Genomic DNA, 69,696 nt, shown 5'->3' with positions numbered 1-69,696 from the left:
TAAGGGGTAAGGGTGTGTTAGTGCATAGAGGTAGTGATAAAAGGAGAAGGAAAAGGAAAAGAAAGAGGAAGAAGAGGAGCAGCAAGAGGAGAAGGAGGAGGAGGAGAAAAATCAACAGAATATTAAAATATTTTGAATTATACAAATAAGATGACTAAACTTTCCAAAACCTTTGACCCAGAAGAATATACCTCAAGATTATTAACAAAAAAAGGTTCCACAAACACCAAAATATAGCAGCACTTTTTGTGGTGGCAAAGAATTGAAAACAAACAAAAAAGAGGGGGCAGATAGGTGGCACAGTGGATAGCACACCAGCCTTGAAGTGAGGAGGATCTGAGTACAAATCTAGTCTCAGACACTTAACATGTCTTGGCTGTGTGACCCTGGGCAAGTCACTTAACCTTGATTACCTCGGGGGAAAAAAGTGAAAACAAAGTAAATGCTCACCCATTGGGAAATAGCTAAATAAATTGTGGCACACAAATATGATGAGATATGATGATACTGTCAGAAATGATGAACTTGATGAATTCAGAAAAGCATGAGAATCCTTTCGTGAACTGATACAAGGTGAAGCAAGCAAAGCCAGGGAAACTAAATATACAATTACTTCAATAATGTAAATGGAAGGGAAAACTTCCACAGGACAATTGAAACAGATAATTTTAAAATAATAAAAACAAACATAGCCCTAAAGAAGAAATAAGAGAGAATACCTTCTTACTTCCCTGCTCTCCCCATCCCCCTTGCAGAAATAGAAGTTGAGTGGACATTAGGTATAACATCAAATTTTTATGAGTTGTTTGAATTTTCTGATTTTTCTTAATCTTAAAAAAGTATTTTTTGTTTGAATTTCTGGGAAGGGAAGTGCTAATCAAGAAATGCAGGCAATTTAAAAACAAACAACATTTAATTTTTAAAATTAAAGATTAAAAAGCTAGAAGAAACACGTTCAAGAAAAGGACACAAACTGGGCAGTTTGTGTTATTTGTTAAATTTAACATACACTTTTTAAAAAGCACATATAATAAATGTCCCTGGTTTCATATACAGTCCTCTCTTTTTTGGGTAATTTTTAAAAATATTGAAATGTTGATGTTTGGGGCAGCTAGAGTTCAAATCTGCCTTCAGACATTCATTAGCTATGTGACCCTGAGCAAGTCACTTAATTCTGATGGCCTCCAAAAAAATAATAGTGAGATTTAAAAAGAAACTGAAATGATTCAAGATGGCTCTGGATTTGGAATCAAAGTTTCTGCTCACAAATTCTGGCTACTTGACTTTGGACAACTCTATCTCTGTTTCTTCATCTGGATAATAAGGAGATTGGACAAGATGATCTCTGAGGCAATTGGATCTTAGAATTCTAAAACTAGGATTTGCCTTATGTGTCCAGCAGGGAGGTGCCTTTCTATTCATAGCAGAGATCTGGCTCTGGTAGAAATCTAATTATTTTTATTATAGAAAACACAGGTTACACGGCTAATAAGCAACACAACCAAGATTTGAAATGAGTTACTTTCTGTCTCTGTAAATTATTGAATTTTACACTTGTTCAGTTATCTCAGTCATGTCTGATTCTTTGTGACCCCATTTGGGGTTTTCTTGGCAAAGGAATTGCAATTTCCTTCTCTGCTTCATTTTACAGATGAGGAAACTGAGGCAAACAGGTTAAGTGACTTGCCCAGGGTCACCCAAGTAGTGGAGGCTTCCTGACTTCAGGCTTACAGCTCTATCCACTTGGCTATTGTTATCCTTGTCTGTCCACTAGACTCATGTAAAGGAAGAGAGACATGGTTATTCATGTCATGATCAGAAGAAGAAACATTGCTCAAAATAACTGAGACAACACCATGAGGTATGGGAGGAAAGTGTAGGGAGGAAGGACAAGGCAATTAATTTCAGTGGATTGAATAGAAATGGGAAAGCTAGACAGATAAAGCCGCCATTTTGGACAACCACTGGGACAGAGCCTCTGAAAGGCATTGTCAGGCTTGTTGTGAGGAAATCACTTTGTAAACCTTAAAGCCCATTGAAATGGGCACTGCTGCCATTCAAGAATGATTTATTCTGTGTCTGCTATGATAAACTGCATGGCAGATTGGAGGAAGGAAGACCCTGGGTCAAATCTCATTCCTGATGCTGACTGTATAACCAACTGTAGGCTCAGTAACTTAACTTCAAAGTGAAATTTCTTTTAGTGGAAGTTTTCAAGGAGTCTTTTGCTTTCTAGTAATTAGTTTTCCATAAGGGTGACTAGGTGACACAGAAGATAAAGAGTACCAAGCCTGAATCAGGCAAAAAAAAAAAACTGAGTTCAAAACCAGTCTTCAACACTTAGTAACTGTTATCCTGACTCCAGGACCAGGGAGAATCCACTGAATTGCCTCACCCTGTTTGCCTCAGTTCCCTCATCTGTAAAATGAGCTAGAGAAGCAAATGGCAAACGATTACAGTATCATTACCAAGAAAATCCCAAATGCTTGTTGGATATGACTGAACAGCAACAAAAATTTCCCATAATGATAAAATCATTTGGACAATGACAATTTTTTTTAAAACACTCAGGTCTTCTGTAGAAACAGAGAGGAATAGAAACAGTGACTTTCTCCCCTCAATTAAGTCTTTATTTTACTATTCTCAGTATTATGAAGAAAATGTTTTACAAATTCTAAAGTGCTATAGATTACATAGAGAGATTATAAATATGTAAATATATTTATAGATTATAAATATATAAATGTATTTATATATTATAAATATATGCATATATTCAGACTGCAAGTATATAATATATTAATAGAATATAAATATATGTTGTATATATTATATATATATCATTAATATATATTATAAATGTAAATTTTTTTCCAGTACTTAGGTATAATAGAGAGCTAGACTTGGGTTGAAATCTTATCTCGGACACTTACTGGCAGTGTGACCCAGAAGAAGTCACTGCTTTGGGTATGACATATTGAGCTGGAAAACAGGTGGTCAGGTGAGCCCTTTCTCAACAATTCAATAGTCTAGCAATTGTTGGGCTCTGAAGAACATATGAAGTTAATTTGAGACTTGAATTAAATTAATCCTGCCCCAAGGAATTTAGAATCTAGTAGGAAGATGAGTCAAATGGAGATGGAAGTAATGTACAACAATATAGGGTAAGGATAGAAGAGAGATAGATATAAAAATGCAATTATGATAATGATACCTGAAGCGAAAGGAGGCTTTGTGGGAGTGGGGAAGGGGAGGATAAGTCCAGTTGCATGTGTTCAAATCTCACCAAATCTCAGTGTTTGGGACAATCTCAAAGGCTACAGAGAACAGCCCGTATATGAGAAAGCTAAGGTCCATGGAGATCAGGAGGCTTAAACAAAGTTTCTAAGGTAGTAAGGAACAAATGTATAATTTGAACCCAAGTCCTCTGAATCTAGACCCAGTCCTTAATCTCACTGTATTATGAATTGATTATTATAGCTCTCTTGTTGTTCCATCACTTCACTCTTGTCTGACTCTTTATAAGCCCATTTGGGGTTTCCTTGGCAAAGATATTGGACTGATTTGTCATTTCCTTCTCTAGTTCATTTTACAGATGAGGAAACTGAGGCAGACAGGATTAAATGACTTGCCTGAGGATATGGCTAATAAGTGTGTGAGACTAGATTTGAACTCAGGTCTTCCTGCCTCCTGAAAACCCCAAATTGGGGCACTGCTGAAAAATGACTACATAATAACAACTTTTTGACTCCAGGCCGGGCTCTCTACCACTGTGACACCTAGCTGTCTGTGTCCTTAATTAAGTATAAATATGATTGTCTGAAATAGCTACTCCTGGTCATGTCTTCTAAGGCCCAACAGAACAAATCTAATTCTACACAAGACAGTCTTCTGATCCGTGAAGACTGATATCAAGACCTCCCTGCGCTTCTTCTTGTCCGAGCTAAACATCCTGACTTCCACATACTATGTTTACAAGGCTTTTTTTTTTTTTTTTTTTTTTTTTTTTTTACCACTTGGTCATTATCCAGTTTGTCACCGTCTTCCTTAAAACGTGGCACCAGAAATAACCTTGAGAAATGGCATTTGTTTTATGCTTTACTTGATAATTCTGTAAAACCTCCTCAAAGGCAGGGCTGGTATCTTCCATTTCATTTATGTCATCCAATGAGGCTTAGCCAGATATCTATACTAGGGTATGTACCAGGCTCTACTGGGAACAAAATCTGAGGGTTTAGGAACTAACTGTCTTTGGAAGTTTGGGAGTGAACAGGCAGAAGAGAGAGTGAATTGTCATCTGAGATCTTCCTCCCTTTGGTCAGCTTTGGACTTAACTCATTTCTAGTAGAGTCTGTAAGGCAGGGGTTCTTAACATGGGGTATGGGAATTTTAAAAAAATATTTTTATATATTAAAAAAAAATATATATATATATTTAAGTATATTTTATAACTATTTAAATATAATTAGTTTCCTTTGTAATCTTACACATTTTATTTTATGCACTTAACAAACATTCTGAGAAAGTGTCAAGGGCTCTACCAGATATCACCAGACAAAGGGATCCATTGTACGTGTAACAACCAACAACCTTGAGTGATGGGGATCAAATATTATAATTAATGTTTAAGTGCTATGATAAAATTAATTATTAATAATTATGATCTTCTTCGGGGGAGATTGAGCCTGTGATTTCATCAGTGTACAGACCTGTGGGTTGGGGAGCTCCCCCTACCAATTCAGCTTTGTCCTTGTAGAGTTTTGGGGTGACTCACTCAGGATATGTCAGAGGCAGGACTTGAACTCAAGTCTCCCTGACTGGCATTGACTCCAGTTCTCTCTCCAACACATTGTCCTCATCCTACACTTGAGGAAAAAATGACACCAGGACAGTTAAATGTGTTGCCCAGAGTCACGGATCCGGGGTGGAGGAAAGCCAGCCCTGGGACCTAGATTTTTTGGCTCTAAATCTACCTTCCCCCAACCGCAGGACAGCAAGCAGTTTTACTGGGAGGAAGATCCCTTAAGCAGAAAAGCCATTTTCTGCCACTGAATCTCCACAGCCAAGTTTCCCCCTAGAGGAATTGCTGGGACAGCAGGCAGAAGGCTCAGGATTTCTTCCTTCCCCTGCATTTGATCAGCTTCCTCTATCTCAGCCTACCCCGAGAAACAGCCTTTCTCAACTGCAAGCCCAGAGCCAGCCACCAGGGGGTGCAGATAACACCATCTCCCGAGCCCCTCCCCTCCCCAAACCTGGTGGCCAAGATGGGCGGGGCCTCACCTGGCTCCCAGGTACATCCTGAAGCGGCCCGCTAACCCCTTTGTGGCCGGGCTGCGCTGAGAGATTCCCAGATGAGGTGGGACTAAATTAATCAGGAGGGAGCTGAAGGTAGCAGAAAAGGGGAAGTAGACAGGTGAGAACAGGCTTCTGGAGGGGGGAGAGCCGTCTGGCCCAATTGTTTAAGGCAGCAAGAGTTGGGGGTATTTGCTGACCATGGCTCCTGAGGAATATGAATCGGCTGGAGGATGTGAGAAGCAAGGGGAGGCTGAAGAATCAGTGGTTGGGAGGTGGGGGGGATGCTGAATAATGAGCAACAAAACCCAGTCTTCCTGGCTCTGAGAACGTCTTTGCTACAACTAATGGTGTATTGCAGGGGAGGTGCTCAGTGGAGGGAGGGATGATTGATGTTGAGGAGTAAGGATGAGAAGGCAGGACTAAGCAGGGTGGTCAGACGAGATGAATGCTGGACATTGCCTCATTACTCTCCATAGATGCACTGGGTTAGGGAGCATTTCTCAGGGATTCAAGTCAAGATTGCCCCTTCCCCCTTTATGGCATCAAAGTTCCAGGCAATAAGGTGTTAAAAAGTGGAGGGAGGTGATCTGAGAGGCGGGATGCCTCTAGTCTCTTTCCACCAGAGCTGCTAGGGAATCCACCAGGCTAGTATGGAATGAGTTAAGTCTGCCTGCAATCTGTAAGACTGATGCCGATGTTGGGGGGGGAGTTGGGGGTGGAGAGGGAAGGGGAAGTCAGAGCCTCCTGGATTGCTGGGAGACAGCTTCAGGGCCCCCTATCCTCAGGGGCTGGCTGCCCCTTCCTCCCAGTCCCCACAGGGGCCCTGCCCTCCCTTAAGGTCCCCTTTCTCTCCCTCCCAGCAGCTCAGGCTCCCCCTGGCTTTGTGTCCCCAGGAGGGTGGGCTGCAGGATTTCCAGCCCAGCCCTGGCTGCCTGTTCAGTTTTTCCAAACCCTCCAGTTGGGGAAGACAGAAGCCCTGTCAGGATAAGAGTCCCTTCCCCCCTACTCAGCAACACCCCCACCTCCTACTTCCTGCCCCCAACGCCTTCCCCCTACTTCATTCCCATCCCTCTCCTCCAGTGCTTCCCCCTACCATTCCTGCTCTAATTGGAGGGGGTCAGCTAGGCTGGTGGAAGAATTCTGGAGAGGGGTTACTAAACCTTGATTCAGTAGACAGCTCCTAGTTCAATACCTGGCACGGTGCCTAACCTCTCTTTCCAGCCTGGCACCCCGGGGTGTGTGTGTGTGTGTGTGTGTGTGTGTGTGTGTGTGTGTGTGTGTAAGGGCACAGCCTGGAGAGGTATAAGGAGGTGGGCAAAGGACTTGGGTTCCCTGGGGATAAAGGATTCGAAAAGGGGGTGGGTGAGGATGAAGAGTAGGAGCTAGCCCTGGGGCGGGCACCAAGCTGGGGCAGAGGGTAACGAGTGTTGGCTCAGTTCTGTCCTGTTGGTCTATTATATAATAATCACCATCTATCAGGAAGCAGGCAGCAGGATCTGTGGCAAAGCTAGGACACCTGGGACCTTTGCTTCTCTAGAGCCCAGGAAGATGTCTTCACGTTGGAGTTCTTCCAGAGAAGGGGTGTCATAATAATGATGTGAGCAGGGAAAGGAGATATTGAGGGGGGGCCTGAGGGATGGTGGGCAGGCTAGCTGCCACGCTAAGAACTGGCAAACCGGCCCCCCCTTTCACTCTGACTGACAGCACCCTGAGCCAATAATAGGAGTTATAGGGTTTCCATTTAACCCTTTTCTGATTGCCTAGCTCTGTGGTTTTAAGGAATTGAAGTCCCTCCTGGGGAATAGGCCATCCTGGTGAGACCCTCCACTCCTTCCATCTGTGTGCCTAGAGCCCAGAGGGAGACTACCTAGAGGGGGGCACAGGTGTCACAGTCTGGCCAACAGGGATGCAAAGGTTCAAAGGAGCTGCGACTGGCCAACCCCAGCAGAAAACTAATGAAAACTGGGTGTTCCAGTGTGTACTGCCTTATGATGAGTGCTCCATAACCACGGGGCCGAAAAGGACTTTAAGCTATGATGTCACACGTGCACTGAGACAGGCAGAAACAGTATTAAACACTGACACAGATACACAGTGACACAGTTAGATACACAATGACACATTTGAACACACAGGCATACATGGTAACACAACCCAGGTTAGCCAGTAGAGGGGGTTACTCCATTCCAGCAATGGGCACTCAGCCGTCCCCTACTAATCTCTGTCTCTGTCTCTCTGTTTCTCTCTCTCTTTTTCTGTCTTTGTCTCTGTCTCTTTCTCCTCTCCTTCTCTTTCCCTCTCCCCTCCCTCTCTCTTATCTTTTTGTCTTTCACTCACTCTTTTTCCCTATCTCTGTCTCTGTATGTCTCTTTCTCTCCTCCTCCTCTTTCCCTCTCTGTTATCTTTTTCTCTCTTGCTCACCCCCCCCCCAATCCTCTCTTCTCTTCCAGCCCACCTATGTGCTCTCCTGGCTCCATGAGCTTAATTCTGTATCCCAACTTGGAGCCCACAGTGCTGGGGAATGAGTCACGGCCCCACCCCGGGAACAGGCACATGGTTTCATAGGCCATGCCAAGGACTCCTATAATATTTACCATCTAGCTTTGCATCACATCATATAAGGAACAAATTCATGTAAGTTTCACTGTGCATTATTAATAAAGGTCCTTTTCTTATACCCTAACCGTCCGTTTATGTTGTGTGGAACATGAGACCCAACTGCAGATGGTGAACTTCCCTGGATGCTGCAACCCAGAAATCCTCCCTAGACCTCAGCATTTTCTGGGTCCTCTCTGTCCTATCACAAATTAGCCTCTTTCTATTTCCAACTTTAATCGACATTTCTGCTTCCCAGGGAGGGGCTGAAAACAATTGAATCCTTCCCTGTGCCCCCCAGGTGACATGTTCCATCCATCAAAGTCTACATGGACTGAGCTGCTAGTTTGTGTCCAGCACTGGGCCACTGGAGAAGGTGAAAGAAAGGCAGTTAGAAGTGGGAACTTCTAGGTGAGGAGAAAGCTAAGACACTTGGAAGTGATACAAAATATTATAAACCGAAGTGTGAGGTTGATCGGTGCTGACTTTTGGGGCTGTTGGGATTTAAGTAGGAAGGCTGGTGAGAAAAGCTGAAGTCCGGGGAGACTCCGGGTGGGAGGCAGACCTTGAACTGGGCCTTGGAGGAGGCTGGGGCTTGGGAAGTGGAAGGGAGGCAGGGTGCAGGAAGAAAGTCCAGAATGAGCATGATGTGCTTAAAAGAGTGAACTACCCTCAGACGCACACTCTGGGTGTAGGCTGGACTGGATAGTTTCTGCCTAAGTAGAGATGCTTGTGGTGGGAGCTCAGCTCCTGGGACACCGGGACCCCAAGGAGAATGCTCTCTGCTAAATGTCACACCTATTTGATCTCCCGTTAAGTTTTCTCCCTGGGGATCACTGCCCCCCTCTTAGCAAACTGGGGATGTTGCTTTGGGGGAAGAGATTAGGGAGGGGTTTATAGTCAAAACCCTCCTTCAATCCTGGCATAGCTTAGGGTATGGTTAGTGTTTTCCCTCTTCCCCTCGTTCCATCCTTTCCAGCTCAGCCCTGTGGAGAAGGGGGAGGGGAAAGGGATGAGACGAGGAGGAGAGGAGGAGAAAAGCCCCCTACTACCCCCCCTCCCAATCTCTTCCCAGCCAGCTGCCATCCACCTTGGGCGCCTTACCGAGTCAGACCACTGGGAGGCTTGGGGGAGCCGGCCTGGGCGAGAAGGCGAGCGAGATGGTGGAACTCTTATTTTGACAGGGGCCTCTCCGGGCTCTGGTATGAAGGCAGAAGGAGGCAGCCAGAGCCCCGATGCTTATTCAGGCTGGGGAGAGGAGCGGAGCGGAGAGGAGAGGGACCGGGAAAGGAGGAGGAGGAGAAGGAGAAAGGGAGGAGGAGGAGGAGGAGGAGGTGGAGGAGGAGGAGGAGGAAGAAGAGGAGGAGGAAGAAGTGGTGGAGGAGGAAGAGGAGGAGGCGGAGAGAGTCAGAGGAGGGAGCCGGACATGCCCGAGACCCGGTCCCGCAGGACCCCCGCCGGACGCCCGGACGCCAGGGTCCCACCGCTGGCCCAGCGCTGGAAAGCTGTGACCGGGACTTTCGGCGTTTGACCAACCCTGCGCGGACAGAGCCCCAGGCTCCGCAGCCCGTCGGGAGCACAGCTGTCCCCGCGGACCTCGGAAGAAAGTGAAAGGAGGACAGGCAGAGCCCGGGCGCCGAGCTTGGGGCCGGAGAGACTCCCCTCACCCCGCCGCCGCCCCATCCCAGGCCGCTCCCGCTGCCGCGTCCCCACGACCATGCCCCGGGGCTCGGAGGCGAGAAGCCAGGCTCGCTGCGCCCCGCGGAACCTCCCTTCGGGGCCCGGCCGGTGCTGAGATCCAGGCGCCCGGGATCCCAGAAGGACCAACACCCACCCCCGCCCCATTCCCTCTGGTGCGTCCTCCGCCGAGCTCAAGAGCCAGAAAAGGAGAGAGAAGCCCCCCGCCCCGAGACCTGGCCATGGAGCCGACGCTCGGCCTGGCGTGATCCCCCGGCCCAGACCCAGGTGAGAGCGCGCCGGGAGCGCAGGGTGCGGAGTCTGGACGGGGTTGGGGGGAACCAGAGACAGACAGACAGACGGACTCGGGGGCAGGCGATTGTTGTCTTGAACCCTAGCGGTCGCCCTCCGGTCTATTATGGGGCATCTGTGTCCTCCAACCCCTGACGGAGCTACTACGCTACCACCCTCCGGGGGCCCCCGCCAAGCCCGCCGGCAGCTTAGTGGCCTGGCGTGGGGGGAAGTTTGGGAAGGGGGGGGTTGTAACCTTAACACGGAGAACAAGGCCGGCCTGGGGCCAGCCCGAGGGCTGGCTAGCCCTGCCCTGGGGGCTTCTGGGAGATGTAGTCTTTCTCCCACCCCCACCCCCCATATACTGTCTCTCTCTCCCTCCCTCCTTCTCTCTCTCTCTCCCTCCCTCCTCCTCTCTCTCTCTCCCTCTTTTTTCTGTCTCTCTCTCTCCCTCTCTGTCTCTTTCCCTCTTTTTTCTCTCTCTCCCCCTTCCCTCCTTCTCTCTCTTTCCCTTTCCCTCTTTTTTCTGTCTCTCTCTTCCCCCTTTCCCCCCCTTCCCTCTCTCTTTCCCTCTTTTCTGTCTCTCTCCCCTTCCCTCCTTCTCTCTTTCTGTCTTTCCCTCTTTTTCCTGCCTCTCTCCCTGTCTCTCTCCCCTCTTCCCTCCTTCTCTCTGTCTCTCTCCCCCCTTTCCCTCCTCCTCTCTTTCCCTCTTTTCTGTCTCTCTCCCCTCTTCCCTCCTTCTCTGTCTCTCCCCCCCTTTCCCTCCTCCTCTCTTTCCCTCTTTTCTGTCTCTCTTCCCTCCTCCTCTCTTTCCCTCTTTTTTTTCTGTCTCTGTCTCTCTCCCTCTCTCTCCTCCCCTTCTTCCCTTCTTGCCTCCCTCCCTCCCCTTGGCTCTTATGTTGTATGCCCCATACCCCTGTACCCGATGACTTGGGAAGTGTTGGGAAGATGTATTTGACATGTGTGGCCCTGGGGCTCTCCCCCAACCCTGGCCCTGCCCAGCATCTGCAACCTGTGGGGTAGGAGGCATGTAATGTCCCACCGCTCCAGCTCATATTCCTGCCCGCCTGGCAGGAGTGGGAGGCACTGTGGAGGGTGGCGCACTACGAAGTTCCCCCTCCTTACCCCCCCTGCCCCACTATCCCAGGGGATGGACCCGGCGCCCTCACGTAGGCTCCCTGGGAAGCTGGGCATTGGATGATGGTTGCCAGGCTTGGGGCATGGGACACTGGTCATGGTGCCTATTCACAGGCTTTGCCATTCTGGGACACTTGGAATGGTCGATTCTCGGGAAAATTTCTCCTTTTCTGCCTGTCGTGGGGTAGAAGGAGCAAGAGCTCTCCTTGGGAGTCTGGAAGGTGTCTGTCTCTGTCTCTCCAGCTTCCTTCCTTTGGGGGCCCTTTGATGTCCCCACCAGCCCCCTGCTCCCAGACATCTTGTCAATCTGGGGCAGGTTTTGAGAGGAAGGATTTCAGATGGTGGGGAGAGAAATTGGGGGGTGGGAGGAATTTGTGCCATAGACTTGGTGCCCTCAGAAGAAAACTCTGAGGTATTTATCCTTTCTTTTGCCCTCTCTGCCTTTTGGGCTGCCTGCTTTAGTTAGAGAAGCTTTTCCTTTTATCACAAGCAGTTGGTTCAGTTATCCCTGCCAGATGGAGGTCAGAGATCCCCAGGGTGGGGACTGGGGCTCCCTCTGCTTTCTCTCTGACTCACTCTGGAGACCCCTAGGAAGTGGTCTCTGGTTCCCTGGACGGAGCGGCCTCTCATGCTGCCGATCAATGCCCCCTCTCCATGGTTAATCAATGTTTCTGGGGGAATGCTGGTGTCCAGGACTCAGCGGCTTTCACCACCCTGTATCTGGGGGAAGGCTCCTTGCTCCTGATTCTGGGGTAAGGCGGTGGGACCCTCTCTGTGTGTAGGGCTGAATGAACTTTCTGCCATGTGGTGGTGTGGTGGTGGTGATAAGATAGGTGGGCAGGGGAAAAGGGACAGTGCCTTGGGTTCCAGGAAGGAGCCACTCACTCTGATATGTGGTCCAGTCCCTGATCTCAGGTATTCCTGGCTGATTAAAGAGCGGCCATCCTTCCTGAGTCCCCTCCACGACTTGAATGAGAGATTGCTCTTGGTGTAGAGGTGGGGGAGGGGACAGCACAGAGAGTTCACATCATCCAAGTGACTCCTGGATCTGGGGGTTGTAAGACGAGGCTGCAGCTGCTATTGGGTGACTTCTGGACTAAGAATAAGCATCTTGTAATGGGGGAACAAGGCTAGGGAATAGGCTCAGGACATCTAGGATTTCAAATTTTGATGGAGAAATCTGGTGATAAGAAGGAAATCTAGGGTCAAAGAATATGGTGACTATGGAGGGATCCAGAACCAGGGACCTGAGCATCTTGCTGTGGCTCTTCCATGGTTCCAGTTCCTATTGGCTCCGGGGCCCTGACATCTACAGGGACTCCAGGGCTAAGGAGAACTGATTGGAGTTCTGGTGTGACTGGGATTGGGAACAGGGTGGGGGAGGGGTGGGGATGGTTCCTCTTCTTCTGACGCTTCAGAGCCTATGTCCGTACTGGGCATCATGCCCCTGGGTCTGGGCCTGGAGGGTGGTGGTGATGGCAGGAGCAAAGGCCAGGACGCCTGGCACCTGCTTTAGATTAAAGGAGACGCCACGTAAAGGGGGCTGCCTGCCAGCAGGCGGAGTGACTGGGATGGAGCCTGTGGAAGGGAGGAAGGCAAGCAGGAGGAAGGGACAAGGCTACGATTTGGGGAGACTGCATAACTAGAGGCTCAGGGTTCCTGTGGGATGAAGGGGGGAGTGTGTGGTTCCGGGACTGAAGAAGCCATCATCTCTCACTTCCCAGCTGGTCCTGGGGGAGCAAAAGGGAATCTAGGGAGTCACAGATATCAGGGGGCCTGGTTCCACCGAAGCATGGTGGGGAGTGCAGAAGAGAGGGAGAGACATGGGGCAGGGAGGAGAACAGGGATACCGGGACAGTCAGAAGGGTGGGTAGAGCCTGAGCACTTCCTCCTTGCTCCTAGGTAAGGAAAAACTCCTTTACTAGTCCCAGCCTCCTGCTCCTCCTCATCCCAAAGCCACCTACTACATGGAAGGGGGGTGGTTTGCTGTGTGTTTGGAAAGGTTCAGAGTGGGGGGGGAGAGGAGGGAGAGAAGGGGGGAGGAGAGAGACAGAGACAGAGGCAAAGAGAGAGTGAGCCAGAGATAGAGAGACAGAGACAGACAGAGAGGAGAGACAGTGTGTGTGTGTGAGAGAGAGAGAGAGAGAAGTTGGCGGAGGGGGTATTTACTTTTGCCCACCCAAGCAGCTCTGCCACCAGCCACAATGTGTATCCTCGAGGTAGTGGGAGGCAGGGCACAAAGGTGACTCAGAAGTCGCCTCCCCCCTCCTCGCTCTGCCACTAGCCATTACCTTGGCCTGGCTGTTGACCCCAGGAGGTGGGGGTGGAAGCAGGGGATGGTACCGTGGGAAACCATGGAGCGGGCTGGTGCGGGCCAGGCGCCCCAGGCAGGGGAGCTCCGCCAGGCTCGCTCTCCTCGGGGTGGGGCTGGGTTGTTTCTGAGACTGGCCCAACCTGTTGAACACTTGCCTTCCCTGGCCCTGGCACCTGTCCTCTGCACCCCCGTCCCCTGCCCGTCCCTTATTGATGGCTGCTATCTGGGGTCAGAGAGGGCTGCTGGGTAGAGGAAAAGCCCCTGAGAGCTGGGGATGGAGGATAAAGAACGGTGTGCCCGGGCCGGAGCTGGATTGAAGGAGCCGGCTCGGTGGGCCCGTCTCCCCCGCCCGGCCCCCTCCTGCTGCCCCTTACTCCCCCGGGGCCGGGCCGGGCCGTTTAAGGAGGGGGCAGCCAGGGAAGGCGCTGTGAGCTGGGAAGCAGGGGCAGGGTGAAGGGAACGAGGTTCCTGAAGTGCTGAGCTGTCTCACTGGCCGCCCTGGAGCGCCTGGGTGCCAGGCCCTGCCTGGAGTAGCAGCCTGGAATTTCCTTTGCCGAGTGCCCGTGGCCCCGCCCCCAGGCTGGCCTGACTGACCTCCCCTCCCTTCCTCAAGCTGCCTTTCCTTGGAGGTGGGGGGGGGAAGCTGGGACGGCCTGGAGCTGAGGAGGGGGTGGGGAGAAAGAGGAGGCTGAGGCTGTGGGAGGGGAACCTTTCCAAGGCCTGAGCTGCAGCTGCCCAACATAGTCATAGGCCCAAGGGGAGGGAGGCCGGTCCGGCTCCTTTCTTTTTTCAGATGCTGATGAAGCCTCCTTCCCCTTAGCCTCGTCTTCTGCTTGGGGAGGGGGCAGGATTCTCCCTCTGCCGTGAGCGAGATTCCTGGGCAGCCTGGGGCCGTGGCCACAGAGGGTGGGGGCAGAATGGGGGCATCCTTAGATGCCCACAAGGCAAGAGGACGACCCGAAACGCTTGCAGCCGCCAGCCGGGCAGCGTGGGGGGCGGCAGTGCTGCTTCCTTCAGTTCTTTCCCTCCTTCCCCAGAGTTGTGGCTCCTGGGGCCCGACCTGCCCCCCCAGGGCCACTCTCACTTTTCCTATCTCCGGGCCTCCCTGCTCCTTTAGGTTGTTCCTCCCTGCCCGGCCCCTCCCTCCCTGGCACCTTGCCTGCTGCCCCACCTACCCCCAGCTCAGCCTTTAACCTTGGCTCTCCGGGGCCGGCACCCCCTCCTGACGCCTCCCCCTCGGTGCGTCCTCCTTCCCAGGCGCCCGGGATGGGGATGGGCTGGGACTAGCCTCTGCTCTTCGGCATGCCCCTGCCTCGGATACTTCCCTCCCCACCCCCTCCCTAGCTGGGAATAGCCCTGAATCCAAGATTTCGAAACCAGGATTGTTTTGAAATCTGTGAGTACTTCTCCCCCGCCCCCCATCCCCATCTCCCCCCCCCCCCCCGCAGGGCTGCCGGAGGATTGTCCTCCAATCTGACTTCACCGCTGTGGATCGCAAGGTTGTGTGTGTGAGGGAGCGAGAGCCAGGCGCGCGTGTGGCTGCTTGTGTACAACTTCAGTGTGCCTGTCACCGAGGCTGCCTGCATGCTGCTGGGGAGAAGGCGGGGCAGTCTCTGCCCCCCGTGCCCGGGGGGGCGCCGAGGGTCCCTCGAGGTGGGGGGGGGTCTGGCAGATGTGTGTGTGTGTCTGCGTGCACGTGCTGGGGTAGGGGAGCGCAGAGCCCGTCTGTGGGTGGTGTGGGGGAGGGCCGGCGGCTCCTCTGTCACATGTCTCTGGGACACGGAGTTCTCCGGCTCCTGGGAAGGAAAGGTTCCCAGGCAGGGCTGAGGTGCCTCCGGTCCCTCGTGGGGAGTGGCAGAGTTTGCGATGGACTGTCTCCCAGGCTGGGAGTCTAGGTGGTAACAGGCCCCTTCCCTGGGGAGTGTTCTGCTTCTGGAGCCCCGGTCCTCCCTCATGGTCCTCCCTCGGGGATCTCCCTGGTGGTCCTCCCTGGGGCTCTCCCTTGTGGTCCTCCCTCGGGGCCCTCTCTTGGGGCTTTCCCTGGTGGTCCTCCCTCAGGACCTTCCCTCAGGGCTCTCCCTGGAATCCTCCCTGGGGTTCTCCCTTGTGTTCCTCCCTCGGGGCCCTCCCTTGTGGTCCTCCCTCAGGACTTCCCTCAGGGTCCTCCCTGGGGCTCTCCCTTGTGGTCCTTCCTCATAGTCCTCTCTCGGGGCTCTCCCTGGTGGTCCTCCCTCAGGATCTTCCCTCGGGGCTCTCCCTTGTGGTCCTCCTTCATGGTCCTCCCTGGAGGTCCTCCCTCAGGACCTTCCCTCGGGGTCCTCCCTGGGGCTCTCCCTCAAGGGCCCTCCCTGCCCACTCTGTGATTCACTGATGTCAGCCTCGTGTGTGCACCTTTACTAAAGTCTGGACACCCTTACAGTGGGAGACTGGGACGAGCCAGAACCAGAACCGTGGGCACAACTGGGCCTGAAATGAGCTCGGGGCTAGGCCCTGAGTCCCCAGCGGTCACAGGAGGGTGTCTGAAAGGCGGGGACCCCTTTTGGGTGCGCCGTGGAGCTCCTGGTGATCTGGTGTCACAGATACCTCAGAATAGGGTTTTTAAGTAGAAGAAAATGCGAGATTTCATCAGGATAGGTTTTCCTCATCCAAGTTCACAGGCTCAGCCCCCTGTTCCCCTCCCCCAGCTCATTAAGAAGTGCCTTAGGGAGTGGAGTGGAAGGTGGAGGGAGTAGGGGAGGCTGGCTCCCCGAGAAAGACTTCCGTGAATTCTAGTGTCTTTCAGCCCAAAGAGGGGAAGTCGTCCTTCCACTATAATCTCACTCCCTCTGCTTACAGTTAGAAAGTAAATCTGCAGAAAACGGGGGGGCTGGGAACTCCTGGGTTGGTGCGGGGGGGGGGGGGGGGAGGGGGAGGACTAGGACACAGACACTAGAACTCTCCTCCTTTTTGCGGATTCCTCCTGGGATCTCAGGACCAGCCTTGTAGCCTAAAAATGAGAGGGGGAGGGGTGTAGGGAAAGGCCGCACCAAGGCTCTGAGCTCACCCTCTCCAGCCCCGGGAGGAGAGTCGGCAGGGAAGAAGAATCCAGGGGAGCTCACGGGGCCTTTTTGGCCTCCAGGCCTGAGGCGCTCGTGTACACGGGCCTGCTCCCAGGACCCGGGGCTGGCGCTCGGACAAGGGGTACCCACTTAAGACAGTCTCTTCCTGTGAAGGCGGCTGGCCTTCCAGGGGTCCGCATCCCCGCTGCCCTCCGCCGCCTCTCCCCACCCCTTCCAGAGCCCACTGGGAACACTGTGTCCTTGAAAGGGTTAAGTCTGGTTGGCTGGGACCCTGATTCTCTTCCCACCCTCCCACCCCCCACCCCCAGGATTGGTGCCGGGAGGGGTGGTTAGCAGCTTGCTCTAGTTGGCGTCTCTCCCAGAATGCTTCGGAAGAGAACTCCCCTTTGACCCCCAGTACAAACTGAGCCCAGCCGCCGGAGGGGAGGAGGGAGGACGGGCTGCCCGCCGCCTGCTCTGGGCTTCGCCCAGCTCCCTCCCATCTCGGGCCTGATCCTGCGCCATGTTTTCCCTCCCCATGGCCACTGAAGCCCTGTGAGGGCAACATTCCACTCCTGCCAATGTACATCCCGGGGGGTCATCCCTGCTCAGGTATCTGCCCGCTCGGTGGCGAGGCCCTCACGGGGAACTGCTGGGAAGTGGGCGCCTTCCTCAGGCAGGGCCCGCTCAGTCTCTCCCCTGCCCGCGGGCACGGGCCCTTCCCGAGACCACTGGGCATCTGCGGCCCGGCCTTCTCCTCCCAGGCCCAACCAGGCCGCCCTCTCCAGGAGAAGGGCTCTGAGGCGTATTTTCATTGCCTCCTTCCCCGCTCCAGGATGGGGGTGGGGGGAGAGTAGTGTGGCAGGGAGGCCGACTCAGGCCTGGCCCCCAGCCAATCCACAGAGGCCCGAGGGGGGAGAGGGGGTTCTGTGCAGCTCAGAGACTTCCTGGAGCTGTGGGGTGTGGGGGTGGGGAAGTTGGGGGGCTGCTGGGGGAGAGCAGGAGGAGTGTTACAGGAGAGCCAGGAGCCCTCGGTATCTGGCACTGGGGGCCAGGCAGGAAACCCCAGACCCCCGGGAAAGTGCTCAGGCTTCCCTCCTGCCCCAGGGAGACCTCGGGCCTGCAGGGCGTGGCTGGGTGCTGGGCCCCACCCCACATCCACGCCCTGGCCGACCAGATTCCGGCCGTGTGAATGCGTCCCTGTGGTCGGTGGTGTCTGTTCTGCTTGGGTGTCCCAGGCTCTGCCTCCTCTCCGGAGGCACCTCGGCCGCCAGGCCCCGGCCGCTCACGCGGGCCCGGGACACGGCCGGAAAGGGTCCCGGTGGGCAGCGCGGGCAGGGCTGGGGAGCCAAGGTGCTCTGCCCCCCTTCCTTTCCCGGCCGCCAGGTGGGAGCCGGGGGTGAGCCACGACCTCTCCTGTGGGGGCAAAGGTGGCGCTCCCCCTCCCCAGCGGCCTCCCTCCGCCCCTCGCCCGCCTGGCCTCGACCCAAGCTGGCTGAATCCAAGCCTGGATGGCAACCAGCCACGAAAACGTGGTTTCTGCCCCTGCCCCCGCCCCACCCCCCACTTTCCCTCTCCCTCCCTCTCCCCTTCTTCCTTACTTAGCAACAGCTCCCTGAATTCACAACAAACACTCTTGTGGGCTCCTCGTCTGACTGGGAGGGAGCCTGGGAGGGGGAGGGGAGGAGCTGCGAGGGAACTCCTCTCCCAAGCTGTCCCCCCTACGAGGTGCCACTGGTCAGAAGGCGGGAGGGGCAGCGGGGCCCGGGCTGGGGGGCCCAGGAAGCCAGGTGGGGGCTGGGGCAGGTGGGCTGCCGGGATGGCGAGCCGTTGGGGTTGGGCCACCCGAGGGCAGGCAGCCTGGGAAGAGGCGGGCTAGGGGCTGGAATACCTGAGTCCGCCCTTGTCTGACCCTTGACCCACCCCCACCCCCAGTGGGTGGGGCAGGGGAAGGGGGAGGACACCTGGCTCCTCCCTTTCCCCCCTTGGTCTCCTTCCCTGGAGGAAGCCTACCTGGTGTTGCCTGAGTAACCTCTTCCTGCCCTCCCACACCTGAGGCTGAGGTGGAGGAGGCCCTTGAGTAGGTATTAGGGGATGGGGGGTAGGAGCCGGGGACTTTGCCCCCAGCTCGGTGCAGCCGTGGGGGCGGGGAGGGAAGGGCACCCGGCTTGTTTCGGTTTCTTTCACCATCCCCTTGCTTCCCTCTCCTCTCCCCCCATTATCACGGCTGCTGGCCGTGATGGGGCTGGGACGGATCTGTGCCCCTCCCATCGCTGCGGTGGGGAAGGAGTTAATGGCTGGCCGCGTGGGGGAGGGGGAGACGACAATGTAGACTTCTAGGAAACTCCACTTTCTGGAGCCTTGTACCTTCCACTCCCGCAGGCGCTCACCGACACGTGTACGCACACGCAGTCCCCCTTCACCGCCCGTGACACTTGTGTCCAGGCCTGGGAGTGGCCGCGACCCCGGCCGTCCCCCTCCTGCAGTTAGCAGTCTTCACAATGACCAGATAGTGTTTCTGAGGCCCCGAGCAGTGCAATGCTGCCCCTTCTCCCCAACTTTCTTGGCTTTTAAGGAAGCTCATTTGTAGTGAGGTTGAATTGACTAAAATCTGGATTTGAACTCACTTCCTGCAAATTAGGACTTCCTATTGGGCCAGATTCTTTTCTAATTGGCTTTCTTTAGACTTTTAATTGCCATAGTCCTTTTGAACCAAAAAAAAAAAAAAAGTAGAGAGGTGGTTTGAGAAAACATTTTTACAAAGATTCCTAAAAAAAAAACAAAAACTCCATTCCTCAGAATGGAAGGTGTACATGGCCCCCATTTCCCGCCTGTTGCACCAGTCTGCCCTTCTGTGGGTCCCCCTGAGAGTGCTGGGAAGTGTGGTCTGTGTCGCTGTCCATGGCCTTGAACCTGAGGCAGCCCACCCGCAGGAGTGGTGGGCGGAAAGCCCGGGGCTCGGGAGTCCGGGGATGGCCTTCCGGAGCCTTTAACCGTAAACAGGTCATCCTACCTGTTCCGGCCGCAGCTTTTTCACTGGGAAGGCAGATGTTGCTTTAGAGGGGGGTTGTGGGGGAAAAGGCTTTGTAAACCCTAAAAGGATTCTAGAAATGGGGATTATCATTAGACCCGACTCTTCCACCAGCTGGTTGTGTGACCTTGTCAGAGTCACCCGTGTTTCTGAAGTCTCGTCCTCTCTGGAGTGAGTAGGTCGGATAAGTGACGGGTAAAGTCCCTTCTTGCCCAGCGGCTCCGTTACTGGAAGGGTAGGGGGCGGGAGCACGGAGGGAGAGGGTACCAGTTAGGAAGTGCCAGGGCTCCGCTCCTTTCCAGGAACCGCACGGCACACATCCCCCGGGCACCCATCAACAGCTTTGTTTGTCTAGAACAGCCCGGGCACTGCTCTGCAGCCACTCTGAGTGAGGCTTGGGGACACCGGGAATGACCGGACAGTCACCATTCCATGCTAGGCAGAGAAGGTCGGAGCAGTGAGGAGGACCAGGGGCTCAATGAGGGAGCAGAAGCTGGATTCTGCGGGGGTGAACACCTAGTGAATCCCGACAGCTCCCCCCAAGTCCAAGTAGTTTTGAAGGTGGAAGGAGAGTGAAGAAAAGGCTCCGAGGCAATGGCTGGAAGGCACTACGGGGTTTTCAGAGCAGTTTGTAGCCTAAAGCACAGATATCTGTGTGCTCAGACCCGATGCCAGCAAACTGCTTCCTCTTAATTCAGTGTTTAGCACGGGATCTGGCACATAGTCGGTGCTTAATAAATGTTTATTGATCGCTTGGTTAATTTCTTGGTTATAGTGAGTGCACCACCGATCTTATAAGGAACTTGTATGGATCAAATAAAATTAGAATGTCTCGGTTAAATGTAAAGTGCTTTAGAAATTGTAATGTAGAGAGAAGTCAAAAGAATTGGATTTGAGGTGGACTGTTTACTCCTAGTAGTCCTGGATAAGTCAGGCCTCCGCCCCGCGAGACTTTCTTCATCCATTAAATGAAGGCGTTGAAGCTTGTCTCTTCCAGTCGGGAATCCTAGGGTTCTGTCCTTTGTGGGATTCTGGATCCCTCTGGGGTTGTGTTCTCTGGGGCGACGGCTCTAGAGGGTGGGTCAATCAAGGTGAGGTGGACTAGGTGGAGACAGGTGGTCGGCCTTGGAGCTCTGAGCGCCTCCCCTGCCAGGACTTGGTGTCCCTGTCTCAGGATTAAGCTGATTAGGATGTGGCGGAAGTGCCTGGGATGCCAGGACACCTGGGTGTGCTGTCCAAGACTAGGCCCTGCCCTTGCTCTCTCCAGCCAGGTTCCCAGCTTAGAGACGACCCCTGGGCTCACGACCGGCCTTGGAGGCCAGAGGGAAGCTCTTTCCCCCTCCGGGCCCTCCCCTAACTTAAGGCACTGTGGGGTTAGAATGAGAGTGGACCCCGAGATCTGGCCTGGTGCCCGGGACTCGGCTCGCCTCCTGCCGACCACTGCTCCCTGCTGGGCCGGTCGTGCCCATCTGTGCTTGTCTCCCGAGGCTCTCTCACCGGGCAGGCCAGGGCTATTTTTGGGAACCGGCTGGGGCACTGGGGCCGGTTTCAGATGTTCCAGTGTTAGCAGGAGAAAATGGGAACAGATGGCTAGAGGGTTCATATCATCATCAACCCTGGAGCAGTTTATTTATAGGACCTATTAACCCTTAGGGGGCTGGCTGGAGCCACCCTGAACCGCACAGGTTCTGGTTAGGGGAGATCAGGCCTCCCCCCGCTTTCTCCTCCTTCCCCTCTCCCCTAAAAGTTCTCCCTCCATCTGCCCAGGCCCTTCTCTCATCCCAAGAGCCGCCATCTTCAAGGGGCCGCAGGAAGTGTGAAGGAAGCAGCAGAGAGGGGCTTCTTGCTGCCCAGAGCCGCGTGACACGGCACTGAGGATGGGGAAGGAGCTGATCCAGATTAATGGGAATCACAAACACGGCGGGGCGGGCCGGTGGGCGTTGGCCTGCGTAACGGCCAGAGAAGTAAGGGCAGCCGGGATACCTAGATGTGAACCTTTGAGAAGGTATGTTAGACTGGCTCCTTGTCCTCTGCGGCAGACGGAGAGTCGATGAAATCGGCAAACGTCACAGAGTCAGGAGACCTGAGTTCCAACCCTGCCGTTTAGCCATGTGACCCCGGCCAATGTACGGAAGCTCTCGGAGGACAGCTTCCCTAGTGGAAGTGGGACTCCCCCCTGCAGTGGCGAGACAGTGATTTACTTTAACCAGAAAGTGCTGCATGCATATGAGTGGCTATTATTGCAAAAGAACTGGAATGAGGGAGTTCTGAGTTCAAATCCAGCCGCAGACACTTACTAGCTGTGTGATTCTGGCCGAGTCACCTGACCTCTGTCTGCTTCAGTTACCTCATCTTTAAAATGGGGATAATAGCCTCCTTCTTCCCAGGGCGGTTGTGAGGATCAGATGAGAGAATGTTTGTGAAGGACTTAACGTGGTGCCTGGTACACAATGGGTGCTGTGTAAATACCGGTGTCAGCATCCTCCTCATCATTATACAAATCATGTCTTGCCATCCCTCCATTTCCCAGGCACCTCATTACTGCCTGAATAGGTTGTGTACGTTTCATACCTTGACGGCAGCCTGAGTGTAATGTCAGGAGAGGTGGAGGCCTGCAGAGGTCCCGCCTGCCAGGGTGTCAGACCCGCGGGTTGGGCACTGGGCAGCCTGAACCTGTCCCGGGACAGACGGACTGTGGAGCCAGGCGCGGGGGGGTGGCAGAGGGCAGCCGCCCAGAAAAGGGCCTGCCTCTGGGTTAATGGCATAGGATCATAGCTGGAGGGGCCCTAATAGCCCTACCCCCACATAGTTTAGATTTGCCCAAAGTTACATAGGAAGGAAGAGAGGAGATGGGATCTGAAGTTAGGTCCTCTGACCCAAACCTTTGCATTCTTCTCACTGCCTCTGGCGTGACAGAGTTCCTGCGTCCTAGAGCCCGGCACCTCTGTGCTTTGTGAGCCCTTTGGTGTTATACTTTGGGCTGGTAAAACCCTTTCGGGAATCCCAGGCATACTAAGGGGAGGAGACGTCCAGATGTCCGTGATTAGGCATGAAGAATATTGGGGCATCCTTGGGGCCAAGGACCACTGATGACAGCAGGGGATGCGCAGGAGGGTGTCAGAACCAGTGAGGACTCCGCCCCAGCATGTGGTAGGAAGAAAATGGTGATCTGCTAGGATAGGGCATGGGCTTCTGGTTCATAGATTTCTCCCCCCCCCACTGCCGGGGACTTAGGAGGGGCACAGAGTGCGGAGTGGCTGAAGTGGGCAGAGTGGGGGGAGACGTGCATTAGGGTCAGCGGCCTCTGACTCCCTGATAGCTTGTCCTGCCCAAAGTTTCCCAGGATGCAGCGCTGCTGGACTTTCTGTCCTCCTCATAAAAAGACTCTCGGGTCTCCATCCCGCTCGGCGCTCTGCCCCAGCCCACATGCCTTTTCACCTGGTGGAAGGGGTCATGACAGACTAGATGGCAAAGTGCGTGAGGAGGTGCAGGTCCCCGCGGGAGCCCGGCCCTAGGATGTGGCAGGAGAGGCAGCCGTTAGTGCTGGCAGGGCACACGCCCCTGCGGGGGCTCGCCCATCTCGGTACTACCTGAGGAAAGAGCGGGTGCCGGGTGAGATTCTGGCCCGGGCGGGCAGCCTGTGCCAACGGTCTACCCGAACTCCTCTCCTCCCACAATGGCTCCATTGTTCCGAGCAGGCAAGCAGCTTGAAGAAGGCTCCTTGGCCATCCCCCCATCCCCAAACCAGGGCAAGCTTAACCCTTCGAGGGCTGGGGCCTGGGAGGGAGAGCCTCCACTCTTCCCCCAACCTCCTTGTCTGGGAATGGAGCTGGTGGAGCCGGCTGCTCATCCCTGCACTCACACCACAGAGCTACTTGGCCTTCTCCACGGTCCCTCGAGTCACGGGGCCGGGCAGCCAAGGCGGGCCCTCTTGCCTGTCCCCTTTCCCCATTGCCCAGGACCTTTCCTTCTGCCGTACATTAGGGAGCTGCTGCTGCGGAGGGCCGTCCTCATCTCCCCACCTCCCCACTGTCTTGGCAAAGGTGCCCTAGGCAGGAAGTGCCAGTGGGGCGGTCGGGTGGGGGCCAGATATATTTGGGTGGTTGGGGCATTCGTTCCAGCTACCACTGCCTGCCCTACTGGATCCTGAGCTCCCTTCCTTCCTGTGTAACCAGAGCTGGGCTGGGCCTTGCTCAGAATTTCGGTGGATTTAAAGGGACAGGGCCACTTTTTGCCAGCCCCTTTCCCCACCCCTAGGCTGGAGGAGATCCCCGTCTCTCTTTCCTTTCTCCCCCATCTCCCTTCTGCCCCCTTCACTCACCCAAAGGTGGTGAGAAGACTGGTGCTGGCCACATGGTCAACTTGCTTAGACCTCACTGGGGAGAAAGGAGGGGCTTCTGGGCTCCCACGGTCTCCCTTAGCCCAGCCAGCCCCTCCCCCAACCCTCGGCCCCCTGTCTCCTCCGGCTCCCCAGTCCCGGAGCCTTTGGGCGGGTGGGATGGGCGGGGGTGGGCTGTGGTTTCCTGTGTTGGTTGTTTGTGCCTGGCCCCAAGTGCCCGCTGTACCCGGCTCCCCCTGGGTTTCCTGCCTTGTCTTGTTTCCTTGTCCCGTCCCCCTCCCCACCCCCACCCTTTCCCTTACCGAGCCCCGGGGAGAGAAGTTGCAGGGACTGGGACAGTGGCTTTGGGGGGTCCCTGAGAAAAGAAGCTGTGCCCCATCACTCTGGCACTGGGGAATCCCTGAGGGTCTCCCTGGGCCCCAAAGTTTCTGGCAGTATTAAACATGACTGGAAGCACTACTAACTGGTGGTGGGAGGTGATTTCTAGGTAATCTGAGTACTTCTTGCCCTTCTGAGTGGTTGAGGGGAACTCCCCCGGACCTCCTCTTCCCCATCCTCCCAGCCAAAGTCCCCGCCTAGGGAGGAATTTCCATGTCCCCCCTGGGACCCCACCATGAGCTTTGCTTTGCCCCTCATGGTCCAGAACCTGGGTCTTCCCATGGAAATGACCTCATTTGTATGACTTTGCATAGTGTAAGAAGGGAGGGATGCTGGGAAGTGGGGGAAGGGGAAGGCCCCCGGGGCCTGGAAGTCCCCAGGCGGAGGTTCCTGGGTCCCAGAACGCGCCAGCCCCCCAGCAGAGTTTCCTGCTGTGCCAGTTGTCCTTTGACCTCCCCACCCCCTGTCTGAGTCATCACCTGCTCTGGAAGAGGAAGTGACCCCTTGCTTTGGGGCTTTGACAGCGCAGACCCAGGAATCCTGGGGGAGCCTGTGCCTGGCAGACCTCAGTGGGCCTGGGGGTGGCGGCTGCCCCCTCCATCGGGGTGGTCTCTCCTCCCTGACCACTTTCCTCCCTCTAATTAAAGACCTCCTCACCCAAGGAACACAGACCTGGGCCTGGCATCAGGGGTTCTGCGAACTTAGGAAACAAGTGATTCCCTAATTGTCGCTGACTTGTGCCGTGTTTGTAATCCTGTGTATTATATTTTGAGAATTTACATAAATTCTGAGACCGGACATAGCCTTCACCAGAATTCCGAAAGGCCCAGAAAGGGCAAAGGCTCCGCTGTAAGGGGTTTGGTTCTTTCTCCAGCCGGTCTGGGGAGGAGGCCCAGTCTAACCGTAATCCTCAGCCCAGGAGCTAGCAGGCAGTTCTAGGCGCTTCAGGTTCATCGCTCTGGACCCCCACAAGCCTGTGGGAAAGGTGCCGGCCTTTTGCCAAGGACTCGGCCTCGTTCATATTCAGTTCTTCCCGAGTCAGCCCGGCACCGGGTCCAACGTTGGCTACAGCCCCGCGCCTCATGTATCCTTAGGGAAAGTTGGCCAGTCACTGAAGGCTGGGGGAGGGGCACAGCAGCTCCAGCCAGTGGTCATCCCGCCACCTCACAGGGCAAACAGGCAGGATCAGTGTCGTGGGATCCGAAAACCAGGACAGCAAAAGACTTGTCCTTAATTCAATCTAGTAAACACTTATTAAGCACCTACTGTGTGCTGGCCCGGTGCTAAACTCTGGGGATACAGAAGGAGGCAAAAGACAAGTTTCTGGGACAAACCCATAGTCCTCCCCCCACCCACAGAACAAATTTTATAAAAGATAGTTAGAAAACCCTAACCCGAGGGAAGGCACTGTCATCAGGAGGGCTTGGGGAAGACTTCCTGAAAAACGTGGGATTTTGATGGGGACTTAATGGAGGCCGAGGAGGTCGGGAGTTGGGGTGGAGCTTTCCAGGCATGGAGAGGGAGAATGCCTGGAGCTATTTATTATTTAATAACTAGATTCTAGTTTAACTTTACTCACCTTTTAAATAAGAAAGCTTTAGACCAGAGAGAGGTTAGGCAACTTGGCCAATCTTTATTTGTTTGTTTCTTTAAAAAAATTTTTTTGATAGTATTTTATTTTCCAAATATAGTTTTCAACATTTATTTTTGTTTTCTTTAATAATAGCTTTTGATTTTTCAAAATACACGAAAAGATAGTTTTCAACTTTCACCTTTGCAAAGTTTTGTGTTCCAAATTTTTCCCTCCTTCCTTCCCCCTCTCTCCTAGACAGCAAGTAATCCAGCAAGTAAAATCAGATCAAAAGGAGAAAAAATGAGAAAGAAAAAAGGAAGCAATCAGACCACCACCAACAAAAAAGGTGAAAATACTATGTTGTGGGCCACATTCAGTTCCCATAATCCTCTTTCTGGCTGCAGATGGTTCTCTCCATCACAAGTCTATTGGAATTGCCCTGAATCATGTCATTTCCACGTTTGTTTTTGTAAGACTTTGCGTTCTAAATTTTTCCTCCTCCCTTTCTTGCCTCCCCTTCCCCAAGACAGCAAGTAATTTCATATAGGTTAAGTATGTGCAATTCTTTAAAATAAATTTCTATATTTGTCATGTTGGGCAAGAAAAATTAGACCAAAAGGGGGGGGGAAAGAGAGAGAAAAAGAGAAAATATGGTTTGATCTATAATCAGTCTCCATAGTTCTTTCTCTGGATGTGGATGGCATTTTCCATCCCAAGTCTATTGGAATTTTGGCCAAATGTTAAACTCAGGTCTTTGGACTATAAATTCACTGATGTTTCCTTGGCATCACATTGTTAGCTTTAACTCTTTGAGTAACAGGCTGTCATGAGAATCTAGATGCTGGCTAGCTGTAGCACTTCGAAGGAGAGCTCCCTCCTCCAATTCTCATGCGTTTAGGGAAAGGTAGATGGATTACTCTGTTTTTTGTTTTTCTCTCCACTCTTCTGCCTTGTTCCTCTAGTGAATATGGCACTTCCCTCTGTGCAGGTGACTCACACCTGCCCCCAGTTTATGTACACACATTGCTCCCTTCCTCCCGGTTGAGACAATGCTTCTCTTCCTCCGATATCTGATCCCCTTCCCTTCTTCCCCCACCTCTCCAACCTCTTAGGCCCTGGAGTCGAAAAGTCTTTCCCCTTAGACACCGGGTTCAGAACCTGACCCGTCAAGGCTGGGCTAGAACTCCTCATGGCTCACCCTCTATGTCAGAGTTGGGATGGGTGGACCTCGGGAGCCAGAAGGGGAGGGCATGGGCTCCTGGAGAAGGCAAAGAAGGGAAGGGGAGGGGAGACAGAGAAGTTCTGACTCATCTGCTCTTGAATCAACTTGCCTGATGACCGGGCAGAGAGGGAGAGGAGGAGGAGGAGGGTAGAGCTTGGGAAGGGGACTGGGGCTACAGCTTCAGGTTTTGTCTAGAAGAGGGCTTGGGAAGTGTTTGAGCAGGACACGGAGCTGCTCAGCTCCTCTGCATGTTTATTTTCTGGTTGGCCGGTGAGGGGGTGAGGGAGCGATTCCCCATCAGTTACATTGCCCTGTGGTTCAGCTTTCTCATTCCCAGGCTTGGGAGTCTTAGTCTGGGGGCACTGAATGGCATTCTCATGCTGAAGGTGTGGTGGTTAGTAAGGTGCTAGTGTGGGGAATGGGTGAATTCCAGTTACAAATCTTGTATCCTCCTGGACCCCTTTCCCTGTTTTTAAGGCCTGAGATGGGGGGTGGAGGGGAGAGACTGCCTGTGGGGGTGTCCTGTGACACTTCCAGAGGGGAATGGAATTTCTTCCTGAAAGGCAACCTTGAGGGAGCAGGGGTGTGTGGGGGCAGGGGGCCAAGGCTGGGTGTCCCTGGTTTGCTTCAGACTCGAGTAGCCGGCCATTCTGCTAACGTGGGGGGGACTGGGGGGTTCCTAAGAGCCCCAGAAGCGGTGCCATAGGATGTTTCAGACGATCAGCTACTCACCCCTTTGAACCTTCCCCACGGCCTGGCACATAGGCTGAGGCTGCATTTGTGTGTCTTTTCCAAATGGGAGAAAGTAGTGGGGGCTTGTGGTCTGGCCCCGGCCTGTGGAAGGAGGGTCTTCCCTGTTGGTTCCCACTCACCCGGAGACCCCTGACTAAATCCCACTAACCTGGAGACCCTGAGACCCCTGACTCAATGGCCCCTTTCCTGGCGCCTCTGAGTGTCAGGGGAGAGCAGGGCAGTGACAGGGCGTGTGGGCGGAAGCCTCTGGACTATTAGGGTTTGTGTGACTGAACTTCCCTCGGTCTCCCTCCCCCATCTCCCTCCATGGGAGTGAGAACCATCCTCCCTTCTGTCCAGACTCGTCCCCACGGATCAGCCGTTGGTGCCGGGCTCTGTCTGTCTGTCTGCGGGCTGGCCCGGTGTCTGTCCCGCGGGGTCCGCCTGTGTGGGTCTGCCTCCGGAGTGTCAGGGTGCTGTGTGCGTGCACACGTGCCTGCGGCCTGAGGAATTATGCTGCAGTCCTGTCAGTCTCCCTGTATGGCGGCGGCGGAGGCTCGCTCTTGGTTCTAGCTCCGCTGGATGGGGGGAGGGGAGGGAGGGAGAGAGGGGAGGCTCCTGCATTCTTGCGGTCGGGGAGGAATCTGAGCCAACATTGCTGGTCTCCAGTGGAGCCCAGCTGCAGCCCCGGGGCCCCGCCAGGCCAAGGCTTTCTGCCGGCACAGGCCTGCTGGGGATGGGCTAGGACCGGGCCTTGGGCTGGGGTGGGCTGGGCCGGGATTGTTCGCCCTCAGCCCCATCCCTGAGGGCCGGGGGAGCCAGGCCCAGATAGCAGGAAACTTGAGGGATCATTGGATCACAGACTTAGAGGAAAGAGCCGGCCTATTCCGGCCTCGTTTACAGACAGGAAGCTGCCCGGGGGGCTCAGCCGTTTACCTGAGGTCCCTCGGCTTTATCCAGACCCTGGGCCCCGACTACTAAGCCCGGGCCTCTCTCCTTCCAGGCCTTCCTCGCCTCTGGTGTTGGGGACTTTTTTTTTTTTTTTTTTTTTTTTTTGAGACGATAAACTCTCTGAGGGCAGGGGCTCCCATTCCCAGGGATTGTTTGGGGTGGAGGGGCTGCTTTTAGTTGTAAATCACGATGAATATGCCATAATTAAGGCCCCTCCCCCACTCTTCCTGCCTCTTGTTCCCTCCCCATCTAGCTCCCATAATCCGAGGGGCTTCTGGGTGTTGGAGCCACCAGTCTTACTTTGTGGGAGACTTCCTTTCCATTAGCTGGCAGGTCACCGGGCCTCTGGCCGCTGGGCCACACATGGGAAACTCCGTCAGTCGTGGGAGCTAATGAGCTGGTGTGAGAGGGAACTCGGCTAACCAGAATAATACCTGTGCGTACCTCACTGAGGGACAGAGCTGTGTCCGGAGTGGGAAGGGGAGGAGAAGACGGCCTTGAATGCCAAAGAACTAAGAAGTCTCAGCGTTTCTGACCCTGGAGGACCCCTGGTTACCTGTAGGACATGTTGGGGGTGGGGGGCCCGAGAAAGAGGGAAGCCTAGGACTGGGGGGAGCAGAGGGAGGTTCGGATCAGACAACGTCCACATCTCGTGGGCACTTGATGCTGGCCGCACGCAGTGGGGTCCCCCCTCCCCCTCAGTTCTCCTGCTCGGCTCTCTTCTGAAGCCCCGGGCTCTGTAGTGAGGGCTGAGAAAAGACGCCCTCCCCCCATGTGCCAGACAGTGCTTGTGCGGTCTAGCTAAGGGGCATCCTGCTGGCGGGTGGGCACCTGCCTCCTCCCCCTCCCCAGGAGAGGCAGGCAGACGGGCCAGGCGGCGGCGGCGGCACAGGCAGTGGCGGCTGTAGCCGCCAGCAGCAGCAGCAGCAGGAGGACAGCAGAGCTGAAATAAATCTGAGCTGGTGTGGAATGAGGGGGGATAAATATCCTCTCCCCGTGATGTGATCTTTCCAGCGGCTATTAATAGGTCTCCGGGGAGAGGGATGGGGAGGGGGGGAGGCTGGTGGGGGAGTGGGGATGGGGCTTAAAGGGCCCACAGCCCTGGCTGCAGGAATCCTTGGCTCATGGCTCCGCCGCTCTGGCTTTGGGAAGCTCGCTGGCCATACCACCACTGCCCCTCCCCTGCCTTCTGATTCCCCACCCGTTCCCACTGGGGGACCCCTGTCCTCCGGGTCACTTCTTCTATTTTCCTGAGGGAGATCTCCCTGAGCCGTGGTCCAAGGTCTCCTTGTCCCCTTGTCCGGGAAGGCGATGGGATGGGTGGGAGGGGGAACCAGAGGTCCAGGAGGGAATGGCTGGCTAGAGGGAGAAAGGGGAAAGATCCAGAGAGAAGGAATGCCAACATGAGGACCAGGGTTTGAATTCCCTTTTGAGGGCTGGATGCCTCGGTGCCCCCTTCTTATGGATGTATGGAGGACTGATGGGAATGAAGATGGAGTTGCTATAGAAACCACTAGGTCCAGGGGCCAGTGATTTGAGACTTCAGGGGTACCTGCTTGGGGATCTGATTCTCCCTGGAACTTGGAGATCCTGTACCGATCTCAACCAGAAGGGGACAGTCCTCTGTCTAGTGGGTGGCTGGAGTAGATCAACTTGGTGGATGGCTTGTTCCATCCCAAGACATTTTGTTTTCTTGATGAAAACAAGAAACTACAGTCGGATGGGCCTCAGGGGTGCTGGGGGGGATAAGCCGATTCCCCACAAGACTAACAGCTTCTCTCTTTCTCCTCCTAGGCACCTCCACCTCAGGACAGGAGCCCCCGGGATCCTGCCACCATCCCTCCGAGGCCCCCCTGCCCCAGCCAAGCCAATGCACCCGGAAAATAAACTGACCAACCATGGCAAGACAGGGAATGGCGGGGCGCAATCGCAGCACCAGAATGTGAGCCAAGGGCCCACCTGTAACCTGGGCTCCAAGGGCGTGGGGGCAGGGAGTCATGGGGCCAAGGCCAATCAGATCTCCCCCAGCAACTCCGCTCTGAAGAACCCCCAGGCGCCCGTCCCCCCCTTTGGCTCACTCAAGGGGAAGGTGAAGAGGGAGAGGAGCGTGTCAGTGGACTCTGGGGAACAGCGGGAAGCTGGGACTCCATCCCTGGACCCCGAGGCCAAAGGTACCTGGAGTTTGCATCCCGGACCATAAGCGCAGGGCCTTTTCTCCTCTTTTTGCTCCGGTTTGGGGGAGGGCTAAGGAGGCACGGGTTAGCATCCCCATGTGGGTAGTGCCAGTCACCGAAGGGGCACGCTGAGGGCCTGGGATCCCGGCAGAGGGGGCCTGCCTGCCCTCTCACCGAAGCCTGGGTAGAGGAAGTGGGTTGAGGTGGGAAGTGGGGGCAGGAGAGAATACCTGTAGGACAAAGTGAAATGCAGACATTGCCAAGGTCCTGAGCGGGTGGGAGCCATTTGGGGAAGGCACAGGGGCCTGGATGAGACGCTGCTCCCCCCTCCCCTCCCCCCACCCTAATTGGAAACAGTTGTGGTCAGGATTATTCTATGCTTGGTATTGGGTGGGGGGAGGGGCGCTGGGCAGCTCTAGCTTTGGAGCAAAATCAAAAACAAATGGCAATATGTTGGGGGCCAGCGGCATGGGGGCGGGGTGGGAGACTGGCGCGGCTCCCACCAGGGTCCGGGCAATGCCAGCCAACTTGAGGGGGGAAGAAGGGAGCATAGGTTGCGGATGCCCAGGACTTCAGGAAGAGACACTCACTTCTCTCCCTCCCTTCCACACCCCTTCGCCCCCCTCCCCCCTGTCAGAGGTGGCCCCCAGGAGCAAGCGGCGCTGCGTGCTGGAGAGGAAGCAGCCCTACAGCGGGGACGAGTGGTGTTCGGGGCCCGACAGCGATGAGGACGACAAGCCCCTCGGGGCCGCCCATAGTGAGTGCTCACCGGGGGCACTTGGGGAGAAAGGGGAGATCCTGTATCAGGATGGGACTCACCATTAACCAAGATTTAATTAAAATAGAGACCAGGACCCCAGCAAGGAGCATCCCCCCCCCCAGAGTCTGGTTGTGGGTGAGAACAGGGGCAGCTTTGCCCTTTGGTGCCAGGCCCAGAGATCCACAGAAACAGCCCCTCCCTTCCACCATGGCCCATTCTGGCTTCCTTAAGGGGCAATGGCATCCCCATCCCCACCAGCAAGACCCCCTCTGGTCGGAGACCACAGTGGCCGTGGAAGGGAGCGCCAGCCCCCTCCCCACTGGCCGGCTCCTGCCCTTCCCTCTTCCCGAGGGGGCTTGGGGGTGATGAGTCACCCTTATCCCTGGAAAGCCTGAGCAGCCACCTTGAATTCTTGGCCTGTGCTGCCACCTGCTGGTCTGGCGAGGGAGGGCAGCGCCAGCTCTGCTGAGGCCTTGGTGGGAGGCTTTGCTGGGAGGCTGCAGCAGGGGCTCAGTCCCGCCTGTCCCTGTCGCTGCCTCGGACCACAGAGGCCGCGGCAGAGGTCCCGGGACCGCTTCCCCGGGACTGCACGGCTCCCCTGTGCTTATGGGCCCCCTCGTGCATCCATGGGCTTGTGCATTCCTTTAAAGTATTGCTTTGAAGCCTGTGTGTGCAGGAGCGGGGCGGCGTGATGGCTTAGTCCCGCCCCGTGCTCAGTGCGGGGCGTCCCTTCCAGCCGGGGCTCCTTAGGAGCGCAGAGAAGTCGGGGAAACGAGAGTTTCCCATATGAGACAGTAGTGGGCCCTTGTGGTCGAGCCCGGGATGCCTGTCTGTCCGTGATGGGTTTTCTGGCCGCACTTCGCAGCAGGTAACAGGTGCTTGTCGAGTGAGCGAGCCGGACCTCTGTGCGCTTGTGCCCAGTGGGTCCCGCTCTTCTGAGGAGCTGTGAGTTAGTGCGATTGGTGCCATGCTGCGTTCTTGCTAAGCGTTTCCCGACTACACTTCCTCCGTTTCTACTACACTAAGTGGCAGGGTTACGGCGCAGGGCCTGAGTTGGCCACAAAGAAGGAGGGAGGAACTCCCACACGTCCCTGCATGTAGAGAAAGGTGGAGCCTTCCCGTCCTGCAAGGCCGGCTTGGCTCATGGGAAGCCTTCCCCCAGTCCCCCTTGTCCTCATCTTCCCTTCTCCAACTCTGGCCACCCCCCAGTGCAGCTCTCCCTTCCCGGCTCCTGAAGGTCCCGATTTGGAGCGCACCCTTTTCTTTCTCTACTCTCATCTCCTCTATTAGGTTCCAGGTGCCGCGTTTCATTTATTTCTTCGCCTCCTCCACTACTCAGCTTAGCACCTTACATGCACGCCGTACACTGAGGAAATGTTTGTTGGTCTAAATGATGCGATTGTGAACCGCTGGGAGAGGCTGAGACTGAGCAGTTTTCCTTACTCTGGGGGTGGCTGGCTCTGAGCCGCCCTGTCCTCGCGGCTCCCACCCCCACCCTTGTGATCAGCTTGTTTCTGAAATGACTGAATGAAGTGAAGGGTGTGATGGAGCAGAATTTCCTCTTTGCTGCTCTATGTCGGAGCAGGCTCTGGGACCCTGACCACACTAGCATTGTTTGAACCCAGATCTCCCTCAGTCTCCTCAGCCCATGTCATGGCTGTGAAAGCCTGATAATACCTTCCGTCGCCCAGAGCGATCAACTTGTTTCACCCTCACTGCATTCCCAGGAGTCACAGAGCTGGCATTGTTGTCCCTGAGCTGTGGAACAGAAAAGCCAGGGCACAGAGTTTAGCTGACTTCTTTATAGCCCATCACGGGTGGGAGCTGGGCCCAGAACTCCACTTCCCTGCGTTCCGGACCAGAGCTCTCCGGTCCCTTCCTCTCTCTCCTCACTAAGTGGGGATCGATTGGAGTACAGTATCTATACACAAATACATACACACGCTCCAGCCACCATGCCTTCTCTCTCCCCCGTGGCTAGCATGTGCCAAAATTTGGCTAAGAGAAAGCAAATGAAAGAGCGAACATTTTAAACACAAACCCTTTGTGGCCGGATGGTCGCCATAGACTAGTTAGAAAGAGGCGTCTTGTCCCTTTGTGACAGGCCCAGCCTGGCTTGGTTAGTAAGCAGCATCCTCCTGCAGTACAAGAACTCCCCTTGGAGAAGCTGGCCCAGGCCGGGGTCATCAGCGCTCACCGTTCTCCCCTCCTGCTTTCTCACTGCAGATTGTAACGTAGCAGACCCAGCCATGGCCACCACACAGCTAGGCCCGGGTCCGGCGCCCCCACCGCCTCTCAGTGAGACCAGCGCTCCCGGCCCCCCCCACGGCGCTCCGACCGGCCTTCGGCCAGAGGGCCCTGGTGGGCTGGGGGGCCCAGGGAAGTCCGCCGCTCAGTTTGTTTATGTCTTCACCACTCACCTGGCAAACACGTAAGTGCTGCTGGGGAGAGTGCATCTGTTCTGTCTGGGATTTCACAGATGCCCCGGAAAATCCCTTGGGGGGCCAGGGTTGTGCGGCCCTATGGGAAGGCCGCTGGGGAGGGCAGGGAGGACTCCTCCTCTGCACGGTGAGGGCCTGACCGCTTTTCTCCTGGCGTTTCTCCTCTCCCGCTCCCCTACCCGCTCCATGGCGATCCAGGGCAGCCGAGGCAGTGTTGCAAGGCCGAGTTGATTCCATTCTGGCCTACCACCAGCAAAACGTACCGCGTGCCAAGCTCGACCAGGTGAGCATTTGTAAGGCCAGAGACGAGCCCAGCCAAAACTTTCCCTGGGAAGGGTGGGGGAAAGCCTGAGAAGGGGGTTGTCTGCTACCTCCTACTTTGCTTTTGTCCCTCAGGCTCCCAAGGTGCCACCGACGTCAGAACCGCTCCCTTTGAGTGCAGCCTCGGCAGGAACCCCTCAATCCCAGCCACCTCCCTTACCTCCGCCTCCCCCACCCCCTGGCAGTGCCCCCCCGGCCCTGCCCACCTCCCTGCCTCCAGAGGGGCCGCCTGAGGACACACACCGAGACCTGACGCCCAACTCCGTGGGTGCCGCCAGTAGCAATGCGACAGGGGGGACCCACCCCAACACCCCCACAGCCGCAGCTGCCGCAAACCCCCTGGCCCCGGGCGGGGACCCTGGCAATGCCCCTGGAGGCCCCGCTTTGCTAGGGGAGGGCACTCCCACGGGCAATGGGCAGCGGGCCCTGACTGGCTCCGAGGGCCTCTCGAAGGAACAGCTAGAGCACAGGGAGCGCTCCCTACAGACGCTACGTGACATTGAGCGGCTGCTGCTTAGAAGTGGGGAGACCGAACCCTTCCTCAAAGGCCCACCAGGGGCCGCCGGGGAGGGGGGGCCGCCAGCACCAGCCCCTCCCGCCCCCCAGCAGCCCCCGGCACCTACCCCTGGAGGGCTGAAGAAATACGAGGAGCCCCTGCAGTCCATGATTTCCCAGACGCAGAGCCTCGGCGGCCCCGGGCTGGAGCACGAAGTTCCGGGTCACCACCCAGGCGGTGACATGGGGCAGCAAATGAACATCATGATGCAGCGGCTCAGCCAGGACAGCCTGACCCCTGAGCAGGTGGCCTGGCGCAAGCTGCAGGAGGAGTACTACGAGGAGAAGCGGCGCAAGGAGGAACAAATCGGCCTCCACGGGGGGCGGCCCCTGCAAGAGATGATGCTGTCTCAGGGCATGGGAGGCATGATGGTCCGGGGCCCCCCGCCTCCCTACCATAGCAAGCCTGGGGACCAGTGGCCTCCGGGCATGGGGGCCCAGCTTCGGGGTCCCATGGATGTCCAGGACCCGATGCAGCTCCGGGGAGGGCACCCATTTCCGGGACCTCGTTTCCCTGGCAACCAGATGCAACGGGTATCTGGGTTTGGAGGCATGCAAAGCATGCCTATGGAAGTGCCCATGAATGCCATGCAGAGGCCCGTGCGGCCGGGCATGGGCTGGACAGAAGACTTGCCCCCGATGGGGGGGCCGGGCAACTTTGTGCAGGGGGCGGTGCCCTACCCCGGGGGGCAGAGCGAGGCGGAGAGGTTCATGACCCCAAGGGCACGTGAGGAGCTGCTGCGGCACCAGCTGCTGGAGAAGCGGACGATGGGGATGCAGCGCCCGCTGGGAATGGCCGGAAACTCCATGGGGCAGGGCATGGAGATGGAGAGGATGATTCAGGCCCACCGGCAGATGGACCCCACCATGTTCCCTGGGCAGATGGCAGGCGGGGAGGGCCTGGCAGGGGCCCCCATGAGCATGGAGTTTGGGGGCAGCAGGGGGCTCCTGAGCCCCCCAATGGGGCAGTCCGGCCTGAGGGATGTGGATGCCCCCATGGGGCCCGGCAACTTGAACATGAATATGAATGTCAATATGAACATGAATATGAATCTCAATGTGCAGATGACACCCCAGCAGCAGATGCTGATGTCCCAGAAGATGCGGGGGCCCGCAGACATGATGGGCCCCCAAGGCCTGGCTCCCGAGGAGCTGGCCCGGGTGCGGGCCCAGAACGGGAGTGGCATGATGGGGACACCCCAAAAGATGCTTATGCCCTCCCAGTTCCCCAACCAGGGCCAGCAGGGCTTTTCTGGGGGGCAAGGACCCTATCCGGCCATGCCTCAGGACATGGGCAGCGCCCCAGACATGTTCAGCCCCGATCAGGGCTCAATGCCCGTGGGCAACCTGGGTACCACGAGGCTCAGCCACATGCCCCTCCCCCCGGCCCCCAACCCTCCCCCTCCCGCACCCATGCACCCGGCCCCGGCCAGAGGGTTGGGCCGGCGGCCCTCAGACCTCACCATCAGTATTAACCAAATGGGCTCACCAGGCATGGGCCACCTGAAGTCGCCCACGCTCAGCCAGGTGCACTCGCCCTTGGTCACATCGCCCTCTGCCAACCTCAAGTCGCCACAGACACCCTCTCAGATGGTGCCTCTGCCCTCCGCGAACCCCCCGGGACCCCTCAAGTCTCCCCAGGTCCTCGGCTCTTCCCTCAGCGTCCGTTCGCCCACCGGCTCGCCCAGCCGGCTCAAGTCCCCCTCCATGGCCGTGCCCTCCCCGGGTTGGGTGCCGTCGCCTAAGACTGCCATGCCAAGCCCTGGGGTCAGCCAGAGCAAGCAGCCGCCCCTGAACCTGAACTCTTCTAGCACCATGAGCAACCTGGAGCAGGGTGAGCTGGCATCGGGGCCCGGGGAAGGGAGGCGTCCTCGCGGATCGGGGGCTTGGAGGGAGCCCGAGGGGGGAGGCCTGGCTCCAGAATCGGAACCCTGGGGGTCCCAGAGATGGGGGGGGAGCCTGAGGGAGGAGGGACTGGCTCCAGAGTTGGAACGCGGGGAAGTGGGAAGTGGGGGGGGGGCTCTTAGGAAAGGGTTGTTGGACAGAGGGGGTGGGGGTTATGGGAAGGGGAGGGCAAGCCCGAGGGCCGGGTCTCTCACATCCTCCAGGCTCCCCCCACCTGCTGATCTCCTGGTGACCACAGTGGGTGGGGGTGCCCCTCAGCCTCCTGATTGTAGAAGGGAGACATCATTGGGTCTGACTCAGATCTGCCTTGGAGAAGCTGGGGTGTCTGTGGGAGAGGCTGGGGGTGCGGGGAGACAGCGAGCCGTGGGTACCCCAGGAGCGGCGCCTGCCCCCAAGGGCCTTCCAGAGACTTCATCTCCTTCTCTCTCCTGTAGGTGCCCTCCCTCCCAGCGGCCCCCGGAGCAGCTCCTCCGCACCCCCTGCCAACCCCTCTGGGGGCATCATGAACCCCAGCCTGCCTTTCACTTCTTCCCCAGACCCCACCCCCTCCCAGAACCCTCTGTCGCTGATGATGTCTCAGATGTCCAAGTACGCCATGCCCAGCTCCACGCCCCTCTACCATAACGCCATCAAGACCATCGCCACCTCAGACGACGAGCTTCTGCCCGACCGGCCTATGCTTCCCCCGGGGACCATGCCAGGTGCGGGACCCCTGCGGCAGAGTGGGGGGCCACGGCCAGAGAGCCGAGCATTGCTGTGGCAGGGTGACCGTCCCCCCGAGGGCACGGACAGAGGCGGATTTAGATAGCTGCACGCTTGTGTGTGTGACTGTGCACAAGCACGTACACGTCTGCACACGTGCCCACACATGTGTCCTGGCCGGCTCTTCATGGCCCACTTTGCTCTTTCTCTGCAAAGGCCCTTCCCTTGCCCAGCTCACCCCCGGAGGAGGTTAGGCGGCTTGCCAGTGTCTGAAGCTGGGCCCCCCTGGCTCTGGGGCCAGCCCCCCCCTCACTGCCCCCTAGGGAAGCGTGGACATTTTACGTGCTCACATACGATGCACATGAGTGTGTACGTGTGCAGCTGCACACACACGCCTGTCGCACCTGAACCTTTAGAGCTCTGGGCACCAGGGAGGCTGGGGCTGCTTCTCCTCCCTGTCACGGGCAGGATGGGGCCTTGCTCGCTGCAGGGGGTCCGTGCGGCCGGACCCCTAACGGACAACGGTGGGGCTTGCTCAATGCTGGTGCCCCCCGGGGCGGGGGAGGAGATGGGGGCCGACCCCTCTCCTGACAGACAGCGAGTGTGACCCTTTGTCCTTTCCTTCCAGGGATCAACACCAACCAGCCCAACCAGTTGCACCTGAACTCAGCAGCTGCCCAGAGCCCCATGGGCATGAACCTGCCTGGCCAGCAGCCCCTGTCTCATGAGCCCCCGCCCACCATGCTGCCCTCACCCAACCCGATGGGCTCCAACATTCCACTGCACCCCAATGCCCAGGGGCCCGGGGGGCCCCCCCCAAACTCCATGATGATGCCCCCCGGCGCCCCGGACTCCCTGAACCCTCCGTGTGGCCCCATGCCCAACGCGTCCCAGATGATGTCCTCTAACCAGCTGGTGTTCCCCCCTCGGCTGCAGCAGCCCCACGGCGCCATGCCCCCCGGGGGCGGCGGAGCGGGGGGCCCGGGCATGCAGCAGCACTACCCGCCCGGGATGCCCCTGCCCCCCGAGGAGCTGCCCGGCCAGCCCTCGGGCCCCCTGCCGCCCCAGCAGCACCTGATGGGCAAGGGGCTGGCGGGGCGCATGGGCGAGCCGTACCCGCCCGGGGTGCTGCCGGGCGTGGCCTCGGTGCTGAACGACCCGGAGCTGAGCGAGGTGATCCGGCCCACCCCCACGGGCATCCCCGAGTTCGACCTGTCGAGGATCATCCCGTCGGAGAAGCCCAGCAGCACGCTGCAGTACTTCCCCAAGAGCGAGAACCAGCCCCCCAAAACCCAGCCCCCCAACCTGCACCTCATGAACCTGCAGAACATGATGGCGGAGCAGACCCCTGCCCGGCCCCCCAACATGCCAGGTCAGCAGGGCGTCCAGAGGGGCCTCAACATGTCCATGTGCCACCCCGGACAGATGCCCTTGCTGGGCAGGACAGGCGTGCCCCCTCAGCAGGGCATGCTGCCCCACGGCCTCCACCAGGGCGTCATGTCCCCCCCGCAGGGCCTCATGGCCCAGCAGAATTTCATGCTGATGAAGCAGAGGGGCGTGGGGGGGGAGGTGTACAGCCAGCCCCCCCACATGCTCTCCCCCCAGGGCTCCCTGATGGGCCCCCCGCCCCAGCAGAACCTCATGGTGTCCCACCCTCTGCGGCAGCGCAGCGTCTCCCTGGACAGCCAGATGGGCTACCTGCCCGGGCCCGGCAACATGGCCAACCTCCCCTTCTAGCCGCGCGGGCGGGACGGACTTCAGAAACCCGTCCCTCCGGCTGCGAGGGCCGGCGTCGGCGCGGGGGCGGGGCCTGGCGCGTCTCCGGAACCGACCGCGCGGCCGGCTTGGGGGGAGGGGTTCACTTTGGTTTGGGTTTTTACTCGGCTTCAGCCCCCGGGACCCCTCCCCCCTTCCTCCGGATCCCCGTTCCCTGGGAGTTGGTGGGTCCCGTCCCCCCCCCCCCCTTGTTGGTCACTCGGCATCAGTGAGTTTCGTGTTTTGGTCCCGACCCGCGCCGGGGAGGAAAGCGGCGGGGGTGAGGTGGGGGGTCTCCTGCTCCCGGCCTTGGTGTCGGTCTGACTGGCGCCGCGGCCTCCCGGCTCTCCTCTCCGGCCCCTCCCCCGTGGTGTGGCCAGGCCCGTGCTCTCCCTGCGCCGCCGCTCCGCGCAGACCGGCGGGGGATGTCACTGGCCGTCTTTGCTGTAAATAAGGCCTGCGCTTTGTGCCGGTGTGTGCGTGTGCTGTATTTCTGTATTTTAATAGACGACTCGGGAAAAAAGAATCCCCGCCTTGCTAACCTTGTTCTCCCGCCCACAGAACCCCCCCTCCCCACCCAGGGACATGCCGACACCCCCCCCCCATCTGCAGAAAAGTCTCCAGCCCAAGACCCCTCCCCCCAGCATAGTGGCCCTTAACCTTCTCAAATCCAGGCTTCCACCCCACACTTGCGGGGGGTCTCTGCGGACACCCCCGGGCCGCGTGCGGGATCCCGCTCCGGCCCCTGCGCCCCCCACACCCGGCCTGAGGCCGCTACCTCCCCCCCCACACCAAGCCCGGTTTAAACGCCTCCGGGACGGAGCGGCCTCCCGCCGCCGCCCCCACGGTCCCCTCCGTTAGAGCATGCCGGGAACCGGCCCTGCCCGAGCGGGCCTTGTCACCTAGACCGGGGCTGCGCCAGACGCGCGTCCTCCCGGAGTCACCCCCACTTCCTCCTGCCAAAGGGGGAACGGAGGGGGTCTGAGTCAGCCTTCCCCCCCACCGCGGAGCCGTCCCTCCCTCCGGGCACTGAGGTACCGCGCGGCCCGCCGCGCCCGAGCCTGATCCCGCCTCGGTAGGCGCGAAGCCCCCTCCTCTACCCCCAAAGAGCATCTCCCGCTTCTTCCAGGCGGCCTCCCGTCCTCCCCAGCAGGGCGAAGCCCGGGGCTGGGGGGAGGCTGGGTGAATCAAAAGCCATAGACAGCTGTGTGTTTGTCTCATTTGCCCTAAAAGAGGAGCCTCTTTCCCCTTTCCCGCCTTCAGAGAAGGCCTTTGTGCAGGGCCGCTTCCAGGAGAGCTGCCTCTTCCCCTCCGCCGGCTCTCCGGCCCGAGGACGGCCCCAGCTCAGTAGCCATGATACAAGGGATGGGGCCTCCATCCCGCCCCCCTGGCATCTGGTGCTGTCACCCGGCCACGCTGGCCCAATCTAGTTCTGCGCCCAGCTTCCCCAGGACACTCCGGGCCGGGACAGCTCTCCTTACGAACACCATCCACATCGCATCCCCCCTCTCCCACGGGCCTTCTGCCCGCCCTGGGCCTTGCTCATCTCCAGTCCTCGCCCCAGGATCACCAGTCTTGTCTCTTCCCAGGCCCTGGGGCCTTTACTGTTTCCTGACCCCTCCCCCACTGCCCACAGCAGCCATCGTCCAGCCTCCCACACTCTGGCCCATCACTGAAGTCAGCCCACCAGCCTCCACTCTCTCCCAGTTCATGGCCATACCCTCCTCCCCAGCCATTTTGTATCATTATATAAATATATATATATAAATATATAAATATAAATATATAAATACAATATGTGAAGACATCTTCTTGGTTTTTATTTTGAAACAATTTTTAGGCTTGTTTCGGGGGTCTCTGTGCTGCCTGTACTGTATTGACCTGTTTTATAGGTGCCTTTTTATTAAAAAGAAAAACTTAGAAAATCAACCTCTTGCCTCGTGCATTTGTGTCTGAGGGGTCCGTTCTGCGCCCTGCTGCTTGGGCTGGAAGCAGCGTGAGGCCTAGTGCCCCGCCTCATCATCGGTCAGGCCCGAAGGGGTAGCTTTTTGTCCAACCTTGATTACTCTGAGGTAGAAAGTGGCGAGCTGGGCTCTCTGGCAAGGCCGGGGCAGGACCTGGCGCTGGCTGGACAAGCTGGGCCCCTCTGAGCGAGAAGCCGCTTCCTCTGGTTCCATCTGAGCAGGCCCCTCAGAGAGGAGTGGGCCAGTGCTTCCTTAGGGGTTTGGGGACTTCCCTCCCAGAGGTCGGTGCTAGGGCCCCATCCTGTCCCTTCCCCCACCTCACTTCCCTTACCACATACACTTGGTCCTGGGAGGCCCCCATTCTCCGTCTGAAGCTCCCTTCTAGGTATCATTAATTTGGGACATGGCCCTTTGAGGAGATGCCCCTCTGGGAACCGTTTCACATTAAGCATATCAATCCATTCATCAATAACTTTTTTATGTGCTTTCTGTGTACATTACGCACTGGGGAGACACAAGGAAACAAGAACTAGTCTGTCCTGGGAGAAGCTCAGAGAACCGCCCAGCGGGCAGGGCTCCCTACCCAGTGCCTCTAGTTCTCTGCTTGGGAAAGGCCTTGCTCACACACCTGTCCCGTCAGATGACCTGCAGAAAGCCTTTTCAGCGCACTTTCCTTCCTGGACTAGTCCCTTCTAGAAGAGCCTCTAGCTCCTGGTCCCCTGCACAGTCATGTTGTGCCTCTGGTGGGCTGCATCCCCTTCTCTCCTATCTGGGAGGTAGTATCAGGTGGGAAAGAATTGTTGGGTGGAGAGCAGCAGGTATTCAAGGTCTGTTCCTATTGGTGGGAGCCCCCTGGGCCACTGGCACAAGCTTAAACTAACCTCAGCCACACCTCCACAGGCCCAAAGGTGGGGGGTGCCCTCAGTTACCAGAACACTTTCCCTCAGGTGGGACTCTCTCCTCTCCGCCTGAGACGCTCCTCATTTTTCTGGCCAGCACCAGCCTCCTAACCGTGCGCCTCTTCGGAGCTCAAACATTCCAGCACTGCCTGGGCCTGGTCTGAGAAATCTAGCGGGGCCTTGGGCTGCCTGTGGTCAAGACCGAAGGCGGCCTGCAGCCAGGCTCCCCGGGGCCTGAAGTGGGTCAGTCTGAGCTTCCTGTTTTGTGAGTGGGGCCTCCCATGGTGAGGTTAGGAAACACTGAGTGAGAAGGCACGGGGACAGGTGGGGGGAGCAGGGCAGGTGAGGAAGGGTCTTTGCTCACAGAGCAGGCGGATTCACCTCGAGGAGCCTGGGTGTGATGCACAGGGACAGCACCCAAAGTGCCCCCCTCCCCCAGCTAAAAATTCTTTTCCTCTTAGGAGGTCAGGTGAGCCCAGGGGAATAAAAGTGACAGCATCGTCCTGAGCCTTTTTCTAGGCTTTATGGAGCTTATCTCTGAAGAGCTAAGTTAAGCCAAGTTAAGAAACATCCCCAGTCCAGGCTCAACCCTCAGTCCCACGTCAGGAAGAGCAACAGATGGAGCTGTCTCTTAGGGTTTGTCCAAGGCTTCTCTTTGCAAGGTCCCCTTTGGGGTACTGGTCCGGACCCTTGCCCAGCAGGATTTCCCCCTCCCCCCCGAGGGTTCAGGGTCCTAGAAGGTGGTGACAGAGGTGGCGTTCTCTGACTCGGAACTGCTGCCCTTGCGCCAGCTGGGGAGGAACCGGTGCAGGGTGGCGGGGCCCACACAGCCCAGCTTTCCCAGCAGGCGAATCAGGTCGCTCCGGAACTTCACGCCCACGAAGGTGTAAAGCACGGGATTGAGGCAGCAGTGAGCCAGGCCCAAGAACTCACACGTGGTGATCGCCGTCGCCAGCCGCTCGTCCAGCTGACAGGACTTGGGCACGGCGTGCAGCATCACCAGGGTGTCCAGGAAGATGACCACGTTATAAGGGGACCAGCAGAAAAAGAAGACCCCCGTGACGAGGATGGCCACCTTGACGGCTTTCTGCCGCTGGTGCCGCCGCTGGGCCTGGCACAGGCGCCTCACCACCCCAGCATAGCACCAGCCCATCACCAGCAGGGGGAGGAGGAAGCCCCCCACGTGGTAGAGGAAGCGCGAGGCGAGCCGGGCATCGCTGCCCGCCAGGCCTTGGCCGGAGAAGCTGCAGGCCGCGGAGTCGTTGGATTCGCCCTTGCTGACCGTCACAAACAGGAGCTCGGGCAGGGCGCAGAGGAGGCCGGCCAGCCACACGGCGGCACAGGTGAGGTGCACCGAGAAGAGGCGGCGGTGGCGGTAGGCGTGCACCGAGCGGACGATGGCCAGGTAGCGGTCCACGGCGATGCAGGCCAGGAGCAGGCTGCTGCAGTAGAAGTTGACCTTGTGGAGGGCGCTCACAGCCTTGCAGAGGAAGGAGCCCAGCACCCAGCCCACGGCCCCCTCGACCACGGCGAAGGGCAGGGTGAGCACGAGCAGGAGGTCCGCCACGGCCAGGTGCAGCAGGAAGGTCTCGGTGGAGCTGCGCGCCGTCCGGTGGCTCTGCAGAATCACCAGCACCAAGGCGTTGCCCGTCACGCCCAGCAGGAAGATGGCACTGTAGGCCACCAGCACAAACACCGCCTTGTAACCCAGCTGGTCCTCCCAGCCGCGGATCTTGGGGCACACGTAATCGTTCTGGGGCTCCAGCAGTTCGTTGCTGTAGTTGCTGTAGTTACTGAAATCCAGGACTGTGAGCTGTGAGGGAGGAGAGACGGGAGGGGGAGAGGTGGGCATGAAGGCCTCCGCTTGTGAGAACCCGTCCGTCCCCTTTGCCTCTGTAATGGCCTGGTGCCCCCTGTGAGGGACAGGGAGGAGCAGAGCCGGAAACCTGTCCCACGCCCTGGAGAAGCCCTGTTCATTCATTTGTGTAGGAAGGTGGTCGGTACTGTGGGCAGAAGGTCGGCTTTGGGGTCAGCTCCAAGCCCTCCTTGACAGGACCCCAACTCATTTAGCTGCTCACTGCCCTCGAAGATTTGCTAAGGCTGTGCTGTTGGTGAGGTGCTGGCCTATGTCCATGGAGAGAGTTTCCACCCCAGGAATTCCCTGTGTGCTGAAATGAGACCCCTGGACTGTCACAAACACCGACCTCTCCCTATTAAGTCTAAGGTACCGTGCTGGGGGCCAGGGATGCAGGTGCAAAACAGCCCAGCCCCTCCCCTCAAGCTGCTTATGGTCTCCTGGAGAAAGATGGGCCAGTATGCAAGTAAATAAATGCAAAGATGTGACAGGGACCGACTGCAGCTGGGGGGAGGACTGCCCCCTGGACCCCCCCCCCCCATGACCTGGTATCCTAGTCACTGACCCAGTCACTCTCAGCAGCTACACCCCCTGTTCTGCTTCCCACCCCTAGATGTCACCGGGCTTCTCTCCAACCCTGGCTCGCCTCCTCCACCTCAGTTTCCCTCACCCGGATAAAGTAGATCTATCTACCCTGCCCCTCCTGCTGTCCCCTTCTATACTTCTCCCATCCCAAGCTCCATCTCCAATATAGCTAAATGACTTCAGATAACTGCAAGGAGCGAGGGGGAGGAAGGGAGAAGAGAGGAGGAGGAATGGGAGGCAGGTGGAGGAGGGAGTGCATGGGTACCATCAGCTGCGGCTTCTTTCCCCCTTCCCCCACCCCCTAAACTCTGGCTGTTTACAGCCCTAACCACAGAGGAAGGCCCTCATCAGTGTTTTCATACCTTTCACTCACAGCTGCCTCAGCTGCACCTGTTCCTCACCGGCCCCTTTCTTGTCCCTCCCTCCCCAACCCCGCCTAGCAATTGATAACTAATTATAACCCAACTGTGTTAGCAAAGAGGGTAATTCTGTCAGTGACAAAGTCCCTAGGGACAAGAGGTAAGGATGGCTTGTACCTTTGTTCTCCCTGCTCCTGAGGCTGTGTCCCTAAAGACTGTGGAGTGCTGCTCCTGCCTGATCCCAGGGAGGGGAAACAGCTGCTTGGGTCATTCCCCTGGGAGGCCAGATTAGTGATTTGGGTTACCTGGACCTGAGTCTGGGGATTGGACCTCCCTCCCAGCCCTGTCGGTGAATTCTAAAATCTTAATCCATTGACAACCTGTGACCTTGGAAGCGTCCCCTCCACGGCCAAGATTTCTCTCTCTTGGACTGAGCCCACTCACTCTACTATCTGATCACCTCTGTCTCTTACTAGAATTTGGAAGGGGAAACCGGCAACAGGTCTAATTCAGACAGAGAAAGAAAAGGTGCCGACTGTAGAGGAGAAAGGGATAGAATTCTGGCACCAGGCTGCCGATGGGTACAACGGGCCTGTTATGACCTGTGTCTAAATTGTAGTAGACCCACCAAACATCCAAGCTGATTTCCATACTGATTTGCCTAGAGCCCTAACAAGGTCTGTCTGTAACCAGGGCAATTTCAGTTGTGGGAGTATGGGGAGAGCGGCCAAGAGGAGAGCCCAATAGTGGGGGCCATTCTGTCCCTAGACAATCTGACCCTTTTCTCTAGTGAGACTGGGGTGGAGGGAGTCCCTGAAAGAAGGATTAGCTCTCCTGGATGTCAGCACTATGGGGTAAAACCATGTTCAGTCTGTGCTAGTTACAGTTCCAGATTTATCTTGTTTTGTGAGTGATTTATTTAATGTCAAAGTGTCTGAAAAATGGGCAAAGTGAGATGATAGGTTTGTATTCCATCTTCACTCTCTGAAGGTGGGAGGGAAGGGAAGAACTTCGGTTCTTACGGTTATGGTTTGGAAGACACCCTGGGAAAATGACGGGGTGAGAAGGGAGGGAGGAAAGGAAGCTGGTTTGTGGGGAGAGGAGTTCATTTGATGTCTCAGCAGGAGGTGTCAAACTGCAATTTGGGGGCTGAGGAGGAGGAGTGACAAGTGTAAAAGCCTCAGCCAACGGTTGAAGGAGGGGTCCCAGCTTTTGGGGATACCTTGAGGAGAGGCTTAGAAGATGGTCTCTAAAGAACAAACACAGGCTGATGTTGATCCAGTTGGGAAGTTCAGGTGGTGGATGCAAGGACCAGAGACCCTTCTAAGGAACCCATCCCTTCTCCCCCAAGAAAGGAGAAAGACAGGGACGGGGGATATAGACACACATATACAGTAGAAGTCGCAGTCTGGAGCTAATCCACATGAATTTTGCATGCAACTCAATTCAACAAATCCTTATTAAGTGCCAACTGTGTACAAGGGGTTGAGCTAGGGAAATCAATCGTTCGATCAATAAGCATTGATGACTCCCCCTGGTTGTTGGTTGGTTGTTGTCCTTTGTTCTCAGAGAAGACCAAAATCACATCATTGTGTTGGAGTCAAGTTGTGGCTGATCAGACCAATATGAGCTCGGAAGGTCCTATCACAGATCAGGCACAGAAAACATGAACAAATAGCCCAGATATACTGGGCTGTGTGCTAGATGCTGAGAATACAAATGGTGGTACTACAAGTAGTGGTGCATGCAGAATACATTCAGCTTAAATCTAGATGGATAGATATAGAACACATGCCAAAAAGAATACCAGACAATTTTGGAGAATGGGAATAAAGAAAGGCTTCCCCCGGCAGCTAGAGAGAGCACTGGAGGATCTGACTTTAATCTGGCCTCAGACAACTAATCCTTGGTCACTATGATTCTGGACAAGTCACCTAACCCCAAATGCATGGTGAAAATAAAAAAAATAAAAAGCTTCATCTAGAAGGTGGCAGTCACTTGATCTAAATTTCAAAAGAAAGTAGAGATTTCAAATGCCTGAAATACCCAGGCACAAGGCTTCTGCACAATTATGGAGAAGGTCACGTGTGAGGAAAAGTAAGAAAGTGTGGAGGGACCGTAGACCGCACGGAAGGAAATCACATTTATAAGGTTGGAAAGATTGGTTCTAGTGAGGTTGTAAAGTGCTTTAGATGCCAAACAGGTGAGTTTATATTTCATCTTAGAAGCAAAAAAACTGCTGCAGTTTATTTAAAAGGGAAGTTGGACCTGTGCTTTAGGAAAAATCGCTTTGGCAACTGAGGAAAAATTTCTCAGAATAAAGAGAAATGAGTGATTTGGAAGTACTTATAAAAGTCCATTCAAGAGATGATAAGGGTGCAAAAAGGAGAGGAGGCCCTCGATGAGAGTCCAGGGCTTGGGAAAGGTTTGTCCTTTTTGCTGCGGGCACATTTGGACAAGGGTGTGTGACAAAGGTGTCCCCACCCTTACGGGAGAAGGAAAATCAGCAGGGACCCTCGCGGCTCACTAAAATATTAAATAAGGCAGACATTATGGATTTTAGGAGACCTGTAGCTAGTGAGGAGGCTGACAGCTCATATAAATGTGAGCATGGTGAGCAGGGCAGGCTGCAGACAAAAAGTTCTGTGGTGTATCACAGAGAACTTATCCAAATAGACATTAATTCCTTAATCATTCAGCAAACTTATATCCAGCACATATTACACATCAAGCAGAAACAACTATAATATTCCACAGAACGTGCAGTGTATTGGAGGGGAACAAAACCAAGTGTTGCTCCAGCACTGGAGGGTCTTACTCTTGGAAGGACAAGGATGGATAGATGGAAAAGGGAGATGGAGAGATCCAAAGAAGGGGATTCTGGGTTTAGAGAATGAGCAGAGCACAGGGATTGGAGACGTGAGACACGCACTGCGGATGGTGAGAAGTTCTTTTTGACTGAGGCACGGGAGACATGAAATAATGAAAAATGAAGAAAGAAAGGTGGCGGTGAGCTGTCAGATCCCAGAGAGCCTCGACATGGGGGGGGGGGGACAGTAAAAAGAATGTAGGATCAGGAGCCAAGTGATCTGGTGCAATTCCCAACTCTGCCACTTTCTAGTTGTGTGATACTGAGCAATTCAATTCCTCTCTCAAGGCCTCTTTTGTTTTTGTGGAAAAAGAGAATATCTAACTGAAGGCTGCTGTCTCTCAGTCCCTAAGACTCTCTGGCCAGGTTAAAGAGCTTGACTTTTATTTGGTGGGCATGAGCTACCCCCTCATACACACACACACACACACACACACACACACACACACACACACACTACATCCTGATAGAGCAATTCAGTTGTACATATGTACACACCCTGTTGTAGTAATACCAACATGGACTCTCTGGCCAGGTTAAAGAGCTTGACTTTTATTTGGTGGGCATGAGCTACCCCCTCATACACACACACACACACACACACACACACACACACACACACACACACACACTACATCCTGATAGAGCAATTCAGTTGTACATATGTACACACCCTGTTGTAGTAATACCAACATGGACACATGCCCACAAAAGGAATATGTCTGACCTCAGTTAGGGAAATACTATGAGCCTGAGGAGATGAAAAGATGGAAAATCTGCGATAAAAGAATTAGCCCAAAAGGCATGCCGATGTGGGCGGCGGGATGAAATCAGGGCAGCTCTTTCTTTATCCAAGGGCCAGGGAACTCTTCTGCTGTCGAGATGACTCCTCCCAGGTCCCCCTACCTGCCCAAAGAGTATTGATAATATTGGAAGTTCTCAGAGGGCAGTGTTTTATTTTTATCCTTTGTACTCCCAGGGCTTAGCTGAGTGCCTGGTATATAATATGTGCTTAGTAAATATTTGTTGATTGATTTGTTGATTAATGAATTTCACATTCCTCACAAGAGGAATATTGAAGAACTTTCAGAAAAGTGGCCAGGATGTTGAAGGGTCTGGAAGGGCCACAGGGATGGTTAAAAGAAGTAGGAAAGGTTACCCTGGAGAAGAGAAGGTTTCACAATATGTTTGCTTTCATTTTTGGAAGGCTTTCCCATGTAAGGTATGGCTCTAGAGGAGGAAGAGCTCTTGGAGGCCACCTAGTCCAATCTTTCATTTTACAGATACAGGCTCAAGGAGTTTAAGTGGCTTGCCCAAGATCACAACAATAGCAAATTTCAGGGATGGAATTTGAATCTAAGTCCTGGGACATCAGAGAAACTTCTGTTCTTCATGAATCTAAAGGGCACCACTGAGATCAATGGGTAAAAGTTGGAGAAATGGAGATTTTGACTTAATATAAACACTTTAAGAATCAAGCTAAATTAAATATTAATGATTGTTAAATAATTAAATATTAAAAAAAACTTATTAATGGTTTGACTTGTTAAAAAATATAGAAGAGGTTTCTCCACAAAAGTAGTGAGCTCTCTGTCACTGAAAGTCACCAGGGGCTGTAAAGTCAGGTACTTTGCAGAGGATCAAGAGAATCCCTGCATTAGGAAGAAGAGGGGAGGAAGATGATAGTCCCAATGGAGCTAACATGGGACAGGGAGAAGAGAAATAAATGTGGAAGCAGAGAGACCATCTCTTCCTCTTACTCTGTATAAGACCTTGGCAAGGCGCCATCTCTCTGAGTCTCAATGGCTTCATCTGTGCCATGAGGGGATTAGACTGGATGACCTCAAGGCCCCCAATTCGAGATCTATAATCTAAGATTTTAGTAGTTTGTGATTCCCTATGGCTATATCTTTCCCCCATGGCCTTAATTTCCAGACAGTACCAAGGAAGCTGATTTACCTATTTGGGTCACCCTGCAGCAGGTGAGAAGCTTTGGCAAAGCTGGCAACACCAGCCCACATCAGCCTGGCATGGGGCGGGCGGCTGCCCACTCTACTGGGCTCATGACTCAATGCAGGCTGAAGCTCAGAATTCCCATGGATGTTGAGTCATTTTGTCTGGGGGAGGTCTCTACACACAAAGTCCGGGTCACGGTCTTGAAAATTGTGTAAGCAAACTGGCTGTAGCTGGAACATTTGGAAGCTTTATACAGCGGACTCCTAAGCTGTCCTGTTTGGTGGGAATGTCTGCCCCAACTGTCCAATCTCTTCACCCTGTCAGTAATAATGGGACTAAACCGTTCTTCCCTAAGCAAGTCCCTTCAGCACCCATGCTGGTCTGTGCGAGAGACTGAGGTGCTCCCAATTTGCTTAAAGCCAACTGTGTCAAATTCTAGATTCCTTCTAGTTTTAACTAGGATCTTTCTCCTTGGCAGGGGGGGGCATGGGCTCCAGATGAGATTGTACAGTTCTAATCCTTAATTCTACAACCTTTTTTCTACTCCTGGATTTCATAAAACTCAATATCGGCCCCTCCATAGTAGACACACTAAAACCATTTCTGGTAGCTTCTTTTGTGGTACCAAAGGAGAAAAAAAAAGTTGATTTATTTGGAATGGCTACATAAATTGTGGTAACATAAATGTGATGGAATATTGCTGCCTTTTAAGAAAGATGAATATGATAACTGCAGAGAAGAATAGGAAGACTTACCCGAACTGATAAAGAGTAAAGTAAGTAGAGCTCAGAAATAAATATACACAATGATTACATTGTAATTAGGGATTGATCTGCCTAGATCTCCGGGACTTTTGGCCCCCAAGGTTGGGGGCCCCCGTGTCTGCATAGTGGGATAGGGGGTTTTATGTCTCTTCTGCAGCTGGGAGATGCATCACTGGGCCCTGAGACCTCCACGTGCAGCAGACCTGAACCAGTTTTGGTTTCCTTTTTTTATACTTCAGTGATGCATGAGTAGTGGTCAAGAGTGTCCAATTAACCAGTTATGTCAGCATCCTGGATCTGTACTCACCTAGAACTACAGAATCATGGAATCACTAAATCATGGAGTCTCAGAGTCTGACCTACCACTGAGCAGGAGAATCCCCTTTTTAAGTGTCACTCTTAAGTGGTTGTATAATCTTCAACAAAAGACATTGTGTGAGAGTAATAGCTAACATCAATATAGCATCTTAAATGTTATATTTTTCAAAGCACTTTTCAAATTTTGCTTCATTCTACTTGGAAGTAGAAGCTGTTATCATTTCCATCTTACAGACAAGGAAACTGAGGCAGAGAGAGGTTGCGTGATTTGCCCAAGATTACTAGTAAATGTTCAAAGCTGGATTTGAATTCCTGACTCAGTGCTCCCTATCCTAGGCCACCTAGCTGCCAATAAGAAACTTGTTACCTCCTGATACAATCGATTTCACTTTTATACAAACTCTATTTGGTGGGAAATTTCTCTTTACATCAAGCCAAATCTTCTGTGGTCTGTTATTTCTATCCATTGCTTTTAATTCTTCCTTTTAATCAAGTCAATAGACATAAATTAAGTACCTATCGTGTGCCAGGTATTGCTTTAAGCACTGGAGTTGAAAAGAAAGACAAAAAAGCAGTTCCTGATTTCAAGATCGCAGTGTGATAGGAGAAGACAAAATGCAAACACATATAAAACAGTATATATGGAGGATATAAATTGGAGGTCATCTAATCTCTAGGGCCAAGAATGTCTTCCACAGAATAGCCCTCCGGATACTTGAAGGTAATTATCATGTCTACCCCAAATCTCCTTTTCTTCAGTCTTATTACTGACAATCCCTTCGGTTGATCATCATGTGACCTGTTTTTTTACTTATCTGTCTCTTTATGAGCCTGGTCACCCTGCACTGAAAAGAGAACTTTCAAATCTGGCTTTAATTTTGTCACTTGGCTCTATACTTTGAGACTTCTATGCCGGGTCCCAGGATGTTCATTATTGGGAAAACCTCACCATCTTGTGAGAAGCTAGCAGCCTTGGTAATAATCTACCTCATGGCTATTCTCTGCCCTTTTAGTGCTTGGAGCCACAAACACTGAAAGCTCTGTTTAAGGAGGGAGCCTACGTCAGATTAATGTGACCTGCATTGCTCCGGGATTTCTCTGACTTTCACACCGTGCTTCCACAGGTACCTCCCCTGGTGATCCCTAGCCCTTTCTCAGCTTGCCTTAGTGAATTATCTTCCCTATTAAATGGAAGATGCAATGGAGAGAGTGTAGGCGACTTCTCTCCCTGAGTTCAAGTCTCCTCACATACTTACTGACTGTGTGATCCTGTGTAATCCCATTTGCCTCAGTTCCTCACTTGGAGAAGGAAATGGCAAGCTGCTTTGCCCCAAAACTCCAAAGGGGTCACAAAAAGTCAGGCAGGACTGAAAAACTACTCAACAAATTAGAATGTAAACTCCTATGATTCAGGGCCTTTTTTTCCCCCCTTTCGTACCTCTAGTGCTTAGCACAGTGCCTGGCACATCATAGGTGCTTAATGAATGCTTATTTATATTTAGTGTCACCTAGAACTGAATGTCATTTCAGATACAATGCTCAGTCCACATGTGAACAGGTACCATCCCCCACCTGGGGCAATGGTGATGGAAGAGAGGGTTGGGGAGGGAAAGTTGCCTCTGAAACTACCTGGAGCCTTGGCCCTCCCCAGTCTCAGCCCTGGCATTCGCTCAGAGTGAAATGGGAAGGACTGAGGACTCTCAGCAAGCAAACTCAGAATTCCTGTGGGCTGCAGCCCGGACATCCCTGGGCCCCGGCAAGATTGTTTTCCTCCCCAGCGCTCTGCCTGTGGCCACCTCACCGCCAGTTTTTCAGCCCATTCGTTATCCCTCTCCTCTCTGGGCCGCTGGCTTACAAGGTGCAAACCAACCAACACAAACCCCCGTAGAATAATCTTCCTGCTAGCCACAAGTTAAGCCTCCCTCCTTGGCCACCTGGGCTGATGACTAGACCCAGAAACTGTCCCTGTCATGACAAAGGGCAAAATGCCATAGTGGAATGAAGAGTTCTGGGAAATACTCATTTAAAAAACCAGACCTTCACCTTGAGAGTGCTTTATACTCAGCAAACTGCTTTCGCAGCAACTTCGTGCTGTGGGCAGCACCAGTGCTTGTTACCACCATTCTCCTTTTACAGGTGGGGGTATTAATAATAAATATTTTAAAAATAACAAATATTACAGCTGACATTTATGTAGCGCTTTAAGGTTTGCAAAGAACTTGATGTATATTCTCTCAGTTTAGGGGGCAGAGAAATTAAGTGCTGGGATCATTCAGCAAGTTTTCTTTTCTCCTTCCCCTACAGATCAGAAAGCACTTGGATTTGCAGCTCTGGTCACAGAGTTAGAGCTGGAGGCCTTCTAGTCGCCCCCTCCCCATTTTAAACAACTAAGGAAATTGAGACAGTGAAAGACTTGATAACTTGGTCATAATCAAAAAGTTAAAAAACTGGTGCTGACTATGAACCAAGCACTACAGTCAGTTCTGGGGCTAAGAAAAGATAATCAGTCCCTCCTTTGAAGGAGCTCACAGCCTGACGAATGAGCCAACAAGCAACAACTAAATTCAAATAAGATGTGTGCAGGGCACATCGGGGATAATCAAAGGGGAGGAGGCAGTGGTAATAAAGGGGAGGAAGAAGGAAAGATTGTAGCTGGGACTTGAAGGGAGCCAGAAAGCCGAGAGGAGTGAGAGCATCCCAGGCGGGGGCACAGCCCACGAAAAGGCTCTGCCAAGTGACTGAGGCAGAATTCTCTCACTCCAGATGCAGGCGGACCTCTTCCCCTTCTGCCACTGCCCCATTGCAGGGAAGGATTTGTATTGTAGTCAGGCAGCTTCCTTTGTTTCTAAGCTCCCTCCCAAGCTGGAAGCTCTATGAAGTCAGGGAGCGCCTCTTCTGTAAATTTTACAGCCCACCCCCACACACCTGAAGTGTTCCGCACAAGACAGGCATTTCATAAATGTTTATTGACTCTATTCATATTCCCAGCCTTTTTTTAAAGCCAGGAGTGGGGCTTAAAACTGGGGGAAGGGAAACAAAAGATGACTAATTTCTTTATTCTTGGTTACTGAATGAGAATATCCCCCAGAGTCCAACCCAGAGTTTGAGGAGAAAAGAGCCAAGGAAAGTAAGAGAACATCAAGAATTAAGCAAGGTCACTCTGGGCCTTAACAGAGCATGATGGAGGTCAACTTGAGGTCATCTTTCTACCTCACTCAGAGTGGGATCATGGGAATTGGTACCTCAGTAAAAAAACCTCACTGGTCCCGTTGTGTGCAGGGGTTGAGGACCACTCACCTTGCCCTGCAATAGCTTGAGGGTGGGGGGAAATGGGAAAACATTCCAGGAAAAGGAGGAGAGAGAACAAAAGAACAAGCCTTGGCATTTCTCACCCCCTCCCCCTACTTTTTCTAGAGACACTTCCCCTCTCTCTTTGAAGAAAAGGGAGCTAGGAAAGAAAGCCTGGATTCTGGTAAGATTCCCAGCGTATTTCTAAGGTGTAGAAACATCTAGAGCAATGATTCTCAAAGTGTGGTCCGGAGAATCCTTGGAGGATAGAGGGGGCTGAAAATATAAAAAATATTTTAAAAATTTGAATTTGAAAACACTCTGAAACTCTTTCAAAGTGTGTACAAATTCAAAATTATTTTTTATTTCTAATATAGTATACCTAACCCACAGAAACAAAAAGTCTTTGGATAGCTTCCTCAATACTTTCATTTTATTTAATTTTTTCTTTCCTGAGGCAATTGGGGTTAAGTGACTTGCCCAAGGTGTTTTAAGTGTCTGAGACCAGATTTGAGCTCAGGTCATCCTGACTTCAGGGCTGATGCTCTATGCACCAATTAACTGCCCCAGATAATTTTTAATAGCATGAAGACCCTGAGAACAGAAGTTCAAGAACCACTGATCTAGAGTTCCTCAGTCCTGCCCTCAAGGTTGCGTGCAGGGAGATGCTGGGAAATTTAAAAAGGGGGGAGGGGATGGTGATGTGCAGAGGGCTACGAGAGAGAAGCCTGACTCCAGCCCACGAGTCTGGCATTTGGAGAATTCGTCTGCTCTGACCTGGCTGCCACAGCTGTGCCGTGAAGGTCTCCTTACTGCCTCGCCCTCAAATGCTCTGTTGAGCTAGAACCCAGCTGGAGAGTGGACTTTCCTTTAAGGACAGTATAGAACCACTTTCTACAACCCAGGTCCTGCCTTTCTTTTCCACTTATCTTCTGGAACAGGGGTTCTTCACTGGGGGTCTGCAAACCTTGGGGATAGACTTGAGCAGGTCCCTGAACTGGGTTGGGAGGAAAAATCATATCTCTGTTCTCCTTAACCTTTACGTGAAATTTAGCATTTTCTCCCGTGATTTAGAAACATGATTCTGAGTAGTTCATGGTCTTCACCACAATGTCCAAGGGGTCCCTGACACTCACACAAAAGGACCCCTTTTCTAGATCCTGGGAAATGGGCTGGGGACTGTTGGGTAGAGAGAGCGTAGCTTCACCGTGTGATTTGAGGTTGCCACTGGTTTTCCCCCTCTCGGGGGCTCTGTGGAGACCTCCTCAGCTTACTGCCTGACTCCCTGGAGACTCGTGTGTTGAGAAATACACTGCAGGGGAAACCCTTGACTTCTCGGAACTGGGGGGCAAGCCAACTAGTCAGGGCTCCGGTGGCCATCCTGTCTGTGAGTAGAAACTAAATGTAAGTAACCTAAATAGTATGGGAGCAGGAAATTGAGTATCAAGGTGATGGGGGGCAATTCAATGTGAATTTGGTTATTCTGCCCTTCTTCCATCTTAATTATTCTGCGACTTCTGAATTTTCTGTCACTTTGGGAGCGGAGAGAGGGGCTCAATGAACTGAATCCCTAGATAAATGGTAGTGGGCCTGCCCTATCTTTTATATTTCTATATCCTCTTTCTACCTTCCCCTGTATAACTCAGATTTCTATACCTTGGAGAGTTGTAAATGCTAGAACCCTGAAGAATTGTGAGAAAGCATGAATAATTTGAAAGTGGTAAGGGGGACAAATTTCAGGAAAATTGCACCCCAACTTTGGGAGAAATCTCCCTCAAGGCTGGAAGAGAAAACAAGTTAAAGCCCAAGAATTTTTTTTTTTCAGGAGAATCACCCTTTTTGCTCCTACTCTTCCATTTTTCTCCCCTCTTGGGGAATCTGGTGGTTCAGTTCTGAGTTGCTTTGCTCCCTATAGTCAGGTATTAAAAATTTTTCCCCTCCAGGCAGAGAGCCCTAACTTCTGGGACTCCATTTAGGTGGAGACTTTGAGTGCTGATAGAGTGAAAAGTGATGATGAGGCATTTCTCCCTAGGTTCAAGCAAACTCCTCTAAAAATACAGGAATTCATACCTCAAATCTCACTTTCACTGAGTTTCCACTTCTTCAGCTCACTCTGATGTTTCCTTATCAGCACAATATGCTCTTTGAAGGCAGGCACTGAGTCATCTCAACTTTGTATTGTACCCAGTCGCTAATATGATATTCTGCATAATAAATACTTACTGAATTGTATATTCTTCCCTCCATCAGTTAGGAGTTCCTATTTCTTGTATTAGTTCTGTCATCCAACGTCAGGTGGAACACTTCCAGAGTAGCCCACATTATAGGAGGAGGTGTTCATTTGTAACAGTGGGTAACCGAATCTAATCCTGGATGTTAGAAAGTGTTTCTCCACTTATTCCTTATTATAGCCCAAGAATCTTTTGGTTTAAGTGACCCCTTGTGCAGTTTGATTAAAAACTATGGACATTTATCAGAAATAAATGTTTAAATAAGTGAGGGAAATGCTAAAATTTAGTTAGAGATTAGTGAAAATAGAGATGCAATTTTTTTCTCCCATCTAAGTTCTTGATATTTAGTCCATGCATCCCAAATTAAAAAACCCTTCCCTAGAAATAAAGAAAGGTTGTGACAATTTTCCTCTTTCTGTGATTGGGGAAACTAAGAACTGGTTTTAGGTAACAAATAGAACGTTCCTCCCACTCTGTCATTTTACAGGATTTTTACCCAGATCCTCTGACTCTACATTCAGAGCTCTTTCCATGACAGATCTAGGATTTGAACCTCTTGATCTCATTTGAGGGCTTTCCAATTTTATTTGAATTCACCATGGATGGGGTCTCTCCAGTGGGCTGATAAGTTTTGAGAACAAAAAACCCATTGGAAATGAAGGTTAGGTTTCTTGGACCATTTTTAAACTTTCATTAGATCCTCTTCTGAGCGTTGTCTCCCTCCCCACCCCCAACCATTTCCCCCAAGATATAATTTTAAAATTTAAAAATAGTTCACCAATTTGGACCCCTCGGGTCTACTCACCAGGTCTCCCATGTTTATGCTCATGGCCTCCATATCCAGGCTGAATTGGTAGTTCATAGCAGCATGAATGTGGACCTGCTGCATCCCTACCCCGGGATACTGGGTGGCTTTCCTCTGGCTGGGTGGCTCTAGAAAGGTGGTGGCAAGGAGCTGCAAATTTAAACAAATCAGCAGCTCACGGCCCCTGGAGCTGAAAGTACTGTACAACTCATCAGTCTTTTTTTTTTTTTTTTTTTTTTTTCCGATGGGTCTCGTGTATTTGTGTGTGTGTGTGTGTGTGTGTGTGTGTGTGTGTGTATGTGTGTATGTTTTTAATTAAAAGGGAAAATCCCCACAGTAACAGTGCTAACCAAGCACTGAGATGGTTTTTTTTTTTTTCCTGGTACTGTTCTGCTTTGGAGTCTATGATGGGTCTTGATGGGGCAACTCCCTCCCTTGTCTAAAAACCACCTTCGTTTTTACCCAGTGCCCTCATCCTCCTTACTCTGTGGTCCCTCTTACTCCAGGGTGACCCAAAGAAACTCTTGGTCCCTAACCCCTTCCTCTCTGTTGCCCCTCCTTCCTCCCTACTTTGGCCTTATCTTGTCCAGAGAAGAGTTCCTCTTTACTTAAAAACCTCAGATGAACAAGAATTCTTCGCCTTGAATCTGATTCCTCTCTTCAGACTCATCTTTCTTTGTTCTTTTCCTCTCTTTTTCCATCTTTCTTTGTTCTTTTCCTCTCTTTTTCCATCTTTCTTTGTTCTTTTCCTCTCTTTTTCCATCTTTCTTTGTTCTTTTCCTCTCTTTTTCCATTTTTCTTTGTTCTTTTCCTCTCTTTTTCCATCTTTCTTTGTTCTCTGCTTTTGCATGTCTAGAAGCTGAATTTGGGCAGGGAAGGCTCTAGGGGCACAGTTGGGGACTGAGATCCCACACTCAGTCTCTCCAATACTGTCAAGGGCAGATGTTTGACCCTAGACATAATATCTATCCCAACCTAGCCCCCAGTCCCTTGCCTGGGAGGTGGGAAGGGGTAACTATTAGATGTACAAATCTTGGCCCACAGTGTGAATCTCTGGGGAAGGTTTGATGAAATGGCAACTGCTCGAAGTGAGTTTATAGGGGCACTTAATTGTGTTCATTCACCTGTGATGAAAACAGCCCTGGGTTCCATTTGTAGGCAGGTGGGTGAATCTGAGGGCAGAGAGGAAGGTGAAAAGATGGGAAGATTGTGAAGGAGATCTGGGTTTTTTTCCCATTGGAATTACCATAAAATTAGGTTCATGTCACCCATGGGAAGGAGTGGGATGTAAGGGCTCATGATGGCAGCTGATGCTTCCTTGGAAGCTCTTGACCTCCAAAATAATCTAAACCAGGCATTTCAATTTATCTGACCTTTATTAAATGCCTACTGTATGCCAGGCACTAAGCTAGGTAATAGAAATACAAAGGTTTTTTATTTTTGTTTTTTTAAAGACTGGACTCCTGATCTCAAGTGGCTTACAATCTACTAGATCTTAGATTCCCTTTTTTTCTAGGTTGTTTAGATGCTCAAATCATTCTGATGACAAGTGTTGGTTGTAAAGAGAAATATAGGTTTAGATCATAGTTGTACAAATAGACAAAAACTTAAATCAAATGTGCAGATCTTGAAACCAATGGCCTAGATAATTTGGGAGCAGTTTGTAGTGTGTACTGGAAAAGTGGTATACACCACCAGGTTTACTTACTATATTTGACTGGGGCCCCTCCTGAGCTGAAAGGGACCAAAACAGGTAGGGGAAGTTCATGATTGGAAAGCATGTTAATGATTAGGATATTTTTTCTTCAGTTCATCAGTCAGTCAGTGAATATTTGCATTCAGTATTCATACTTCACATAGCACTATGTGGTTCAATTCAATTCTATATATTAAATGTCTATTATATAGCTTTTATAAAGCCCTTTCTTTTATCTTTTAAGTATTTTACTTCTCCAAGTACATGTAAAGATAGTTTCCAATGTTCATTTTTTGTAAGACCATGTTCCAATTTTTTTTCTCCCTCCTCTCTCCCTAAAAAAGCAAGCAATCTAAAATAAGTTAAATATGTATAATCCTTTTAAATATATTTCCATATTTGTCATGTTGTACAAGAAAAAGAGAAAAAACTACAAGAAAGAAATAACAAGCAAACGAACAACAACAAAAAGTTGAAAATACAAGGCATTTAGTCTCTATAGTTCTCTCTCTGGGTGTAGATGACAATTTCCATCCCAAGTCTATAGGAATTGTACAATGCTCTTTTGAGAGGTAAGTAGTGAAATTACTATTATCCTCATTTTATTCATGTCAAAACCCATGCACAGGAAGCTTGAGTTAGAGCTGAATTCAAATCCTGATTTTCTGCCTTGCAATTTAGTATTTTCCCCGTTAGGTGATGTTTCCTGACATTGCCCTGTGCCCTGTGTGGTTGAGGAGTTTTTGGATCCAAGTTGAGATTTTGTCAATGTAGGGAGGCATACTTTCTCAGCAATTTGTATTATTTGAGAGTTTCCAGGATACTGAGAAATTAAGGGACTGACTCAGGGTCATTGAACTAATATGGGTCAGAGGCAGGAATTTAAAGTAAGATCTTCCTGATGCTGAGGCACACTTTTTTTCACACACATGCTTCTGTTACTCTGCTCTGGGGGCCTTGGAAGCATAGGTTAAACATTATTTGGAAATGAAATAATCTAATCCTAAAGAATAAGTGGTTCAAACAACAAATCAGAAATACACACCTTCTGCTCTTCAGGAGTTTATATATCCTCTAATGGGGAGATGAAGTCAACTAGAACACTGAAGAAAAAGATTAAGAGTGTGTCTAAAGCTGAAATATATGGCAAAAATGTTAAGTGATTCTGGAGAGTTGAGTATTCAATATAGTATTTATTATGTTTCTCCTGTATACAGAATGGAAGAGCTATGAGCTGCAGAGGTCAAGGGGAAGTCTATACTGGGGGAGAGCAATCAATGAATTAACAAACATTAATTAATTACTTACTACGCGGCAGGCACAGTTTCAAGCCTTGAAGATAAAGCAAAAACCAGTCTCTGCTTTCAAGAAGCTCTCAGTCTAATGAGGAGACAACAGCAAGATATATACAGGACACATTAGGGATAGTCAGGAGGGAAGTCACCATGTACCACCATTTGTTTAGCTAATTTTTTGATCGCTACATTCAGTGCCCTTCTCTCTACATCATTCTGCCACAGCCACTGTTGGCTGCAACTAACCTTACACTTGACTACAATCCCCTTGTCTTAAGTCAGGCATTGCCTGATGTATACCTGATATTTTAAACCTCGGTGTACTAGACTTTACATTTTATCACATCATAGAAACGAATTCTCAGCAATACAAAGATCTAAGACAATTCTGAAGGACTTATGATGAACAAGGCTATCTACCTCCAAGAAAGAACTGATAGAATATAAATGCAGATCGAAGCATACTGTTGTTGCTTTTTAACTTTATTTTTCTTTCTTTTTTTAATCTGCATTTTTTTTTTCACAATGTGACTAATGGAAAAAATGCTACTAGCATGAGTTGGGGAAAAATCATAGAAAATAAAGTTAGAAAGAAGGAACTTTAAAAGTCATTTAGTCTAGTAATATTAATGCATACATGAAAGGTAGACATCTGATCTCTGCTTAATACTTACTTTTATAGTTCAAATTGTCGGTTTCAGCCTCAATATTTTGGATTCTACTTCTAATCTGGTTTCTACAATCTGCCAAAGTGGTTTTCCTAAAGTATAAGTCTGACCGCATCATTCCCCTATTTCAGTAATACTCCAATTAAACTCCAGTGGCTCCCTATCACCTTTAGGATCAAACTTTTATAGCCTCCCATTTGACTTTTTAAATTCTTCACATACCATAAAGACAAATAGCTTGGAAAGACAGGAGCTCTGATCATCCATTTTTTATGATCAACCCTTTCTTTGAGGGCTTATGATGAATCGTGCCATTTACCTCTTGTAGAAAGGTAATGAACTCAGTGTAGATAGATACATATACTTGTGCATATATAGGACATGGTCAGTGAGGGAATTTGTTTTGTTTGATTGTACATCTTTATAACATGTACATGTAGACAGATGGCACAGTAGATAGAATGCTAGATCTTGAATCAAAAAGATGTAAGTTCCAATGCAACTTCACACAATAGATGAATGATCCTGAGCACTTATTCTCAGTCTGCCTCAGCTTCCGTGACATGGGCAGGTAATGATAATTTTCACATCTCAGGATTGACAAGCAAATGAAATATCCTATAAAGTGCTTTATAAATGTTAAAGCAAAAATTGCATAAAAACCAAATATTTATATTATATTATCTATTATATTAATGTATTTTTATAATATCCTATAATAAAATAATGTTATAAAACATATGTATTATTATATTTTATATATTACATATAAATAATATAAAGTATACATTTTTGTAGCATAAATACTAACTATATTATAACATTTTTCTTAAGGAGAAGGAAGATAGATTTTCATTGATTGAAAAAAATTTGTTTTAAAAAAAACTCTTTAATACAACTCACTTCCAGTTGATCAATGATGGACAGAAATAACTACACCCAGAGAAGGAACACTGGGAAGTGAATGTAAATTGTTAGCACTACTGTCTATCTGCCCAGGTTACTTATACCTTCGGAATCTAATACTTAATGTGTAACAAGAAAATGGGATTTACATACATATATTGTATCTAGGTTATACTGTAACATATGTAAAATGTATGGGATTACCTGTCTTCAAGGGGAGGGAGGGAGGGGATAATTTGGAAAAATGAATACAAGGGATAATGTTATATAAAAAAAAAAAAGGAAATTGCTCATGCATATATACTGTGAAAAAATTATATAAAAAAAAAACCCTTTACAATCTACCTCAGCCCAACTTCCTAGCCTTCTCACATATTACTCCCCTTTCCATAACTATATTACAGTCTAGCAAAACTAGCTTTTTTACTCAAATTGTTCTTTCTGATTAGTCCCCGTGTGCTTCCGCTCCCCACACACATACCCTGGGACTTCTCTATCCCACATTTTCAGTCTTTCATTATCTTCTTTAATGTACTCTGGGGTTCAAAGTTGGATCATAGAGATGAATTTCCAGATATAGGGAACTCCCAAATGAAGAAAATCCCTTTATTGTTATGTCAGCAACTTCTAGTGTTAGAGCATTATCTAGTATTAGATAATATTAAATGACTTTTTGAGGATCACAGAGTAAGGAGGTCTCAGAGGTGAGCTCTGAGGCTGGCACTCTGTCTACTATGCCATGCTTCCTCTGTGTACCTTAGCCCTCCCACTCCAACTAAACTGATCTTGACTCAGCATTTCATCTCCCTTCCCTGTCCCTTTACATGGGGTTTCCCTGAAAGGCATTCCTTCCTTACCTCTCTTCTTCCCTCCATCCCCACTGTGCCCTCTGGAATGCTTGCTATATAGTTAAGAAATTTGCTTTAGTTGCAGACTTTCTCTCCCTCTATTCTCCTGTTCTCTTTGAGATCTGACGCCCTTTAAAGACATTGCTTTTCTGTATATAGACATTCATACCCCCAGGCTCACTGATGATAGTGGGGCTGTAAGAACTCAAATTCCTTTCAATTGCCACTTCCCAACTCTCTATAACCATTACTCCTCTACTCTTTTTTTTTTTGAACATTTTTTTATTAATTTTTATAATTATAACATTTTCTTTGACAGTTCATATGTATAGGTAGTTTTTTTTTTGTTTGTTTTTTTGTTTTTTACAACATTATCCCTTGTACTCCCTTCTGTTCCCAGTTTTTCCCCTCCTTCCCTCCACCCCCTCCCCCAGATGGCAGGCATTCCCATACATATTAAATATCTTATAGTATATCTTAGGCACAATATATATGTGCAGAACCGAATTTTGTTGTTGTTGTTGCAAAGGAAGTATTGTATTCGAAAGGTAAAAATAATCTGGGAAGAGAAACAAAACAAAACAAAACAAACAAACAAACAAAAAAAACAGTGCTCTCAGTTTACACTCATTTCCCAGTGTCCCTTTTCTGGGTGTAGCTGATTCTGTCCATCATTGGTCAATTGGAATTGGATTAGCTCTTCTCTATGTTGAAGATATCCACTTCCATCAGAATACATCCTCATACAGTATCATTGTTGAAGTGTATAGCGATCTTCTGGTTCTGCTCGTTTCACTCAGCATCAGTTGATGTAAGTCTCTCCAAGCCTCTCTGTATTCCTCCTGTTTGTCATTTCTTACAGAACAATAATATTCCATAACATTCATATACAATAATTTACCCAACCATTCTCCAATTGATGGACATCCATTCATTTTCCAGTTTCTAGCCACAAAGGGCTGCCACAAACATTTTGGCACATACAGGTCCCTTTCCCTTCTTTAGTATTTCCTTGGGGTATAAGCCCAGGAGTAGCACTGCTGGGTCAAAGGGTATGCACATCTTTATAACTTTTTGGGCATAATTCCAGATTGCTCTCCAGAATGGTTGGATTCTTTCACAACTCCACCAACAATGCATCAGTGTCCCAGTTTTCCCACAGCTCCTCCAACATTCATCGTTATTAGTTCCTGTCATCTTAGCCAATTTGACAGGTGTGTAATGATATCTCAGAGTTGTCTTAATTTGCATTTCTCTGATCAATAGTGATTTGGAACACTCTTTCATATGAGTGGAAATAGTTCTAATTTCATCATCTGAAAATTGTCTGTTCATATCCTTTGACCATTTATCAGTTGGAGAATGGCTTGATTTCTTATAAATTAAAGTCAATTCTCTGTATATTTTGGAGATGAGGCCTTTATCAGAACCTTTAACTGTAAAAATGTTTTCCCAATTTGTTACTTCCCTTCTAATCTTGTTTGCATTAGTTTTGTTTGTGCAGAAACTTTTTAATTTGGTGTAATCAAAATTTTCTATTTTGTGATCAATAATGGTCTCTAGTTCTCCCTTGGACACAAACTCCTTCTTCTTCCACAAGTCCGAGAGGTAAACCATCCCATGTTCCTCCAATATATTTATGATTTCGTTCTTTATGCCTAAATCTTGGACCCATTTTGATCTTATTTTAGTATGTGGTGTTAAATGTGGGTCCATGCCTAGTTTCTGCCATACTAATTTCCAGTTTTCCCAGCAGTTTTTGTCAAATAATGAATTCTTATCCCAAGATTTGGGATCTTTGGGTTTGTCAAACACTAGATTGCTATTTTTATTCACTATCTTGCCCTGTGAACCTAACCTATGCCACTGATCAACTAGTCTATTTCTTAGCCAATACCAAATGGTTTTGGTGACTGTTGCTTTATAATACAGTTCTAGATCAGGTACAGCTAGACCATCTTCACTTAATTTTTTTTTCATTACTTCTCTTGAAATTCTCGACCTTTTGTTCTTCCATATGATTTCTGTTGTTATTTTTTCTAGGTCATTAAAATAGTTTCTTGGGAGTCTGATTGGTATAGCACTAAATAAATAGATTAGTTTAGGGAGTATTGTCATCTTAATTATATTAGCTCGGCCTATCCAAGAGCACTGAATGTCTTTCCAATTATTTAAATCTGACTTTATTTTTGTGGCAAGTGTTTTGTAATTTTGCTCATATAATTCCTGACTCTCCTTTGGTAGATATATTCCCAAATATTTTATACTATCGACTGTTATTTTAAATGGAATTTCTCTTTGTATCTCTTGCTCTTGGATTGTGTTGGTAATGTATAAAAATGCTGAGGATTTATGTGGATTTATTTTGTATCCTGCAACTTTGCTAAAACTCTGAATTATTTCTAAACTACTCTCCTCTTTTAAGGTTCATTTAACCCTTATTCATCACCCAGTCAAGATTACCTGGGACATTTTCCTCAATGAGTTTAGTGCCTCACACCCTCTCCTTTCTATTTGTGCCCTCATACTAGGGAATTTCAGCCTACATAGATACTCCTTCTAATAATTTCTCAATTGACTAATTTCTGGTGAGTTCGTGAAGTCTAAAACTCTTGGAGCCACAGAGAGTACTGGGCCTGGAGTCAAGAAGAAATGAGTTCAAATCCAGTCTCAGACACTAACTGGGTAACCCTGAGCAATTTACTTATCCTTTCTTTACCTCAGTTTCTTCAAATGAAAAGTGGGGAAAATAATAGCTCTTATCTCTCAAAGTTATTGTGAGGATCAAATAAAATCCTGTATACAGTGTCTAGCATATAGTAGGTGCTTAATAAATGCTTGTTTTCATCTTTCCTTTTTTTTTTTTTTTTAAATCTGATATTAGGTTTGTTTGTTTGTTTTTTAACCACCAACCCCTCTACTCCTCAGTTTTTTTCTAGGCTATCACTCCTGCATTGGCTTTCTTCCCCCTCCTTCCCCACTTATACCCCTTGGTGAACCAGTTCAGCTCTACACTTATCCTATCCTTTCTAATCCCTTCTCTTTTCTTCCTACCACTGATCATCTCCTGCCAAGCCCCAACCTTGGATTATTCCCACCATCTGCTCACATTTTTGTGCTGTTGAATGAAGTTGAAGAAAATCATGAAACCATACTGAATGGGCCCAGTATAAATATATGCTACATAATCTCAACTAGGCCCTTATTTGGCAAGACTATCCCCTAATAGACTTCCTAATCAATTCACTATCCCACTCATTACTGCAGCTTTCAAAACTTTTCTATCCCTCTTCAAATTTTCCATACCTTCCCTTCCCCCACCTTCTCACCAGAGGTCCTCTTCTCATATTTAGCTGAAAAAATTGAGGCCATTACCCAGAATTCTCTCTTCTCCCCTCCTCTTTATCACACATCAGTTCACCCCTATTTCACATGATGAGCTGGCCCTTCTCCTTAGTAAGGCAAACTCCTCTACATGCACAAATGATCCCATTCCATCCCTCCTCTCTTAGCACAGTGCTCCTTTTATAATCACCACTCATTTATCTTTAATTATTCCCTCTCTACTGGTTGCTTCTTAGTTGCCTAGAAACACACACAGATCTCTCTCATCCTTAAACAACCTTCACTTGGTCCATACATCTCCACTTGCTACAGTCCTCATATCTCTCCTCTCTTTTCTCACCTTGAGAAAACTGTTCACACTCATTGCCTTCACTTCTCTCGCTCTCAATCCAACTTCCAGTATCATTTTTCAGCTGAAACATCTCTTTCCGAAGTTACTAGTGATCTCTTTATTACCAAATCTAATGGCTTTTTCTCAGCCCTCATCTATTTTGACCTCTCTGCAGCCTTTCACATTCACCTTCTTCTCCTTGAAACTCTCTAGGTTTTCACTCTGTCTCCTGATTCTCTAATCTGTCTGACAGCTCTTTCTCAATCTCCTTTACTAGATCTTTATCTACATTATATCTGATAACTGGGGGTTCCCTGTAGGCTCCTTCTTGAGGCCTCTTGTATTTTCCCTCTGTGCTATTTCCCTTGGTGATCTTATCAATGCCTATGGATCCAACTACCTTCTTTAGGCAGATGGAGTCACATCCATTTACCTGTCCTTAACCCTGCTGACCCTCTAGTCTCAAATCTCCAACTGCCTATTACATATCTCAAACCAGATGTCCCAAAGATATCTTAAATTCAACATGTCCAAAACTGGATTTATTATCTTTCACTCAAAATACTCCCTTCTTCCTCACTTCTCTGTTGCTTTTCAGGTACCCAACCTCAAAATCCATGTATCACCTCAACTCTTCATTCTTTCTCATTCAACTGATTGGATGTCCATTTAATTCTACCTTCTTAACATCTCTTATATATGTCTCCTTCTCTCTTATGACACTGCCAAGCACTGTGGCATAGGCATTTATCACCTGACATCTGGACGATAGTCCTGGTCTTTCTGTGTCAAGTATCTACATACTTTAGTCCAGTAGTTCTCAAAGTATGCTCCAGAGAATCCTGGGGGGGTCTCTGAAACTCAGAGTGTTTAGCAATTCCAAATTTGTTTTTAGTTCTAACATGGTAAATATTTAATAAATATAACCCACATAAAGAAAAACTCTTTGGACAGATCCTCAATACTTTTTTTTTCCCCTGAGGCAATTGGGATTAAGTGACTTGCCCAGGGTCATACAACTAATACATGTTAAATGTCTGAGGCAGGATTGCTCTTCTCTGTACCATCTAACCATATCCTTCAATACTTTTTAATAGTGTAAAGATGTTGAGAACAAAAGAACCACTCTGAACCACTGCTTTAGTCTATCTTCCATTCAGCTACCAAAGATATCTTCCTAAAATTCATCACACTCCAAGAACCATTTTCCCCAAAATCAAAATTAAAATATTCTTTTTAGCTTTTCATTGCTCTTCATTATCTAGTCCCTTTTTAATTTTCCAGTCTTCTTACACTTTCTTTCCTTTCACACATTCTGAGATCTATCAATACTGGCTTCCTTGCCTTTCCTTGGGCAAAACACTTCATCTCTTCCCCCCTCCACCAAATGGCTGTCCTCCAAGCCTGGAATATTCATTCTACCCACTCATCTCCATCTCCCAACATCCTGGCTTCCTTCAAGACAGACCAAATCCTACATTTTGCAGGCAGCTTTTCCCAGTCCATTTTAATGCTAGTGCCTCTCCCTGGGTTAACTTCTAATTTATCCTCTGCCTATCTTATATATTCATAATTGTTTGCATCCCCATTAGGGGTCAAATCTACTGAAAACAAGGACTGTTTTGATTTCTTTGTATATTTAGCATTTAGTCTAAAAATTTGGATTCTGTTATCCAATGTCTCTCCAATTTAACGTTATCTGAAAATTTGCTAAGTATGCTTAAAAGTGACTTTTTTTCAGATCCCTAAGAACACCGAAGTGATTAGTTTAGGTTTAGGAGTGATTAGGAGGGCAACTAGCCTGTGCTCAGAGGCCTGTGAAATAAGTTTCAATTCAACATTTAGTAAACATCTGTATTCTAAGCACTACTTTAGGTACAGGATGAAATATAGTTTAAATAACACATTGTATTTCTTCCCACATTATGCATGCAAAAATAGATATAATAAAATAATATATCTTCATAAAACCATTTAAAATCTTTATTGATTTCTTTTGATTTTATGTCACCTTTATCTCCCACTATGCCTCTCCCTCTCCCTTCATCTGAGAGCCATAAATACTAACAAAAATGTTTTTAATCAATATATTTTTTTAAAAATTCTGTTTGCAACTCACTATGTTTGGATAAAGAGTAAATGACACAATGGAATTTACCCTCAAAGTGATTACCTTCTACAAAATATAAAGAATATAAAAGTACAAAATCATAAATAAATTGGAGGAACATGGGATGGTTTACCTCTCAGACTTGTGGAGGAGGAAGGAGTTTGTGTCCAAGGGAGAACTAGAGACCATTATTGATCACAAAATAGAAAATTTTGATTACACCAAATTTAAAAGTTTCTGCACAAACAAAACTAATGCAAACAAGATTAGAAGGGAAGTAACAAATTGGGAAAACATTTTTACAGTTAAAGGTTCTGATAAAGGCCTCATCTCCAAAATATACAGAGAATTGACTTTAATTTATAAGAAATCAAGCCATTCTCCAATTGATAAATGGTCAAAGGATATGAACAGACAATTTTCAGATGATGAAATTAAAACTATTTCTGCTCATATGAAAGAGTGTTCCAAATCACTATTGATCAGAGAAATGCAAATTAAGACAACTCTGAGATACCACTACACACCTGTCAGATTGGCTAAGATGACAGGAACAAATAACGATGAATGTTGGAGGGGATGTGGGAAAACTGGGACACTGATGCATTGTTGGTGGAGTTGTGAAAGAATCCAACCATTCTGGAGAGCAATCTGGAATTATGCCCCAAAAGTTATCAAAATGTGCATACCCTTTGACCCAGCAGTGCTACTACTGGGCTTATACCCCAAGGAAATACTAAAGAAGGGAAAGGGACTTGTATGTGCCAAAATGTTTGTGGCAGCCCTTTTCATAGTGGCTAGAAGCTGTCCATCAATTGGAGAATGGTTGGGTAAATTATGGTATATGAAGGTTATGGAATATTATTGTTCTGTAAGAAATGACCAACAGGAGAAATACAGAGAGGCTTGGAGAGACTTACATCAACTGATGCTAAGTGAAACGAGCAGAACCAGAAGATCATTATACACTTCAACAATGATACTATACGAGGATGTATGCTGATGGAAGTGGATATCTTCAACATAGAGAAGAGCTAATCAAATTCCAATTGATCAATGATGGACAGAATCAGCTACATCCAGAAAAGGAACACTGGGAAATGAGTGTAAACTGTTATTTTTACCTTCTGAATCCAATTCTTCCTGTGCAACAAAAAATTCGGTTCTACACACATATATTATATCTAGAATATACTGTAATATATTTAACATGTATAAGACTGCCTGCCATCTGGGGGAGGAAGGGAAACAATCTGAATAGAAATAAGTGCAAGGGATAATGTTAAAAAATTACCCATGCATATGTACTGTCAAAAAAAAAAGTTATAATTATAAAATAAAATAAAAATTAAATTTAAAAAATTGCAAAGAAGAAAACAGAAAAGAAATCCAAAAAGAAGCACAGAGAAGCAGGGTAG

At 51.1% G+C, this 69,696-nt stretch overlaps 2 protein-coding genes and 1 long non-coding RNA gene across 7 annotated transcripts; 1 reads left to right on the top strand and 2 right to left on the bottom strand.

Annotated features, from left to right (window-relative positions):
• Positions 1-9,249: 9,249 nt before the first annotated feature.
• Positions 9,250-41,115, top strand: BCL9L (BCL9 like). Of its 5 annotated transcripts, none has more exons than XM_074302309.1 (8): positions 9,250-9,855; positions 30,368-30,744; positions 31,385-31,504; positions 33,734-33,938; positions 34,147-34,231; positions 34,345-36,658; positions 37,164-37,430; positions 38,060-41,115. In XM_074302309.1, the coding sequence occupies exons 2-8, from the start codon at positions 30,444-30,446 to the stop codon at positions 39,166-39,168; spliced, it is 4,401 nt and encodes a 1,466-aa protein (XP_074158410.1). In that variant the 5' UTR covers positions 9,250-9,855; positions 30,368-30,443; the 3' UTR covers positions 39,169-41,115. The 5 variants fall into 5 exon arrangements, with proteins under 5 accessions (XP_074158410.1, XP_074158412.1, XP_074158414.1 ...); XM_074302311.1 differs by lacking the exon at positions 9,250-9,855 and adding an exon at positions 14,232-14,705; XM_074302313.1 differs by lacking the exon at positions 9,250-9,855 and adding an exon at positions 16,729-16,959.
• On the bottom strand, positions 20,270-23,842 carry LOC141562314 (uncharacterized). The gene is made up of 2 exons (XR_012488194.1): positions 23,700-23,842; positions 20,270-22,968 (listed from the first exon to the last, which is right to left on the bottom strand). It is a non-coding gene; the product is annotated as an uncharacterized LOC141562314 (long non-coding RNA).
• A 1,435-nt stretch (positions 41,116-42,550) lies between the features above and the next one.
• On the bottom strand, positions 42,551-57,220 carry CXCR5 (C-X-C motif chemokine receptor 5). Its single transcript, XM_074302314.1, has 2 exons — positions 57,080-57,220; positions 42,551-43,862 (listed from the first exon to the last, which is right to left on the bottom strand). Exons 1-2 carry the CDS (start codon positions 57,161-57,163, stop codon positions 42,783-42,785), a joined length of 1,164 nt encoding a protein of 387 aa, XP_074158415.1. The 5' UTR covers positions 57,164-57,220; the 3' UTR covers positions 42,551-42,782.
• Between the last annotated feature and the right edge of the window lie 12,476 nt (positions 57,221-69,696).

Source organism: Sminthopsis crassicaudata, chromosome 3 (genome assembly GCF_048593235.1).
Source record: "Sminthopsis crassicaudata isolate SCR6 chromosome 3, ASM4859323v1, whole genome shotgun sequence".
Taxonomy (NCBI): Eukaryota; Metazoa; Chordata; class Mammalia; order Dasyuromorphia; family Dasyuridae; genus Sminthopsis; species Sminthopsis crassicaudata.
The sequence above is the reverse complement of the archived record's forward strand: the minus strand, read 5'-3'. Positions and strand labels throughout refer to the sequence as shown.

Coding starts and splice junctions, on each gene's coding strand:
- CXCR5 (XM_074302314.1), bottom strand. CDS start 57,163: ATGCAGCAGGTCCACATTCATGCTGCTATGAACTACCAATTCAGCCTG. Junction 43,863..57,079: donor GCATAAACATGGGAGACCTG/GTGAGTAGACCC, acceptor CCTCCCTCACAG/CTCACAGTCCTGGATTTCAG.
- BCL9L (XM_074302309.1), top strand. CDS start 30,444: ATGCACCCGGAAAATAAACTGACCAACCATGGCAAGACAGGGAATGGC. Junction 33,939..34,146: donor ACCACTCACCTGGCAAACAC/GTAAGTGCTGCT, acceptor ATGGCGATCCAG/GGCAGCCGAGGCAGTGTTGC. Junction 36,659..37,163: donor CATGAGCAACCTGGAGCAGG/GTGAGCTGGCAT, acceptor TCTCTCCTGTAG/GTGCCCTCCCTCCCAGCGGC.